The 57,771-nt window shown below is 38.3% G+C and overlaps 1 protein-coding gene across 1 annotated transcript; it reads left to right on the top strand.

Moving 5' to 3' along the window:
- Nucleotides 1-1,715: 1,715 nt before the first annotated feature.
- On the top strand, nucleotides 1,716-32,664 carry LOC139725976 (ATP-dependent RNA helicase DHX30-like). The gene is made up of 22 exons (XM_071637059.1): nucleotides 1,716-1,911; nucleotides 3,223-3,482; nucleotides 5,403-5,567; nucleotides 7,145-7,392; nucleotides 8,644-8,794; nucleotides 10,879-11,062; nucleotides 11,400-11,559; nucleotides 12,261-12,501; nucleotides 13,223-13,300; nucleotides 14,957-15,027; nucleotides 17,751-17,880; nucleotides 19,252-19,375; nucleotides 20,140-20,271; nucleotides 21,139-21,277; nucleotides 22,349-22,439; nucleotides 23,261-23,420; nucleotides 25,036-25,154; nucleotides 26,602-26,702; nucleotides 27,242-27,329; nucleotides 27,815-27,920; nucleotides 29,189-29,433; nucleotides 32,551-32,664. The coding sequence occupies exons 1-22, from the start codon at nucleotides 1,716-1,718 to the stop codon at nucleotides 32,662-32,664; spliced, it is 3,303 nt and encodes a 1,100-aa protein (XP_071493160.1).
- Nucleotides 32,665-57,771: the final 25,107 nt, after the last annotated feature.

The raw sequence follows: 57,771 nt of genomic DNA, 5'->3' as shown, positions 1-57,771 counted from the left end.
TGTCCGTCGGGGAATGTTCCGCGGAGACTGCGTCTGGCTTCACGGATCCCTACGGAGGACAGCGTTAATGGCAAAATATAAAAGAGTCCTCCGGCGCCGGACAGACGGATCTTTCTGTCTAGTTCCAATCATGAACAGAAACACTGTCACTGGCGCTCCCATCAAGCCTGACACTGAGTGACAGTCACTAGTTGTTAGGTAATTTACTGTACTACTACTAGAAAGTAGTAGAAGCTAGTACTAAAAGTCGACTAGAAAATAGGTCTATATTTTTTAAATTAAATACAATTCTCATATGTAAAACTAATTAAAACAATATATTTTTGGAAGTATGTATTTGTATTTGAACATACAGCCAAACAGGCTAGACCACACAGTGCAATGCAGCCAGCGCAGCTTGCAGTGCAGTGCCAGGGCGCTCGGGCCAGTTCGGCAGTTGAGCATCCAGGCTGCACTAAGCGCTGCGCTGTGCTGCTGCATGCGTCATGCAGTGTGCAGCGCCAAAATACCTACACCAATGATTATGATGTGGGACTATGATCCACGTCAAGTAGGTGCTCTATCAATTTGTATTTATTGTAAAACCCGCTCTTTCTTTGCTTTATCCTCCTCTTGTTTTTATGACTGAACCGGTAAAGAGGTACTCTGACTCGAAAAAAACAAGCATCAGGAATTTATGATGTGCATGTGCATATCTTACCTGGTGATTTCCGGGTTGCTGCTAATACAGAACAACCACACAAAATACGTAGCATGGGGCGCCGGGCCGCGTTTTTTTTAAAGACGGCACAGATTGGGGCATGGCGCGTGTTAAACCTATGGGAAAAACGTTGGGTTAGGGTTTTTGTTGGTTATGGTTAGGGTTAGGGTTAGGGTTAGGGTTAGGGTTAGGGTTAGGGTTAGGGTTTGATGGTTAGGGTTAGGATTAGGATTAGGGTTAGATTTAGGGATAGGGTCCCCGACAGATTTTTAGTTTCCCCAATCTGTGCCGTCTAAAAAAAACACGCCGCCGGGCCATATAAAAACAAAAGAAAAGGCGTAGTCTGCATTTTGGGTGCTCGGTATCAATAATAATATATCGGATTCATTGAAATGTAAAACCTGAAGAGCATAAAATATATTACTAGATGAAAAGTCCTTATATAAATGCAAATTAGAATATTCAAGTATTTCAATGTATGTGATGATTCACAAAACGATAATGTATGTTCATTATTAAGATAATATTAAATGAAAATACCTTATTCAAGGCTATTTAGGAAGCACATGTTGTTCAACAATTTCGCCGGGAAATGGGAACTGAACATTCGCGTTGGGGGAATTCATGAAGTGCAGTTTAAGTAATTTTGATATTTCATATCCATTTCACATTCAATTGCTACTACTAAAGCTCTAAACTGCATATTATATAGATCGTAAACACGAGTTCTGATGCGCTGAGAAAGCCTGCTTTGGCAGTAGACACCTTCTCAAAGGTTGGTGTCTACCGGCGTCTCCCGTAAAATTGCGCAATATTGCATGTGGTAGATTCCGCACAAACATGCATTGCATAATGAAATGGCAAAGTGCCGAATATGATAGAACAGCTACGACAGAACGAGACACCAATGTAATGTAGGCATAGGTGTGACAGAGTAACAACAATAGCAGCATAAATACAGTACAGTTATCACCAGTACGCAGGAAACAGAGAGTGAAGCCACTTCGATTCGATGATGGCTGCGATCAATCTGCGTCACGCTGGCTTCACATCTTTATCAACAAACTTTTTGCAACCTCGCCTTGGATTACTGACGAAATATCAGTGTGACATCAGACATGCCTCAAAGAAGGGCGGCGGTAAGAAGAAAAAATCACACCAAGATGGAGCGCCTAGCGCGCCTGCTGGTGCTACTGCCCCAGCTCAGGCAGGTTAGTAAATTATTAGATCTAAATTAACTAGACGTCTAGTCTATGTCTAGTCTAGTCTATCCTAGATGGTTTTCCTCTTTTACTCCTCTTCGATCTTCCTTGCTTTTCTCTTTTTCTTTTAAGAACAGTCTTACGAGCAATTTGCAGAGTTGCAGTCTCTCTCAAAAGGGCCACTCAACACAAACGTTCTTCTGTTTCGGGGGGGGGGGGGAGGTGGCTTCAAGGTTAAACAGTTACTCCCCCCCCCCCCCTATTTTGATAAAAAGAATCTAAGCATGGAATGTTTGGAAGTTCCTGGGTGTTGAGACTTTTTTTCGTGTTTTGTTTTTTCTTCTGAGCCACCACCCCCCCCCCCCCCCCCCCTGTTCCGCAGCCCATTTCTGGATTTTTTAGTGTGATCCAAAAAACACATGACAAAAGAATGCAATAAAAAGGAACCTGTGTATGGAGAGCAAGTGCTGTCGTCGTCAGGCAGCTCCGGAAGGACTCGATAGATGGAGCTGATACTCTGTTCCACTGTTGTGTTGTAATTTGTATGTATTGTAAGCTAACCCCGGGGCGCTCCCAAATACGCGTTCGGGCTGGTCGCAGTTAAGTGTAGGCCAAACATACCACAGGGAGATGACATTGGGGAAGAAGCTAAACTAGTAGAAAAGGATTCTGCAGCCTTCAGTATGGGGGTCTCAAATTAAATGAGAGTTTTCACAAATTTGATGGATGTCCTTCTTGTAGGCCTGCTTAGTGTCAATTTTTTTTTGAACTCACTAAACGTTGAATGAATACTATTCAATGTGGTTGCTCAAGATGCATTTGCTTGATCCTCATGTACTCTACCAACAATTCTTTGAAGGAAAGTTTGAGTTATTAACGGTAATTCATTTTCACTGAGTAAGCAATGAAGGGAATAAAAGCAAAGAAGAAGTTGCACTTGTGATGATGATGATGATCCATAGTAATTGCATAGCAAAGACTCCTGCAAGAGAGTTAGCAATTGAATGCTTGTTGAAAAATGTGAATCGTGAGTGAGGCTTTGAAGTGATCCAGTTTGTCAATTTCACAGAGAAAGACGGGAGGGAGTTCCATAGGTGAGGAACAATAGAGGAAAATGCCCGGACTCCATATCCTTTGATTGAACATTGTAATGGGTATCTATAAAGTAAGGCCAGATGAACGAAGGATAGCGCGGGGATGATGCCATTCGATTAGGGAAGACAGGTATCCTGGGACCTGATAATGAATGGCTTTAAAGGTGAGTACCGGGGTAGTGGGATCTTGAAATCAATTTTGTTCTTCATTGTTGTTTAACCAAAGCCAATGCTCATCTCACAGAGGATGGCAAGAAATTGCTGAAGGAGTTTCCAAATCCCAAGGGCATCCTGAACAAGTTGATCAGCCTGGGCACCAGCGATTCGCCGGGCAAGTTTCTGCACTACCTCACCAACAATGACCCGTTCATGAAAAGGAGCACTCTGAAGCTGTCCTGGCCTGCAGAGCTGGAGTTCAAAGGTTACGGCCGCAAGAAGAAGGAAGCAGAGATCATGGCCACAGCCAGGGCCTGCCATACTTTAAAGGTACAGACACTCAAAGAAATTGTCACAGCTCATACTGAAAATTTGACAGTCTACTACTGTAAAAACGAATGTTCACATGCATTTTAATAATTTCACGAATTTCGCAAGCGCCAACATTCGCTAAATTAAAATGCACGTGAAAGTTCTTGTCTACATTATATCCATTGAATGCTAGAGGCAATCCACAAAAATTTCATGCTGCAAAAAAGACAGTCAGCTCAAATTCGCAAAAATTTCATGCTGTGAATATATCATGTTTTACAGTATATTCCCTTTTTGAATGTCCACCCTGAATGGTGCATGAGACATAGTTTACAGGGATTGTATAGTTTTTGTTGAGGCCTATCTTCAGGTTTCTAACATTTTTTTTGGTGAGATAATGAGAAACCTTTTATATGAAATATGAAAGAGCATGTAATTCCAAAAGGAATTCAACATTTATTTGATGAAAATTGGTTGTGAAATGACTGAGATATCCAAAAGAGAGCGATCCTAATAAAAGGTAGGACCCACTTTTTATTATGGTCACTTTGTTTTACTTCTTTTTTGTGATATCACAGCAATTCTAACACCAATTTTCATCATATAAACTTTGAATTCCTCTTAGAATGGTATGACTAAGTATTTCACAAGTGGTTTCTTGGTATCTCGCAAAAAGTTGCAAGTCCAATTTTCATCTCCACCAATATTATACCATCCCTTTAATCAGGTTGTGCAATTGTCCATATGTCTTTCCCAGCCCAGATCTCATTATCACTATGAAAATGCATTTAGTGGATTATCCTTAAAATCTGGCCTGGTATGCTACATGAGGTGTAGCTTAGGTATAGGACAGATCCTCAAGGTTAATCGTCAAAGGTAACTGAACTTTGGCTAGAAATGATATATTTCATCTGAAACATATAGGAATGTCTAGTGGTAACATATTTTTCTCTGTTATTATGAAAGAAAGAAATAGATAACTCTTCACCTGTTGTGATTATCATGAAATGTCATTATACATGTGCTATTGCCCTCAAAATCTTATTTTCATCCAGTGCAGTCATAATATCGTCTAATGAGAATGAGAGAAATTAGTAACTTACAAATCACCTGACATGGTGGGACGAAATGTTCTGATGTCGAGATAAAAATTCACCAATATGTACCCTGGTAGATAAAAGTGCCATCTTGTCAAATATGACACACCTCTTGCAATGTTAGTCTGTTCTAATGTTATTTGGTGTAGTGGATAGATATTGATCAGAAAATAATTATTTTTTTCAGTGCAGAAAGGGTCAAAGGTGAATCATGGGTCTCTATGGTCGAGATGAGTAGACTTATTCTAAATGTAAATGAAAGGATATGTGCACATTTATTATTAATTACTGATGGAGTTATTATTTGAAAAATCACAAGCTTCCCAGTCAACTGCACAGTGTGGTTAAATGTTGCTTGTTTAACTTGTGTCTGGCAAAAGAGTGCTACTTTTTTAACCCATCGAGGATGGACTGATTTTGCTATATATACAACACACATTTCCCATAGACACCTGCCCAAGTATACTCGGGACTCATCCTCAGCAGGTTAGGTGATTAGCTAAACTTGAGCCCTTTGTAAACAGGCCCTATAGTTGAAAGTGTACAGATTTTCATCAAACAACTAGATTTAATCTAGATACATGTAGGACTTATGAGCAAAGTAGCACTAAATGGCACCAATTTGCTGTAACCTGTGTATTATACATGCATACAATACTATTGTTTGTGTATTCCAGAATGGGAGGGGGGGGGGGGATGGGGAGGTATACATGTTTGTAGAGCACATATCGTTGAAATCAGTGGTTTAGCCAATGCTTAAATATTTTGTGCAGTAAGGCATGTAGGAATTTTGTTTTAGGGGATATCCTTTGTTAACTTTTTTGTCTTCCTGTTGCCATAGGAACAAGGCCTGCTAGATGAAAACAACAACCCACACCTTCCTGAGAAAGTTCTCTATGACAAGGAGAGTATCCGGAAGTTCCTGAGAGATCAGACCCAGCCAGACCTGCTCGAGTTTGACGAGACCGTCAAGGACGATCTTTGCAAGCTTGTCCAGCATGTGAAGGTATGCAGCAAGCACAAACTAGGGGCTTGATTGATAGCAGGCTACTGTATACACTGTGTGTTTCTTGATGGTTTTACACAATCTTGTAGATTACAATGTGAATGTCAGGCATGACAAATTTTGTCGCTTTCTCACCACTGATCGCTGAGATTTGGGGGGGGGGGGGCGTAATAAGCCCCCCTTCGGTTTTAGCAGAGCCAAAAAAGCCCGGCCTGAATAGGGTTGAATATGCCAAAACCTCGGTCTTATTCAACATACTTTTTGTCCCCGCCGAACGAGTTCGAGCAGAGGACTATGCAGAGACTCCAACTCTCCCGTTTTCGACGGGAGATCTCCCGCCGAAAACCCATTTTTGCAAAATCTCCCGTTCTCCCGCTTATGATTTAATTTCTCCCGCCCTGGCTCTGTGTCTCCCGTTGGAAAGGCTTTCTTACTTATTGCTATCGTATGTTGAAAAAATAAGCCTTAAAAGCACCAGAGAGCATCTAGAACCCTGGGAATTTCGCGCTTCGCAACATCAACTTGGAATCTCCCGTTTGCTAGGGGTTTCAGGCGGGAGAATCTCCAGATCAGAAGGTGCTTTGGGTTGGAGTCTCTGACTATGAAACGGGCTCCGTACGTGTGTGTGTCTGTGTGTCCGTCCGTCCGTCCGTCCGTCTGTCCGTCTGTGCATCCGTGTGTGATCAAAATGTTCAATTTGCTACTTCTCTGTCATTTATGAGCCAATTTTGATTCTGTTTGCTTTATATGATAGCACTACATGGGAGCTTTGAAACTTCTACACAGAATTTCAGTTGTGACCTTTGACCTTGACCTTTGACCTATATTGTACATTTTGCTTCAAAATGCTACTCCTTCGCCATTTCTAACCCGATTTTGATTCTGTTTGCTTTATATGATAGCACTACATGGGAGCTTTGAAACTTCTACACAGAATTTCAGTTGTGACCTTTGACCTTGACCTTTGACCTATATTGTACATTTTGCTTCAAAATGCTACTCCTTCGCCATTTCTAACCCGATTTTGATTCCGTTTGCTTTATGTGATGGCACTAGGTGAGGGCTTCAAAACTTCTACACAGAATTTTGACCTTCGACTTCTTTGACCTTTGACCTTGATTTTTGACCTATATTGTACATTGGCTACAAAATGCTACTCTTTCGCCATTTCTAACCCGATTTCGATTCCGTTTGCTTTATGTGATGGCACTAGGTGAGGGCTTCAAAACTTCTACACAGAATTTTGACCTTTGACTTCTTTGACCTTCGACCTTGATCTTTTTACCTATATTGTACATTTTGCTACTAAATGCTACTTCCGGCGGGGACATATATTACGCACCACGTAATTTCTACTTTTCCTTGTTGATTTTATTATGAAAATAATTGTTTTGATAATGAGTCAAATTGATTACCGGTAGTGTTTTTGTTTAAATTGTCAATTCTATATCCGTATCTATCTTATCCGGAGGATAAGTTGTGTTCAGTTGTCATGTGCATAAATTTACCTTCAAGAAATGTCAATGTCAGATCCTGTAAGTTATCAAGTCGTGAGCTCTTCTCTACTCTGTCCCCAGGATAATGAAGCTGTTGCCGGGGAAACAGAGTTGTCAGAGAACCCGACGCTATTCTACTCCTCAATGATGCCAGAAGAGCCGTATCCCCACATCCGGGACGTGATCACGGACGAGCAGTACCAGCCGCTCTCCACCGCCAAAAGTGACGGGAAGAGCGGCGCCCTCCTCCAGAAGTTGGTGAACAGGGGCAGCAAAGTGCCGAGAGAACTCCAGAAAGTGATCAAGTCACTTCCCATCGCAGAAATGAGGTGTGGGAGCCATACTCTGAAACCAGAAATTTTCACGTGCATGTAAAACTTTCGTAAATTTTGCAATGATAAGCCAATATTTGTGAATATAAAATGCGCACAATATTATACAAATAATGCACAGGTCCGAGTGTGTCAGTCAGAATTGTGTGCATAATGGAATGCTTAACCCATGATGAGAAGCTGAGTGGGTTTAGGCTAAATTCCATAGTTACTGAATGCAAACTATTCTTACTGACGCACAAAAAGCTATGTGCATCATCTCATCTGTTTTATAGAATGAGGGACAAATTTCTTGCCAGAAATCAATTTTTTGATCATGTTACCCGATGGCAAATTTTCTTGATGCATTTCCTTTTGGCTTGCCGTAGACAAATACAATTCTTCCAGTACTTCAAAATCATGCATCCAGTAATTGCTGGATGCATGGCAAAAGTACAGGATGTGTGGTTTTCCAGCCAATGAATAGGCGTCTGTCACTGATGAGTGTGTGAATACTTGTTCAATATTTTGAAAGCTGGTGCCAATTTGTGAAAGTTTCGAGCCGAGATAAAAATCTGTTGGCTCCAATTTTCAAAAGTTTTATGCTGCGAATGTTTCTGGTTGTAGTTGTGTGATTTTCATTGAACTCACCTCACTCTACCAATAGTGTAACATCTTGATCACCCATGTTATATTTTGTAATAAATTGAATAAATATACTTTTGTTTGTATAAACATCTCATAATATTTGTCATTTGTGACAAGTTCTGATATACAGCAAAGTCAAAGTACTTTTTTTCCCCCTGCCAAACAGCAATATTAAGCAAACCTCTATAACTTCTTGTCACTGTACTTTGAAAGACATTTTCAAGGAAGAATTTTCTGTATTCTTTTGATGTTATTCTTTTTCATTGTTTTATTTTTCATTGTTTTATTTCCAAATAAATTCACAGTGTTGCCATGTGGTATCTGCCAGATCACATAATCCAATCCAACAACACTCCATTTCTGCAGAAATTTGCGTCAAGTAATCATGAAATTGCCCCAATCTAGGCCAACTTGCAATTTTCTTATGTCTGACTGTCATAAGATCTGTGCTAGTTTGTGAGCATTATTTCACTCTTGATCAAAGATCCATGGTAAAGTGGCATGGATTTGTGTGTTGATCAGGATACATGATTTTGCACATATGCATCTATATGTACAGAAATTGAGCAGAATGTAAAACATTAGTGTGAGATTGTTATCGATTTTGCACCTGTCCACCAGGGAGGAGATAGTGTCAACCATCGATGAAAACCAGGTGACCGTCCTGTGTGGGGAAACTGGATGTGGGAAGACCACCCAAGTGCCGCAGTACATCCTGGACGATTGGATCCAACGAGCGGTGGGCTCTCGCTGCAATATTGTCACGACTCAGGTATCCTCCATAGTTCGGTTTTCTTGCTTTTAATGACCTCAATGTAGAAGCATTTAAAAAAAAGACCTGTGGTACCCCTTGTGTGTCCATTACATGGGCATCAGTAAGGGCTCTTCTTGAAGGTGGTGGTATCTCCCATGCATTTTTGTGTGTGTGTGTGTGTGTGTGTGTGTGGATATATTCATCACTTATATCTACCATCTACGTACATAAGTCCTATTCTCACATGCCCACAAATTAACAATTTTTCAAAATTGATATTTTTGCAATGCAATGCACAAATAGATAATTTTTGTGTGTGGGCAAAAAAAAGAAAAAGAAAAGATGTTTGAACACTCCCGTTATGCATTGCAGTGTGAAAATTTGTCCAGTTTGAGTTAAAACATCAGCAACAACAACAACTACAACAAAACTCTTGTTACAGTTTGCTTGGGTGGCATTTGTGAATGTCACACGAAGAAACCATCAGTATTTCAAAATCCCGCAGTAAAACTCCCCTCATTAAATCTGCACACTTGTATACTCAGTGTCATGCTCAGGTCATTGTGTTGGCATGCACACTCTGGAGATTCCAAATGCTCCATTTTGCCGAGTGATTTTTGCCGTGTGTGAATGGTGTCAAATAAAATTGATTTCTGCATCTCCATGCCAAAACATATATCTCCTGTATGTGACTGTGGCTATAATGTTTTATTGTGTAATTATTTCAAGAGTTCTATAGCAAAATGAGTGAACTCCATTCGTGACAATCTACGATGTTTGCAAGTGAGCTTGCAATGAAAAGAGGCAAATGATAAGAAAATATGCAATACTTTTTTTATGCCTCCGCAACGAAGTGGCCGGAGGCATTATGTTTTCGGGTCGTCCGTCCGTCCGTCCGTCCGTCCGTCCGTCCGTCCCGTTTTGTTTTTGTCGATATCTCAAGAACCGTGTTGTGGTTTTACATCAAACTTGGTATGAGGGTATATCCTTGGGGGATAATACTTTGTGTGGATTTTAGGGTCACAGGGTCAAAGGTCACAGGTTATTTTGTGAAAAAAAAATGTGAAATTTCATGTTTTTCTCCATATCTCGCAAATGGTTCAAGGTATCTTCATTGAACTTAGTATATATGCTTGTACCGATGGGCAGTGATTATCTAGGGAAGTTGGGGGTCATGGGTCAAAGGTCAGGGGGGTCAAAGGTCAAGGTCAACTCCTAAAAATATCACTACTTTCCTTAAAATGCAATATGTCTGAAGGTTTTTTTTTAAAACTTGGTGTATGGCATGTATTACCCAATATATATTTTGGGGGAAGTTTCTTGCCAAAAGGTCAAAGGTCAAAAGGTAAAAGGTCAAGTGAAAGTGCTAAATTGCACTTTTTCCTCCATATCTCGAAAGTAACTCAAGGTATCATCATGAAACTTACATATTTATGCATGTTCAACCTAACAGTGATTCTCTTTGGAACTGTGAGGTCAAAGGTCAAAGGCCAGGTTTAGATAATGCTATTTTCCCATTTGATACTGAAATTATACTTTTTCTCAATACCTTGAAAATTACTCAATACATAAACTTATAAAAGGGTCAAAAGTCAAGTAAAAATCATAAGTTCCCCCAAATACCTGCACTCTGACATTTTAATCATTCATCCAATTGAACCTAGTTCTAGGAAAGTGAACATTCAGCACATTTGTGGCAAACCTGTCATTTTAATATTTTGCCAATTGTGTGAAACTGTCATCACACATTGTCAAGACATTGTACTATAGACCTATTAGGAGAACCATGCATTATGGCGGAGGCATATCAGTAGCCGTAGCGATATATCTAGTTTAATAATAACTTAAAGAATATTTGTAGTGATGGAACAAGTGAGGTATCATTGAAAACATTTCATTTTTGTTCTGTCTGATGACAGACTTGCTTCATTATGTTTTAACCCACTGAGGACAGGCTGATTCTGCTATAATATGTATTTTCCATAGACACTTGCCCGAGTATACTCATGACTAGTCTTCAACGGGTTAAAATGGCACTTGACTCAGTTTGCAATCAAACACTTCGTTTGTCCTTCCTCCAAATCCTCTCTCCCATCTCCAAGCCGAGGAGGGTGAGTGTCATATCTACCACCAAGAGGATTGCCCTGGAGAGAGGGGAAAGAATGAGGGAGACGACTGGCTACCAGATTCGGCTGGACCGCAAGACGCCAGAGAATCATGGGTGTATGCTGTTCTGTACAACGGGGATCCTCCTCCAGAAACTGAGACAAAATCCCGATCTCAGGGGTGAGAAAACTTATAGTTGTTTTTATATTTTCATCCATCAACTCCAGAAACCATATATATTTGTTTGGGTGCTGTGTTAAACAGTAAACTATTCACTATTCACTTTTTCCCTGTCATGAGGGAGAGTAAAATCATCTTGAAAGTGAGGCCTTCATAGTTCACATGATTATATCTGTTTGTTGGGTTTGCAGTGGATGACTTGAGATTGCAACCAAAAAAGTATGAATGTTTAGAGGAATCCATGTTTTGAGCAGTCAAACTGATAGGATCCGAGGCTGTGGATCATAAGAAACAGAGGTTTCACTTCCTGCTGGTCATGTGATCACCCCCTTTGCAGGAGTCAGTCACGTGATCATCGACGAGGCTCACGAGAGGGACATCAACATCGACTTCCTCCTCATCCTCCTGCGAGACGTCCTGAAGCGGAACGAGAGGATCAAGCTGGTGCTCATGAGTGCCTCCATCAACCCCACCCTCTTCTCTAAGTATTTTGACAAGTGAGTTCCATACTATTCCTTGATGTCTGTACTTTGATTTGATTTGATTTTGTTTGATTGATTAGATTTAATATTTCTGTATAGTAAAAATCAGCGCAGTCTTCTTGTGCTGTATGATGCAATACAATAGGGTGGGTGAGGGGTTATAGCCTTATAGGTTGATATCTAACATCGGGTCCAGTTCAGAGCAGCATCACTTACTTGAGTAAGTTCTTCAAGCCCACGTGGGAACTTCCGCAGGTGGCGGTCTTCCACCGTGTGATTCAGGGTTTGGTCAGGATGGCAGCAGTCACACGCCGGGCTAGCCAAGAACCCTCATTTGTGTAGACGGTGGCCTGTCCTTGCATAGAGGATTCGGATGTGATTTAGAGTGAGCCACTGTTTCCAAAGGAGGTTGAAGCCCTCTGGCATTGCTGCAGTCAAAATTACTGTAGCAACCATCTGTCTATAATGACCACCTGCCCAAAGTGACCCATATGTGAATGGTAGTCTGTTACAAAAGGCTTTATCATATAATTTTTTTTTTTACTGGATGGTATTAGACGCTTTCTTCATTGCCCAACTTAAAATCCTGTCACAGTGTTATTTCACACATTTCATATGTATATTGTCCACTCTAGAGCAAAAACTTATGGTTTATGCAAGCATACCAAAAGTATGTTTCACCTTTAAAGTGTTCGCTTTCTCATTCATTCAACCAGTGCCCCTGTGATCAACGTACCTGGCTTCATGCACCCAGTGAAGGAATTCTTCCTTCCCGAGACACTAGCAGAGCTGGGCATCAACCCCAGCACCCACAAGAGTCCAATTTTCCAGGCGGAGCGAGCCAATCAGGAGAAGACGAGGATAGCAAGGGGGAAGAAGTTGACTGGCAAGGCCCCGCCCACAAACGTCGATCTGGTGGTCGATGTCATCAAAGCCATCGACCAGAAAAAGCCTCCTGTGAGTGCATAGAAAATATTTCATGTAATGTAATCCTTTTATAAGTTAAGTCAGGAATATCTTATCTTGCCAAGCTTATCCATCCCACTCAGGTGTAGTAATGTGCCTCAGTTTAAGAGGAAGACCATAGTGAAACAATGTGAATTGTGGGATTAGGTAATCTCTATTCATTGACATTGATAGATTTCCCACATCTGTGCCAGTTGGAGATAAGCAAATGAAGGGATGTAGACACATATGAATATAATGCTCCCTGTGTTTCCTTGTTTCATATCAGTAATGTAGCAGTCAACCTTAAAAAACAAAACAAAAACAAAACCAACAACAAACAAACGAAACAAAACAAAAAATTAAACTAGTTTTTGACAGGAAGAGGCCTTTTAGGGAGAATCTTGGGATCAATAGGTAATCTATTTCAAATCTGAGACCCACTGCAGTGATCAGATTTGTCATTAAGTTTGATGAGAAAGTAATAAACTTTTTAAACATTTAAACGTTTGAATCCTACCTTCAAAATACATCCTAGGACAAGATGATGTAGCCTCAATGTCCACATCTCTTCAGGCAGATGAATGGGTGCTAGGCAATGCTTGTGATAATGTAGGGGGAGGAAGAGGGGGTGGGGAGGGGTGGTCATGGGAGAGAACAGTGTCTCAGAATGAAGAATAGATAAGTCTGTATTATCACAATGTTTTTGCTGACTGTGTGCACTTTTTGAAAGGGCGCCATCTTGTGTTTCCTCCCGAGCTGGCAGGACATCCGAAGCGTGAATGACAAATTGAAAGCTGACTGGGGAAAGGTGAGATACTGTAGGACAGGTTTTTTGATGCTTCCATTATCATCTGCATTTTTAGATCATCTACAGCTTTGTGTTTTTATTTTATTCATTTTTAAAAAAATATGTGACCGTACACCTCAAAACGAACATAAAGTCGCACACACTGATTTTGCGTGAGGACTAAAAATAAGTGAAATGGGTCAACCTACCCGAACTTGACTCTTTCATATTTTCTGAAAGAGCGGGTCTTCTTTTACATTATGCTAATATTTGGTATCATAAAACAGGCAGGAAAGTGTGTTTTTTAGCAGTTTATCTCGAACATTTGTGGTAGAATAGTGTGATTACAGTGTAGGTGTGTCTTTAGAATCCCTTTTTCATTTCTGAAAAACCTTGTCCACACTCTTCACTTTCAACTCTAATAACTTTTGAAAGGATAGTGCTATTGCTTTGAAAGTTGGCATTAATTATGGACAGAATGTGTTAATGAGGCATGCTTAATTTCAGTTTAATCTAATAATCCCTTCATTGTTGTTACTCTGGTGGTTTACTTCCTGTTTTTTGTCCCATTCATCGCACAGCCAGCACAGTTTGGTAAAGATTAAGCGCTTGAGTAGACACTGTACTTCAGAGCCTCTTTTCTCAGCTCACACTTTTCCTGAGTTTGTGCTTTCTTTCCAATATTTAGATAGGTTAGGAGAGTCCATTTGATTTGAGTTATACATCATTTTAAAGCTTAAAGTCTGCTCTTTCAGAATATGGTCTTAACTAAAAATTCATGTGTGGCGACTTTTTGTTTGTTTTGAGGTGCAGGGTCACATGTGGGGTTGCACATGCAGTTTGATAATTGCTTTACAATGTGTGTAGACCGATCTGACCCAGGAGCAAAATCCGCCATTACTATGGTGTCCCATTCGTTTGTGCATGTGAGAATGCGTGATATACATGTACATGGCACCTGGCTCGTGCCCGCCGCAATATATATCATGCATTCAGCTTATGCGTGCACAAGTGGGACCCCGCAATTTAATGGCAGGTGTTTTGTCACGTTGGATCGGTCTATACACTTACAGATAAGATAACAAGCAGTGATATGATAAGAACAAAGCAAAGATATTACATGAGAAAACAAAAATACAGTGGACTCCTGCTATAACGAAGTCCTCGAGACCGGCAGTTTTCTTTTGTTATATCGATTTTTTTTTTTTAATAACCGAACAAATAAACAATAAAAATACACAGTGTGGGGAACGTTGCGGCCTGAATTTTTATTTTGTTGTAACCAGAATTTCATTATAACCATGTTCATTATAACAGGAGTGCACTGTAGAATAAAGTGAACTGTGTATGTGCATCAGAGGTAGAACAGAATTTGGAAAGGAGATAGTAACAATGGAAAAGTGAAAAGACTGGAAGTGTTGGATTCATTGAAACATGTTAAGTATATGAATACAATGTGGTATTACATCTTGGAGGATGCAGAAAAATCATTTTACAATTATTTCTTATGATACTCATCCTTGTGAAATGAGTAAATACAAAAGCATTGCAAATTTATAGAACTTAAAGTAGGCTATCAAATTCTACTAAAATGAGATTGTTGAAATTATTATTTGTTCTGAAAAATTTGAGTGAAATTAGAGACCAACATGAAGTCAATTATTTCCCTGCACACAGAGTGACAAGTATGTAATCTACCCAGTGCACTCAAACATCACGATGGATAACCAGCAAGCCATGTTTGATATGTAAGTACAGTATTCAACAAAGCAGATTCTGCCTTGAGTATCATTCTCAATTTCCCTTTTCAGTTCTTTGTGTTGACTTAATCTAAACCAATCAATATATGTGTATATTAGTGTGTGTGAATGAATTTGATTAATGTTGTGTCAATGAAAGTGGATTTTTTTTTTCCTGGCTTTACCTTTTACAACATATTCCTTCTTATAGAAATATAGGATCTTTTAAGGACATAGTAAACCTATGATAAGGAAGTGATAAGGCAACAGACTTTGTTCAATGCTTATTCTTGTCATGCATTCATTGCAATATATATACATGTACATATATATATGTATATATATAATATATATATCGTCGCTGGGGTGACAAGACCTTGTGTCTGCATTTTTATGCCTCCGCAACGAAGTGGCCGGAGGCATTATGTTTTCGGGTCGTCCGTCCGTCCGTCCGTCCGTCCGTCCGTACGTCCGTACGTCCCGTTTTGTTTTTGTCAATATCTCAAGAACCGTGTGGTGGTTTTACATCAAACTTGGTATGAGGGTATATCCTTGGGGGATAATACTTTGTGTTGATTTTAGGGTCACAGGGTCAAAGGTCAAAGGTCACAGGTTATTTTGTGAAAAAAAAAATGAAATTTCATGTTTTTCTCCATATCTCGCAAATGGTTCAAGGTATCTTCATGGAACTTAGTATATATGCTTGTACTGATGGGCAGTGATTATCTAGGGAAGTTGGGGTCGTGGGTCAAAGGTCAGGGGGTCAAAGGTCAAGGTCAACTCCTCAAAATATCACTACTTTCCTTAGAATGCAATATGCCTGAAGGTTTTTTTTTTTTTTTAAACTTGATGTATGGCATGTATTACCCAATATATATTTTTGGGGAAGTTTCTTGCCAAAAGGTCAAAGGTCAAAGGTCAAAGGTCAAGTGAAAGTGCTAAATTGCACTTTTTCCTCCATATCTCGAAAGTAACTCCAGGTATCATCATGAAACTTACATATTTATGCATGTTCAACCTAACAGTGATTCTCTTTGGAACTGTGAGGTCAAAGGTCAAAGGCCAGGTTTAGATAATGCTATTTTCCCATTTGATACTGAAATTATACTTTTCCTCAATGCCTTGAAAATTACTCAATGCATAAACTTATAAAAGGGTCAAAAGTCAAGTAAAAATCATCAGTTCCCCAAATACCTGCACTCTGACATTTTAATCATTCATCCAATTGAACCTAGTTCTAGGAAAGTGAACATTCAGCACATTTGTGTCAAACCTGTCCTTTTAATATTTTGCCAGTTGTGTGAAACTGTCATCACACATTGTCAAGACATTGTACTATAGACCTATTAGGAGAACCATGCATTATGGCGGAGGCATATCAGTAGCCGTAGCGATATGTCTAGTTGGTGAAAATAACTTTTTTGGATTAATGGTCAAATAATGGGTTAAGTGATGTCCTGTCCAAAATCCCAACTGTCTTACTCCAAAAATGAAGCCACCATGGCATGTCAAAGGAAAGGCTTTCCCATTCGCTCTAATGCTTTGGCCGCCATGTTTTTTGGCTCTCCTGAACATTTGACATTTTGTAGATACGAGGTCTTGTCGCCCCAGCGACGATATGTGTGTGTGTGTGTGTGTGTTAATTTCTTTTGAATGACTTAACCCTAAAAAGGCCGGGGGGGGGGGGGTTTGAATCAACCCCCCCTCGACATTTTTCGCGACTACTCCGCCGCGCGAAATTTTTTGACCGCGCCGTTCGCTGACTTTTTACTTTCAAGTCTCGCGCATCTTTTGACACCATTTTCGTGAAAATCGCGCATACCATTACGACGCTGCATAACGTTTTATACATGCCTGTCAGACCGAAAATGGCTCAAAAACATGATTTTGTGTATAAAGTCTATGCAAATGGAGTTTTCTCTTCTTATTCATAAAGATATGATTATTTTCACTTTTTTAGGCTGAAACTAATTAATTTTAGCATAATTATGCTTGAAATAGGTTCCGTCATAAATTTTGCGAAAAAAAAATGATAAAACAAAAGGTCGAAAAACAAAGAAATACATAAGAAATTCTTAAAACAAGAAAATACATAAATTGATTTTGATACCAAATTTTTTTCTCAAGTACATTGTTAGGAATGCTACAAAGAATGTTTTCACCAAAAATTAGGATTCTAGGAGCTTTAATTTCTGATTTAGAGCAAAATTTATGATTTTATGCATATATTAGCATAATTAATTATTATGACGAAAATTTCCATTTCTTTATGTATAGCTTGGTAGATTACGCCACAGGTAATGCACGTGCCAAATTTCATGGCGATTGCGTGATCGACGGCCGAGATCTCCGGGGGGGGGGGGGGGGGGGGGTTGAGTCAACCCCTCCCCGGCCACAGAACACCCAAAAAAGCCCGGCCTGGTTAGGGTTAAGGGTACATTCTATTCAAACAAGCCTCTGGCTTTCACTAAATTGTACCTGTTACACTTTGTAAACAATTTATACTGCATTTCCAAACGATTTTATTACTGAGTAAATGTATGAATTGAATGAATTAAATTGAATTCTCAAATGATTGTATATCTCTAAATAGTTTTTTTTTGTACCTCTCCTTGCATTAACAATATTATTTGCTTAAGTTATTAAATCCATTAGCACCTTAGAACAGCAGGTGACTTTTTTGTCTTTCATCTTCTCCACCCTTTTATCATTGTTCATTTTAATCCGGCTAGCCCTCCAGAGGGGGTGAGAAAGGTTGTCCTGGCAACCAACATCGCAGAGACGTCTATCACCATCGGGGATGTCGTCTATGTGGTGGATCCCGGCAACCACAAAGAGGAGAGGTTCAATGCAGAGTATGGGGTGAGACATGACCAATCAATTTTCAGTGTCTTGACTGTCGGTGAAAAGTAGCATAACCCTGCAATTTCTTGTCGCTGAGACCTGAAGCCAAAGAAGAAATCATGAACACTTTAGAAACAAAAACAAAAATAATTAAACAAAAACAAAAATAAATAAAGTTGTCTTTTTATGCTGTTACTCTCTGTGGAAACAAGGGTATGTCCGATCTGTATTATTATAAACATCATGGGAAAAGGAAGGAACTAGCCTGGGATTTGAACCCGTGCCACCTGCTTACTGAACAGTAAATACTAAGCTGAAGCCTGTTCAAATACCAAGTACCCAATGCTTCACCCCTCTTTCCTATCTCTTTGGTCTTATTCATAATTTATTATTCTCCAGGTAGGCAAGTCATAAGAATGGAGGGAATTAGTTTTTTAAAAAGGAGGAAGGTCTGACATTTAATGTTATCTTGTTTCAGTGAAGAGCTGCTGCCATCTATATAAGGCGTAGAAGGAGATCCCATGGAAATACTATCAACATTTTTTGTGCCAGAGCATTTGGACAGTGTGTACAGTGCTTTGAGGTTTTCTATGCTGATTGAAACTCAAGGCAAACAAAGAGTTAATCTCCTGACTCCTTGTAACTATAGAATTCAGTGAATTTTTATTTCTAGTGAGGTTATACACTTCTAGCCAGAATTGAAGTGGGATTACATTTACATTCTGACATATTTGCTGATGACTTTGATAAAGGACAGTGTTACCAGAAACGTTTGGGGCATGAAACTTTCACAAATTGGAGGCAACTGCCTTTTCTGCAGCATTAAACTTGAGCAAATTGGTGACTAGCGTTCAATGCATAGTGTGGACTTAAACTTCGGCATGCGTTTTACATTTGCGAATCTTGGCTCTTTCCAAAATTCGTGAAAGTTTCATGCTCGTGAAAATTGTTGGTTTTACAGTATTTTTCTTTTCAATAGAATCACCCTTAACCCTACAGTGTGGAACATCCCCCAGATCAAGCCATTAAGGTCATGGTGTCTTCTTATGCTCTTGGGGGGGGGGGGGGGGATGCTTTTGGCAAGGGATAGCCACTTGACCCCATCCATCATCTTTATGTACTTTCATGCAAACATTGCTGGAGTTTGTAAGACTCAAACTATTGGAAGGTTCTTAGAAGGGTATGGTCTTGGATGACCCGCTTGTGGTTTTAACCCCATACAGAGTGCAAGTGGAATGTTTTATCAGTCTGTGGTTGTGGTAATTGAAGACCTCTTCCTCCTATCCCTCTTCTTTTCTCCTCCTCTCCTTCATCCCCCTCTCCTCCTCCACCTCGTCCTCCTCCTCTTTATCTCTCCCCCCCCCCCCCCCCCCCCCACTGCCCCCTCAGGTGTCCTGTCTGGACCTCCACTGGGCTTCCAGGGCCAACATCAAGCAGAGAAAGGGACGGGCGGGGCGCCGTCAACCAGGAGAATGTTTTCATCTCTTTGACAGAGATGTCTTTAACAGGATGAGTGAGTATGGAGTTAATAATGTTTTCTTCCAATGAATTTCTTATTATTCCCATCGTAGGGCAAATGTATTTATGCACACATGCTACTTACTACACACAAATGCAAATAGAGTTGTTCACCAGCACATGATGTGAATGGCAAATTTTATGGAGTGAATATCATACCAATTTCTTACATTTTTTTTTTTCACAAAATAACACTTGTATGAAGTTTGTAATTTATGGAAATTCAACTCTGGATAGGAATAAGTAGTACTTGGAAATCTGTTTATTCTGAATATTCAGATGTGAATCGTTTATAATTCCATACGATGTCAGAAAGAATGTTAATCTGAATTTAATTAGTACATCAGTGTAGTGGTACAACAAGATGAGATTATATCTGGAGGAAAAGCATATCTTAGATGATATCTCATATATGAGGGATCTTGTCTTATATAAGAGGCCTGAAATTAGTGCAAATTTTGATATTTGTAGTTACCATGTCAACAACTTCATTGCTATTAGTGGCTTGGTTTACTGCCCAATTGTTTTTGATGGAATAAAAATAATTGCAAGGTGCAATTGATGTAAAATATTTTTTGCGTCAGGTCATAGATTGAAATCTTTATGTTGGTCATAACACTAGCTGAAAAAACAACAACACAAAAACAACCAAGAGATCTTCTTTGCAAATGTAAATCATTTGAATGAAATTCTTATGCCCCACATTCATATGTTACCTCATCAGTTCACATCTGTTTGTTTTGTTTGATTGTGTTTTAGGTGAGTATCAAGTACCGGAGATGTTGCGCATTCCCTTGGAGCACATTGTGGTGCAAGCCAAGGTCCACAATGACTCGCTGTCCGCTGCAGAGTTTCTCTCCCATGCCCTTGAGACGCCCCCTCCCGAAGCAGGTAAGGAGGAAAAATCAATTTAGGGCTTACAGAGATGTCGATTCTTAATTTTTTTTTTTGCAGTATTGTGTATTTTGAGGAGGAAAAATCCATCTAGGACTCACATAGATGCCGTTTCTCAATTGTTTTGCAGTATTCTGTACTGTTTTTTTTTTTTCTTTAACCAAAAATACTGCAGGTTTCATGGAAAATACTGTTTATCTCAAGTCATATTACTACACCTGTCTATTGCCACAGAAAAAGAAAAAAAAAGAAAAAAAAAAGAAAAATCCATCCAGGACTCACAGAATACCAATTGCTTTCTTTTTGACAGTATTTTGTATTATTTTTTTTTACCATATATACTGCAGACTTCAAGGAAAAATTGCTGTTTTTCTCAAATCATATTACTAATATATCTATTGCAGGAAAGGAAAAAAAAAGTTTTTCCACAGAAAATACACCTTTTCAAGTGTAAGAATAGTGCAATTCTGTTTACAATGTTGACATTCCTGGGTTTAGAGGTGAAGGCCTCACAAGTTGCTTTTAATACACAAAGGCCAAATTTTATTTTGATACCAGATTTTGAGTTGTGAAGCTTAATGCACATTGTGTGCATTGTATGTGGTGTATTGTATATATCTTCATCCAAAATGGAATAAATAAACAAACTGTGTTTGCTCTCTCTTATCTCTCTCTTTCTGCATCGTATTGTGGAAGATCATTGGCTGTATTCATACCAGAATTGGATTTAAACTACAGATGGTCTTTCATAATTAGACTCCAAGTTGCGTTTTACAATTTTCAGTATTATATTATCATCTTCTCTCACACACTATCTCTCTCTCTCTATCTATCTCTGTGATATTGTCGTGGTGATGACTACAGTTTCGGCTGCTGTGGATCTACTCCAGGACCTTGATATTATGGATAACGATGAACACCTGACACCTCTTGGCCAGAAGGTGGCGTGCTTCGCCTGTGACCCTAGGATTGCCAAGGCTCTTATTTTCTCTGCCATTTTCAGGTTCGAGTTTGAGCTCTTCTCAAACAACCATCCAAATAACAAATGAAAATAAAGAAGGAGCACATTAGTACTGTCAAAGTGGAAATTTTGGCGGTGTTGAAATTTTGACATATTTTGTGCAACCAGGAACAAGCGTGAAAATAAAAGCATGCAAATATTTTTTTGCTTGCCATATGTTCCAGTAGTTGATATCATGATTCCGTGGAATTAAAACCTGGTCGAGCGCAACAAATTAGGCGCATGAGAATACCTTACACTAAGTTATTGTATACATAAACATACACACAATTCCACATATGCTGTACTTGGTATACATATCTGTATGTGCATTATGTCATTTCTTATTTATAATAATAATAATAAAAATAATAATGATGATGATGATGATGATGATGATGATGATGATGATGATGATGATGATAATGATAATGATAAAATAATATTTCAAATGCAACACAGTTATGTAATTGTGATGAATTTTTCAGGGCATGAAGGATGATAAACAGTGCATGAGCAGTGATATGTCATCATCTATAATTTGATATTGAAGGTAGTAATGTGAAAAGTCTGCATTGTCATTGAGTGTTAGATGTCTGATAATAATTTTGATAGTGGAGGTAGAAGGTGAAGTTGTACCATATAAATGAGATGTAAAAGATATGTGCATCCCAGAGTTGTCACACTACCACATATCTGAAGTTCTTTCCTAGTCTGTGCTGCACACAATATCTGGCCTTTAGATATGAATCATATGTTTACAAAATTTGGCCAAAAAAATAAAAAATAAAGGGAATGTAACTTGTTTCACTGTGATAATTCAGTTTAGGTTTGGTAGTATGTTGGCAACTTACATATATATATTTTTTCATTAACAGTGTCCATATATCATCCATTTTCATCAATGGATACAAAAATGGCAGTACACTACATATAAAGTCAATATGGATACATTAATCCTGAAATTTTATTTGAAGATAAATTTATTTTATGTTCTGTTGATGCTGACAGGCATTTAGGAATTAGAGGATTCTACATGGTAAAGTACTTGTATTTTCACATCTACTTTGGCAGGTGTGTGGATCCCATTCTGACAATAGCAGCTAGCTTGAGCACTCGAGATCTTTTTCGTGAAAACCTTGAGAACAGGAAGGAGATCATGGAGGTCAGACATCATCTTGTATCTTGCCTAGTCCGTCTGTCTGTAACTCTGTCTACCCCTAAGTTGTCTGTTGTTTTGTCCACCTTTGTCTGTCTGTCAGTAACTCTGTTCATCTCTCTTTTTGTCAGTTTAATGCTGTCTGTATCTCTGTTGTCTGTTTGTAACTCTGTCCATCTCTCTGTCTGTCTGTAATTCTCTCTATCTCTGTCAGTAATTCTGTCCATCTCTCTGCTTGTCTTTCTGTATTTCTGTCCATCTGTTTGTGGTCTGTCTGTAATTCTGTCCATCTATCTGCTTGTCTGTCTTTGTTTCTGTCCATCTGTCAGTCTGTCTGTCTGTAAGTCTGTCCATCTCTCTGTGATCTGTCTGTAACTCTTTCCATCTCTCTGTTTATCTGTCTGCATTTCTGTGTCTGTTGATGAGTGTACCAGCCAGTTTTATTATATATGTGTTTGGTTGTGTTTGCATGTTTTGGTTTTGCTGAGGTGTCTGTTTTTGTGTATATGAGCCATTTAAGTGTGGTTGTATGTGTTTATGTCACATATATGTGTGCTTCTGGTTGTTTGTCTGTATGATATATACTAGCTTCATTTTTTGTTTGTTTGTTTCTGTATGTTAGTTTATATAGGGGCATATTCTGTTTGTCCTGTTTATTTGGACACTTTGGAAGTAGGTATATAGTATTATTGCAAACAAGTAATGTGTCAGAATTTTTGCTGTGACGGATGATTTTCACACTGATGTTGCACATGCTTTTGAAAGACAAGCAAACATTTGAGAAAAAGGTTCCTGGAAAGCTGTCCCTGTTCTTCTTTCTCCTGCAGTTGATGCAGAAGTTTGCCCAGGGGAACGAGAGTGACCACCTGGTGCGGCTGGAAGCCTACCAAGGCTGGTTCAGGAGACAGGTGGAGGAGGGGAGGGAGAGTGCTGAGGAGTACGTCCAATCCAACCAGCTCTACCTACCAACTCTCCAGTTCATCCGTGGTATGTGCACAGTTTACCACTCTATCCAAGCAAGCAAGCATTGTGAAGTTCCCTGCTCATAACTCAATGTGTGGGACTAAAAACAGCTCTGCCTGCCCAGTGTTTGCCTGCTCTGTTCTTCTCAATGATAAAATTACAAGATGTTGTTGTTAATCACACATTTAGACTAACAGAATGTGTCTGCTGTGACTATGTGTCTGAAGCTAGGGCAGAAAAATAGGGATTATTGATAAGTGGTGGTCAGATGATGGCCTAAATGTACATTCATTTAGGGGGAAAGTGACCTAATACTTGTGACATCTGTCATTTCATAATAACAGCCTAGGTGTCCTTAAAAAGGTTTATGAGAACTTATTAGATTTTGTTTGAAATTCCACAAGGTCAAAGTTCATTGAAATTTGCTGAGCATATCATTTTCTACCCATGACTAAATCTAGTCCTTTGTTAATGTGATTGGACGTAATTGTGACCCGCTACAACAAAATAGTCCTAAAGTCGGGTGAGGCTGATTATTTGAAAATTGCATGACACAATTCCCTAATCTTTCTGCTTTAAATTGATGTATAACACATCTTCTAAAAGTAATCGGCTGTGGAGATATCGATGTTTAAAAGAGAGCATGTCGAGACGTCTGGGAAATCACTGTTTCGAGAAAAGCGCCCTAAAAGATCTCCTTGCGACGCAATCACGATCAAGGGACACGCAAGTCAGTATTCACCTCCGGACAATAGAAGGTAAGCCCTAGCAACCCCCGAAATGCTCATTCAAACACAGCGTCGGCGGTCTCCTCACCGACCAATCAGTGACCAGGATGCCAGGAGAAGCGGCTGGGCATAGCGCACCCTGCCAGCACGCACCAGTCGACTAGGCAGTGTGCGAGCTTCACGCTTCGGTTAGCGGCAAGCAGCAAACTGACCAATGAGATCACTCTGGTCGTTGTTAGGGGCGGAGCCTATCCGTGGCGCTCAATCCAAATGTTCGAACCCGTTTCTGCTTTGTTGAAACGCCAAAAAACGTGGCCCAGAAAAACGCTATTTTTTGGTCTTTCCTTTCTTCATTTTGCTTCAAAATTTCGACAGACGATAGAAGACATGTCAGACTCTAATAATATGTCAAATTCAGAAAATCGTAAGTTTTGACCAATTTTGATGCTCTGACTTCAAACTCGATTTTCACGGCTTTGACCGTGCGCGACTTTAGGACCATTTTGTTGTAGCGGGTCACAATTAAAGGCTTGTTTCAAATGGTATTGGTGATAGGGCAGAGTTAAAGGGAACTGAACTTTGACCCAAAATATCAATATCTAAACTTGTGTCAGTTGTTCTGTTGGACTGAAACATAACGTATGTTTATTATATTATTTACATGAGATTTTTTTCTCCCTTTTTTAATGCTGGCAGGAATACTCAAATATCAAATTTGGAAGAATAAGTGAAATTCTCCACTCTGCTTTTCATCTTTTCTCCCAAAAAAAAAGGGGGGGGGAGTAAAAAAGGGCTCTTACCCAGTCGACTCCATTTGTCTTTGACACAGATATGGTTTGGTTCCCCCCCCCCTTTTCCTCCTCCTTCCCAAATATTGAATATTGTTGGTACCTTGCCATACTCCACTCTAGGTCTGCGCTGTCAGTTTGCCTCAAACCTGGAGGATGCGGACATGGTGATGACGATGGATGACTGCTTCAAATTAGAGGCTGGATGCAACGAGTACAGCCGTGATGCTGAAATCGTCAAGGTAACCTCCTTGTCTTTACCCTCCACAATTCAGTATTTTAATGATCACGTTGCAGACCACGTGATTCCAAGAATCGTCGATCTGCCAGCCACTGCATCACCGACGCCACTTCCAGTTCACTTGTCTCATAGCAAAAGAAAAAAAAAAAACTTTTACTGCATATGCCCATACTTTTGAAATATTTGCTACCAAGTGTGGAGAATGCACTATTGCAGGTCTTCTTGAAAGGTTCCAGTCCATTTTCGAGACATTATGTAGGATGCAAAACTGTTTACTTTTCTGACAAATTTTTTGATTTATCATTGGCACACAGTTGTGTTTTGGAGAAAGGATATAAACTGTGCAACCTCACAGAGCAGGAACTATGAACTTTAAATATTGATGACGTGCCTTCTGGATATCAACTAGATGGATGACATATATAAGTGCTATGTATCATTCAGATCCTGTTGCATTCATTCATAGAAAAGAGCAGGGTGCATCATAACCTGGTGAAGTGGTCCGCCCCAAGTACTCATAACTTGACCCTATGGAAGACCAGCTAGTGCAGCTGAATATGGGCAATCCAGCCATCTTTTAACAGATGGAGAAATTGAAAACAAACAAACAGACAAACAAACAATTATTGTTATCATCAGTGCATCTATCACTATGCCCACTGCTTTACCCATTGTGTGCAGGGCATAATTTTAAAACATTTCCCCCATTTTGCCCCAATGGACAAACGGGCAAAGGTACCTATGCTTGTAGCAGGGATAAAATTCATTCATATAACTTGCCCCCCACAGTATATGTTTTAGTTGCCCTTGGTGATCTGCAGATGCATTGATGGTCTACACACACCCTAGTGTGTACATGTATACCCATCAACCATGCCCTTCCACTGTGAGTGTATTAGAGGGAAATCCCTATTATAATGAAGTCTCTGATTTTACCTCAAAATAACTGTTACCTCTTTGTAAAAGTGCTATTAAAAAGAAACCAGCCCAGGACAGTCATTGAAAATGGAGACTGCTGCATTTGCCTTGTTAAAAGCAGTACCTTCATGTAAAATGTTGAGAATGACTTAAGAATGATTGGTGATCAGTTCTTGTGCTGAATTATGGAAATTTTGAGAAGTATGGCACATCAGAACTGATCACCAGTCATTCCTAAGTCGTTTGTAACTGTATAAACAGCTTTATGAAACAGGGCCCAGGTTATTACAAGGTTTTCCTATGATAATGAGACTGTAGGTCCTCTTGTGTCAAATCAGGAAGCAAGTCCAATGTGTGGTTTACAGGACAATGCACGTTTGTGTGCACACTCACACACACAATTACAAAAACAAAAACATATTTCTCCTCTTTGATACTTGATTTATGTTATATGTTTTCGTGTTGTCAGAAATGTGTTGTTACATTATTGCATTTAGAAATTTTTTTTGTTGTCTTCTAAACTTTACCAGGCTGTCATTTGCAGCGCCTTCTACCCCAACCTCCTCAGAGCGTCATACGGCAAGCATGAGAGTGGGAAGCTCAAGCCTGACAAACTCGTCTTCAAAGACCTGTGAGTGTGATGGACAGGGAGATGGGGGAGATTGACCGCTAGAAAAGTGTTACTTTAGATGTGCAAAAATGTGGCTTTAGATAAGACCAAGATCTCTCATTCTTATGGTCCCTGGTGTGAGTCAACTGGCTTCAGTGATTGTGTTGTCTAGCAGGGCATTTTATGCTTATTGCAAAGTCGGGGCAATTATGTTAGAAATAGTAACAGTTATGTTAAGTCATGAACGAAAGAATGAAGAAAAATTTTAATAAGTACTGATTCTGACAGTTTGTGTCTGTGAACCATGACAGCTGTTGCTTTGGCAATAGTGGGTGCAATAATATCATCAGTCATGATACACATTATGAAGACTGATTGAAACTGATTGACGAATTGCCCTACATATAAATAATCACTGAATTGATCAATTCAGTGGGTATATACATTGTACATGTACGTTGATGTAGGGCAATTTGTCAATCAGTTGCAATTACAGGAATGAAGTTAATCAAATATTAGTCTAGGCTCCTCTTCTTCTTCTTCTTCTTCTGCTCCATCAGGGATCACAGCCGGGTGCTGCTCTACAGGAAGTCAGTCAACTGTGGAAGCCAAGCCCTCAGCAGTAGGTGGCTGACATACTTCTCAAAGGTGATAAATCACTTCTTTAAAAAAACCCACCAACAACAAACAAACAAACAGATAGACAGACAGACAGACAAGCAAACAAACAAACAAGGATGGCTTGAAGACAGACAGTCTATCTGCTCTGAAACGTTGACACCCTGATCAGCTACTTAGTTCCTGGAACTTTGGTCAAGCTTACTCCAGTCTTGTTAAAGCTACCAAGACAGAATACAAACAGTCCTGAATTGAGAGATATTGAAATTCAACATATTTTGTTGAGCACTATTTTTTGAGCCCTAACGTTCTTTCAACCTTCTATTTCTTTATTTCTTCATTTTATTTTACTTATCTTATGTTATTTTATTGTTATTTTTTTTTTGAGTGACTGTGGAAATCCTTTACTTTACTTTGGAGGCCAATTTTTGTTTTTATTTTTTCTCTTTCTAATCATCAATTCTCATCACGAGTTGTCAAATATAATCAATGCTTTTTGTGCTTCACCGCATCAGATGCGAATAGATGTGACCTTTGTGCGGGACTGCTCCGTGGTACATCCCTTGGCCGTCATCGCATTTGTGGGTAACGTGAGATACATGGAGAAACTGAGCAACAAAGGTGAGCAGAGAGAGTGTACTGTGGGAACAGACTGAGCCTTCCTAACCCATCAGTTCTTAAATCACTGACCAAAAATATGATTTCAAATTCTAGTAGTTTAAGTACAAACTGGAAGGCAAAAGGCAAATATTGTGCAAAAGCAATCTACAGTTAGTTCAGATGTCACTGCATAAGAGAATTCCGAATTATACTAATCAAACAGTTTGTTGCTGATCAAATGGTTATCTGATGATACCATTGCATCATACACTGTAAAAGTGGATATTTTCGCGCGACTTATTTTTCGCACTTGGCCAGGTAAGGAGAGTTTCGCGTGTTTTTAATTCCGCGGAATGAAGACATCATGCACAGGAACATATGGCAAGCAATAATAATTCGCATGCTTTTAGTTTCGCGCTAGTTTCTGATTGCGCGAAATGCGCGAAAATTTCAACACTGTGAAAATTTCCACTTTTACAGTACTTCCCCTAATACAAGAAGCTTGAGAATAGTGTTTTATTAAAAGAAGTTAATGTGCATAATTCTTTATCCTTCTGTTTTGATACCTTAAAGGACAAGTTCACCTTCATAGACATGTGGGTTGAGTGAATGCAGCAATGTTAGTAGAACACTTCAGTGAGAGTTTGAGGAAAATCGGACAATCTGTTCAAAAGTTATGAATTTTTAAAGTTTCTGCTCAGTCATGACTGGATGAGAAGACTACTATAGCTTGTGATGTCACATGAGTACAACGGTATAAGGAAAGTATAAAGAAAATTCACCTTATTTTCACTTTTCTCGCATAACAAAAGAACACTCGACTTCTCTCTTTCAGAAGGCAAGGGGAATGATATTATCCTTAACATACATCAGTAACAAGTCCAAGAAATGTGCACTTTATTCAAAAAGTAAAATTTTGTGAAATTCTCTTTATTTTCATTATATCGTTGTACGCATGTGACATCACACACTGTAGTAGTCTTCTCTTCCAACAGTAATTGCGCAGATACTTAAAAAATTCATAACTTTTGAACGGATTGTCGGATTTTCCTCAAACTTTCACTGATGTGTTCTACCTATATTATTGCATTCACTCAATTCACATGTACGTGAAGGTGAACTTGTCCTTTAATGATTACTGGAACTTAACTATATATCTTTTACTGTGTATGTTAGGGTAGCCTTCACTCTAAGGCGTTAATCCAAAAAATAGATTAATGTGACAGAGCCTCAATTATCTCGATTCAGTGAGGCATGTTATGATCATTCTGCTGCTGTTTTGTCCACAGACAAGAAGGTACTTCACTCGCGAGGCGATTCCATTAACTTCCACGACAACAACCTCGTCAAGCTGGTGATCGATGACAACCACCCAGCTTCCGCGGCACGAGAAGGAGGGAGGGAGTACAGTCCGTGGGAGGGTCTACCGATATCGTTCTACGTGAAGGCAGAGATGGCAGACTGCGCCATTGAATACCTCAATGCCATCCACTCGATGATTGACGAATGCCTCCGGGAGGATGCCTTGTTCATGGTAAGTGACAATGGAGACGGTTGTCATGGTGATGACAGTTACAAAGATGTTGATGGCAAAGATAGTAAATTTGACAAAGTTGTTGGAACAATGCAGAAGAAGATCAAGAAGAAAAGGAAGAAGAAAGTTATAAATGTAATGATGATGACAGTGATGAGGATGACAGTAATGATGATGATGACATTATTCATGATGATTATGGTGATGGTGATGATGATGGTGTGGGTTTTGAATGAGGCAAGTGTGTTAATGGTCATGATATCAATGATAATTGTTATGATGTTTTTGTGGAAGTGGAGTAACTTGACACTTGATACTTGATGAGGTAATCCCTCTTGCAGCTCCAAGAAGCTATACTTGGGGACCTTAACTGAACTGGTGGTTGTAATTGCAATATGAAGATACGTAGTATGTATGATGAATACAAAGATAGTGATTAGGAAGCTATTATCCTATGACTGTGAATATAATGATGAGTTCAAAGGTTACCATGACGAGCAATGTGCTGCGTGAATCCAATCCCATTGATGCACAGCAGAGTGGCATCATTCTAAGATGACATTATTCTGAGATTATTTCATTCTCTGCACATTGAAGGTCACCTGAATAATGTCAAGACCAAACTCTTAGAATCTGCTCTAAATTTTTCACGGTAAATATGAAATCCAAATGTTGCCAAGAATACAAAGCTCTGCAGCTAGATCATCACTAATGCTTGATTCAATGAGCATAATAAGTCCATTTATAAGAAAGCTGCATTGGCTGCTATTAAAGCAACAGATTGACTCCAAGATTTGATTATGGTACTTTTGTTTTCAAGAACTAGGCCCTACTTATTTACAACAGTTAGTGACAAAAAATCATCTGGCAAGAAACCTTCCCTCTCAGACCAAACTTCTTTTGTACACCCCCGCAATATCAACAAATTTTTATGATACAAGATCTTTCCAACTGGCAGCCATAGAGCTATGGATAAAGTTACCCACACGTCCCAAGCAGGCTGATACAGTAAATCACTTTCATATTTATTGGCATCTTTTGAAAACACATCTCCTTATTATGTCAATGGACTAAGCTTTATGCTGTATGTCACAGTTTTGTCCCTTATTCTCTCTCTCTTTCTTTATGTCCTTTTCCCTCTATTTCTTTATTTTCTTTCAATTTGCATAGAGACATTCATCCATTTTTTAAAAATATGCACTACACAAATATGGTTTATTATCATTGTTAGTGTCATTATTATTATTATTATCATTATTACTACTATTGTTATTGTTATTGTCCCCGCCGAACGAGTTCGAGCAGGGGACTATGAAACGGGCTCCGTACGTGTGTGTGTCCGTGTGTCCGTCTGTCTATCTGTCTGTCTGTGCGTCCGTGTGTGATCAAAATGTTCAATTTGCTACTTCTCTGTCATTTATGAGCCAATTTTGATTCTGTTTGCTTTATATGATAGCACTACATGGGAGCTTTGAAACTTCTACACAGAATTTCAGTTCTGACCTTTGACCTTGACCTTTGACCTATATTGTACATTTTTTCTTCAAAATGCTATTCCTTCGCCATTTCCAACCCGATTTCGATTCCGTTTTGCTTTATGTGATGGCACTAGGTGAGGGCTTCAAAACTTCTACACAGAATTTTGACCTTTGACTTCTTTGACCTTTGACCTTGATTTTTGACCTGTATTGTACATTGGCTACAAAATGCTACTCCTTCGCCATTTCTAACCCGATTTCAATTCCGTTTGCTTTATGTGATGGCACTAGGTGAGGGCTTCAGAACTTCTACACAGAATTTTGACCTTTGACTTCTTTGACCTTTGACCTTGATTTTTGACCTATATTGTACATTTTGCTACAAAATGCTACTCGTTCGCCATTTCTAACCCAATTTCGATTCCGTTTGCTTTATGTGATGGCACTAGGTGAGGGCTTCAAAATTTCTACACAGAATTTTGACCTTTGACTTCTTTGACCTTTGACCTTGATTTTTGACCTGTATTGTACATTTTGCTACAAAATGCTGATCCTTCGCCATTTCTAACCCAATTTCGATTCCGTTTGCTTTAAGTGATGGCACTAGGTGAGGGCTTCAAAACTTCTACACAGAATTTTGACCTTTGACTTCTTTGACCTTTGACCTTGATTTTTGACCTATATTGTACATTGGCTACAAAATGCTACTCCTTCGCCATTTCTAATCCGATTTCGATTCCGTTTGCTTTATGTGATGGCACTAGGTGAGGGCTTCAAAACTTGTACACAGAATTTTGACCTTTGACTTCTTTGACCTTTGACCTTGATTTTTGACCTATATTGTACATTGGCTACAAAATGCTACTCCTTCGCCATTTCTAACCCGATTTCGATTCAGTTTGCTTTATGTGATGGCACTAGGTGAGGGCTTCAAAACTTCTACACAGAATTTTGACCTTTGACTTCTTTGACCTTTGACATTGATTTTTGACCTATATTGTACATTGGCTACAAAATGCTACTCCTTCGCCATTTCTAACCCGATTTCAATTCCATTTGCTTTATGTGATGGCACTAGGTGAGGGCTTCAAAACTTCTACACAGAATTTTGACCTTTGACTTCTTTGACCTTTGACCTTGATTTTTGACCTATATTGTACATTTTGCTACTAAATACTTCTTCCGGCGGGGACATATATTACGCACCGCGTAATTTCTACTTTTCCTTGTTATTATTACCATTATTATTGTTATTGTTATTATTATTACTGTCATTATGACTACTATTATTATTGTTATTATCATTTTTTATGTTTTTATCATTATTTTTATTATTATTATTATTATTATTATTATCGTTATTATTATTGTTATTATTATTGTTATTATTATTATCATCATCATCATCATCGTCATCATTATTGGTCAAATTTGAATAAATCCTGATGAAATAACTCGTGACAAGTAAATCCTGATCAGGAGATTTTTTTGGTGTTATCTGTTGTTTGTTTGTTTGTTTGTTTTGGTAGTCAATTAAGCTTGAATAAAATATGGTATTGCTGCATGCCCACTGGAAGACTGCATATTTGTATGAATGTGGGTGTGATTCTGACAAAGCTTTGCGCTTGTTTCCTCACAGACCGAGAACACAAGGGACAAGCACAGCTCCCTCCTGGCGATGTTCAGTCGACTCTTGCACACCTCGCTTCCCACTTTTCAACTGACAGGGAAGAATGGAAAGGTCCAGGGGTGAAGTGATAACAGGACAGGAATTAGCAACCACTGAGCGAAACAACATTCTTATGGAATAAATGACCACATAGTGAGGTAACATTGTATGTGTATGGAAATAACTGACAACCGAGTGAGGCAGCTGAGTGAGGCAGCCTTGTATGGAAATCAAAATGTGAATGGCACCTGTTCTCAGTGGGTGCATGAATTGGGGTGCTAACCTCACCCAACCCCTGGTTCCAAGGTGCTGTTCTGAATTGCATACCTTTGAGTGTACCTGCTCCAATCCTGCATGAGTTTTGAGTTGTTTCTGTCACTATTTTATTGGTTGGAGACAATTTCACATTCCAGAAGAGTCCTGCTTGTGCTCCCCAGTGCCAAGGGAGTACTGGAAATAAAGCATTGTGGCAAAAAATGAAAGTTTTGACAGTGTTGGCTCTGTTAGCATCTCTGCAGCTTCCCATGAGTAAGAGTCAAGTGCCCCACTGCTAGACCACAGGGTCACCTAGAGATAAAGTGGGTCATGTCTGTTTAACAAAAAAGAAGAAGAAATAAGCTGAGACCTCTCATCTGTGGGATGGTGAAAAAGTGATAATGAGATCATTGATAGGGACCTATGTAAAAGATTTGTTGCCATAGTTATCACAAGTTTATAACTAACGTAGCAACAAGCAAAACTCCTCATATCTCTTCCTTTTGTAGTTATCAAAGTAAGTTAAGTACACAGGCAGTATGGGTTGATATCTAGATTCTGGTGTCATTTTGACTCGCAATGAGGGCAAAGGGCCATGGTACAAAGAGAGCATGCAACCATCACAGAGCTGGCCCAAATGCAAAAGGTGGGGCCCAGAAGTTATCAACTGGGACAGGGAGAGAGGATATCAATGAGTGCTTGACCAGGACCAAACTGGTCTGCATGGACAAGACCAGTTTGCAATGTGGGTGAGAGGCAGTTCAAGAAAATCATACAAAATTCAGTAGTCATACTTCCTCGCTAAAGTTTCTGGAGGGATGAAAAGTATTGAGATGTGTATACTTCAGGTTCGGAGTAAGAGAATTGAAAAAAAAAATGCTTTGTTTCAATGACACTGCCTTGCTTGTAATGCAATATGATGACTGTCTGTATTTCATTTTTTTGTTTGTTTCTAATGGAGTAATCTGTAGAGGCTTCATGAACAATATTGTAACACTGTTCCCAAGCCTTGCTCATGAAATTTATTATTTATGTATTGCATACATGTGTCATATATTTAAGTTACAGCTTTCTTTCAAAATGGAATGATGTTTTTTGTAGGGATCTCAGAACCACCTTTGTTGTTTATAGATTTTGCATACTATGTTGCCTTGATTACAAAAGTTTATTTTGAGAGATTATTTGAATTAAAATTTTTGTCCTGTTAACTATGCAAAATACTCTGATTTCTTGCCTTCGTATCTTAGCATAATGAAAGCAAAAATGGCAACTCTCTTGAGATTCCGTATGCGAAAAAGTATTGACTCTGTTGTGGATACAATAGATGAATGCTGTTATGAGAACTTTTAGTAGCTTGTTATGTCATAGATTAGATGTCATTTTATTAATTTTGGTTGTCAAAACATTATCATTGTCTGAACTTGACTTTCATCGCCATGGAATTTGAATTGTCTTATGTTTTGAAATGAAAGAGTGCAAAGTTTATGAGTGCATTTTCTTGTGTGCTTGCAAGACTGAACTCCCGCTAAGACAAAGAGTGGAGGCTGGGGTGGGGGTGGGGGGAGGGGGATGGGGTCAGGGACTTCTGGTATTCCTCAATGATTATCTGCAACTGTGGTCAGATTTTTAACCAGTTATCATGTTTGATGTAGAACAAAATCTAAGTACATGTGATGGCAAAAGGAAGCCAGTTTAATTAGAATCAAGTGGATGTTTGTTTGTTCTTTTGTGTGTTTGGTTATTGATGAAAGCACAAAGCATATCAGTTGTGTGTACCATGGGCTGCAGAGCGGCATGTGGTCCAATGGTCCCCCCCCCCCCCCTACCTTAGACGTGAAGAATTTATGAATGGAACCTTTGGGAAGTAATGGGTGTTGTGATTTTTCTTTTCCTCATTTATTTTTCCTCCAACATTTTTTTTTTCGACATTTATTTATTTATTTTTTGTCAAGACCAGAGATGCCTCCATCCCCTATGGTTCCACGGCCCTGTGTGCTGATGTGCCTTAAAAGAGGTTCTCGCATGCAGGAAAACAGACAGAGAGAGAGAGAGAGAGAGAGAGTATGTGTGTGTGTTTGTGTATATATATTAGCCATAAGACACTTAGAAATTATGAAACCAAACTTCATAGAAATTTGCTGTAGGCAGCATTTCTTGCCAAAGTTTCAAAATGCAAATTCCATGTATATTTGTGTTGTGCATAATTTAATACTCTTGTTGTGTACTTCTCAAATAAGATGGTGCAATATTGTATTTTGTACAAGCAGAGCAGAGGGTTATATGCATCTGTAGATGAATAACAGATGAAATAGATTCAGGAAATTCAATATTTGACCTTCGACCTCAGTTCTGCATTTGCTGCATTGTGCTGAAATACTCGTGTTCCTCAGTGTGCATGGCTAGAAAATGCCATTTTTACTACATTATTTAATTTGTGTAATCTGAGCAGTGAATGTGGTGACAAAGGTAATACTTTAATTGTATACATTTCTAATGATTTAGAGCACCAGCTAGTGGATTATGTTATGTTTTTTTTTTCAGTGTGATTTATATTGATCAGAGTTTAATAACGCCTGTGAGGCTTACTGGGGGCAGACAAATACAAGTGTAAGTTTATTTTTGTTGATGAAGGAAATGAATACACGTAGATATCTTTTTTGATTGGAGAGGGATTTTTTTTTTCCCAGTCGTTGCAGGGCCAGGAGAGGTGTAAGTATCATGTGTGTGGTTTTTATAGATTTAAAGGGAATCAGAATCATTCAATAGTGAAACAAGGGCTATTGTTAACAAGGGTTCTCTGGGACACAATGTGATACTGATGTCTTTCACCATTGTTTATCACAAACTAGCTTTATAACCAAACCCTCTTTTTGGATAAGAGTAAATTAGTTGTTGAATACAGAGATGTCAATTGTTACTTATTTTGTGCAGTATTTGGTACTTCTTTTGTCTTTTTCTTTTTTTTCTCCCCCAAAATAGTGCTGTTTTGGGGGAAAAGTACTGTTTTTTCCAATTTTTTAACTTTTGCATGTGTCAATTGCAGAAAAGGTAAAAATATTGTTTACCACAGAAAATATGCCTTTTCAGCTCTTGGAATATTGCAATGCTCTTTACAAAATTAGGAATCCCGTGTATGAGCTAATAATATATATTTTGCATCTCTGTGTAATAGTGGAGTTAACATTTAGTTATAATATTGAGTTCTTATTGGCTCGTATGATTTTTTTTTTTGCTATATTATATCACTTTTTTTTTCTCGTTATTTTATGTATATGACAAATTATGAAACATTATATGATTCAATATTATCTTTGAAATAGTTATGCAGAAGAATGTCAATGATGTGGCATGTTTTCACTCACATATATTGTTGTCATATAACTCTTTATGACATGTCGTTATCACTTGCTATGATATCTCACAAGATACTAAATGCTGCATGTCTGGATCTTTTACTGATCTGAAATCTGCTTTGGCTGGCTTAAGTGGAGCTAAAATTTTCAGTGTAATGAAGTTTTTAAGGTATCATAAAGATAGGAAGAGCAAATATTGTCTGCAAACCGTGCATGAGGAGACATTATACTTTGTGGTAGCTTGCATGGTAAAGGAAAGCATGAAATGCATGTAAACAAACTTTGATTAATAATAATAATTATATTTTTCCTTATGTAATTCATTTGGAGGACAAACATAGGAACAGTGCAACTATCATTCATGAGATTTTGCCATGGAATTTTCTGTTGTCAATGTAGTGAGTTGATGTCTATGAGCAATACATAAGATTGAAGCAAAATTCCCTCTAGCCTTTATAAAGTCCTTTCGCTTTTCAGTTGTGAGTAAAGAACACCTGGTTGTTACGCGAGATGCAAGAGTCACGTGGTAGCAACACCACAAGGGCTTTGAATAAAGGCTAGTGCATGTAGTCCTTTAACATCCAGCTTCCTGGGACGTTATTAAGAGCGTTACATCTGCGATGATGCGAACGCTAAGATGACGCAGCCTCTCGTGTTGGACAATGGAAACAGCTGTGATGCGCATGTGCAGAACACTACAACATGTATTTGTTTTGCCTAATTGGCGTCGTCTTTGTAGCAATCATGTTCGTAGATCGAAAGCCAACCGATATTATGTACCTGTGTGATAAAAGCATGTGTACAATGTATCTCTTCCTCAAAAATCTCTCATACCCTATTATTAAAGAACCTTCTCCATATGTAACTACCTTGATGAATTTGACAAGGGCAGCATGACCGGGTGAAAATTTGGGAAAGAATTTGAATGATATTGTTATACATGTACTTTCAAAGACAGTGGCTAAATCGAAAATGCCTTGCAGGTGATACAATAAAGACATCTGACAATTTTAAACACAGCCATAAAATTGATAGAATAGCACATAGTATTACCATGTTTGCATGTGTAGTATATTATTGTATTTCACTGGCTTTACTTTATACTGGCATGCTGAGAATGAAAAAACAAACAAACTGGTATCTACTTGGATACCATTCTATGTCCTGTTCTAATAGAGAAAATCGTGTTGTATGTAGCATAATAAAGACTTAAAAACAAGAACAGAGAAAATGGTGTCACTGTATTTGTTCTAGAGGTCCATATCGGTTTTAAAGTTACGTTCCCGTTAATCTTAATAATTATTATCGTAAATCCCCCTGATGTGGTGAACTTCTGGAAAGGAACACCCGACAGTATAACCAGGTTGCAAGATGACCTTAATGAAGGGGACTGGTCTGTGGTGTGTGATACTTGGGATCCAGTTAAAGCTTATGGTTTACAGATTGGAACGAAATTTGTACCATTTCTAAAAACTTCTACATAATTACTCTCCTATCTCGTATTTCGTTTCCGTTTTTCTTATACCACACAGGAACTGCAGGAAAGAAAAATCACTGGAACCAAAGCTTGTTTACAAATCAGAATTTTCTTCATCAGATTTGCCTTTTTCTTCCCTTTTTTTTTTGTGGACAGAATGTATCGCTCTGCGTGCAAGGCATCCATACATAAGAATATCAGCCAAACTTCCTCAATGGGGTAGAACATCACGTCATGATCCGATATCACAGAGCACATACAGCCGTTGATTTCCGTTGTATCACAGTAATCATGTCATGGATTGTTGTTCTTTCCTATTACCTAACAAAACACAGGAAACGGTTCGTATTGACTTTGTCAGCAGACATGCTGTATGTAAGAGAACCAAAGAACCATAATTTGACACCACATGAATGACTCCCCTTTTCATCCCAAAGTTTCGAAATACATTTTACTAATCCCTTGAAATATCATTAACCGGCAATGGTCTTTACTTCAGCATGTGAAGGAGTGGTTACAATTATTTACTCCATGTCCATGAACGTTCAATAATAAAACTCTGTAGTAGAATATCATGCAGATAAACCTTCCTTTGGTTATTCATGATCAACGAATCGACTCTGTCCGAGGTAATTAATGGGATATATATGTTTCTTCAGAGAAGGAAGTTATTCAATTACAGTGGCAATGTTTTATTGGTTAATCTCTTTTTGTTTTCGTCACATTCTCATTAATTATTGAGCTATGCATTGCACATATTATGAAAGGCACACAATAAGAAAATCTGAAGGGGTGAGATGGCGGCCGTTTCTGCTTCCCGCTGATGCGTACGGCCCTACACACACACAGACACACAGACAGACACACACACACCTGCACTCACATGAACACATAAATCACTATTGGGGTCTTTCGACGCATGTCAAATATATTTAACACTGTGATAATTTATGTCTCTTCAATATTTCCTTCCCCCCTCACTGGTATGGGAGAATATCAAGGAGACAAAACTTGCAACGATGCTGACTTTATTTGAAAAACGATGATTTGTAAAGAAAAGATTAGGGTTGTAAATAAATTAAGATAGTTTTGGGATTTTTTATTTTTATTATTATTTTTTTTTTTTTACGTGCAGAGATTTTAAACTGGAATGCATTTCTCAATATTACAACGGAACCATTTTGATAGTGCCTCTCCAGTGTCCATTTTGTAGTATATCTCCCTTAAGCGTTGTTAAGTGCAACCCTGAGTTTACTAGTATATATACAGTATATACAGTATATACAGTATATACAAGTTTGAACTTTCATTATTGATCTTTGAATAAGTGTTGGGAAATAACATGAACACCGTATCAGAACGACATAAATATGCATTTGTATTCTCTTATGAAACAATATTTTACTTTTTGGTGTGACTTTCATTCACTGGAGTTCGTATAATGCCGAAGGGTTGTGCTGGGATTAATATAATGCAGAGTATTTTTCTGACTTCAAAAGAACATTATGCGTCCTTTTAATGGAATAAATGCAGATAAGATGAGTACACTACTCTCTAAAAACAGAAACATAAATACAATAGAAGAAAAGAATTGGGTTGTTTCACTCAAAATGCTTCGAGGAAAATTTAATACTAATGATATGAGAAAACAACTACTCTACAGCCTAGTTTACATAAAGACAAGAAATAAACTTTTAAATAATGTCACGCCAAATTACTTGATAAAGGTTTAGTCGCTCATTTTTCAGTTTATTTCAGTGTAATACACTTCGGTTCAGTTGTATTTCTGCGTTTCATTGTCTGTACCGTAATTATTTTAAAAAAAGTTACAAAGAGTGGGCGTATGAATTATATGCATCAATATACATGATATGTATCACAATCGTAGGGACGTAAGTAAAGATGTAATGCAATGTAATATGGAAGGGACACTTGCAGAAGAAACGCTTCTAATAACTTTTTAGAAAGAAAGTTATTTGAAAAGCAGTTCTGACCGTCTTCACAGACAGGGCTTGACTAGAAAGATGGCCCCAGGTAAACTTACGACATAGAATAAAATATGAAGTACAATAAATCCTATTTGTCACTGAGTGAAAAGTAAGCAACAGTGATTGTAAATGCAAGTTGGTGAGAGATCATGTCTTATGTCAGATTTACCAGGAGTTTTGTAAATCAAATCACAATACAAGGTAGATTATTCAACAATAACAGTTAAATCACCGCCTGTTGTATTACATTCTTTCCCTGATCACTTCTGCTGTTAAAGCATTCTTTTTCGGGGTCAAATATCTTCAATCCAATGACGTAATGATTGTTGATAGGTAAAACTGAGGTTGAGACAACATCATATGAACAACACCTGATAATATGACGTAATAGAAAATTCACAACGAATTAATCGTTCAAGGGGAATTTCGGACCAGATTGATGTTTTTGTGATATCAAGTAGTAAAATTTCATAAGCACAATAATGAATATTTGATCAGAAAAGCAAAAAACTTAAGGAACTAATGCAATTTCGAAGTTTTGATAATTTTCATTTATCGCTTCTTGAACAGTCAATATGAATTATAAATGAGTGAGTTGATGCTAAAGCCTCAAAACTTGCCCTTTTGGTATTTCTTGGAATTTCTCGGTATATATTTCAAAAGCAATTATATACCCCAGCCTCAAATCATAATACATCCAAATGATCATTACTTTGAAGGTTTCAGGATGAAATAACATTGTTTTTTTATGCCTCCGCCACGAAGTGGTGCCGGAGGCATTATGTTTTCGGGTTGTCCGTCCGTCCGTCCGTCCGTCCTTCCGTCCGTCCGTCCTTCCGTCCGTCCGTCCTTCCGTCCGTCCGTAATGAATTTTGTGGACAGGGTAACTATCAAAACCTTTTGAGGTATCCTAATGAAACTTGGCATGTATGTGTATTAGGGGGTAAAGTTGTGCCTATCAACTTTTGGGTGCACATGCTCAAGGTCAAAGGTCAAAAGGTCAAGGTCAAATGCTTAAGATTGCACTATTTCCCCCATATCTATGCATTGCCTGAAGATATTTTCTTGAAACTTAGTGTATACATGTATTACCCAATTAAGATTCTTTAGTGAAAGTTTGGGGTCATAAGGTCAAAAGGTCAAAGGTCAAAAGGTCGAGTAAAATGTTAAAATTTCACTTTTTTCTCTGTATCTTGGAAATTGTTCAAAGTATCTTTATGGAACAAAGTATACATGCATGTACTGACTGGCAGTAGTTAGCTAGGGAATTGGGGGTTCATGGGGTCAAAGGTCAGGGGTCAAAGGTCAAGGGCAATACTTCGAAATTTTACTATTTCCCTTATATTTATGCAATGCCAGCAGGATTATTTTTTTTTTACTTAATGTATGCATGTATATTACCCACTAGAGATTCTCTGGGATTTTTTTTTTTTTTGCCAAGAAGGTCAAAGGTCAAAAGGTCAAAGATCAAGTGAAAGTGCTGAACTTACTACTTTCTCCATATCTCGGAAGCGGCTCAAGTAATTTTTAAACTTAGTACATATTTATGTATGTTCTGCCTGACAGTGATTCTCTTATGAATCAAAGACCAGATGAAAATGATAACAATTTACTGTTCAATACAGAAATTGCACTTTTTCTCCATACCTTGAAAATTACTCAAGTGCGTAAACTTATGAAAGGGTCAAAGTCGAAGTTAAAGTACATGCTCTCCTATTCATCCAATTAAACATAGGTCAAGGAAGGTAAACATTCGATACATTTGTGACAAACATGTAATTTTAATATTTTGCCAATTTTGTGAAAATGTAATCACACATTGTCCACATGTACTATAGACCTATTAGGAGAATCATGCATTATGGCGGAGGCATACCAGTCGCCATAGCGACATTTCTAGTTAATACTTGTGTCACAGAAAACTTCTATTTTTTGTAATTCTTCTTCTTCATAATCTATGGAAAAATTTGTGAGGTATTGACAGCATCAGCTCATTCACTTCCATAGTCCTATATCAACTGTTCGAGAACTCATTTGCAAAAATTAATAAAACTTCACATAACTATTCAAAACTTTCCTAATTTGTATCCGATTTTAATCAAATTTGTACTGCTGTGGTTATCCAAATTTACTCTTCAATTCTGGACTAATTTCTAACTGGTCCAGAATTCCCCTTTAAGCAGTTGTTAAGATACAAAGTGTACAAATTATGATTCTTCAATCCGAGGAAATCTCGTTGCCAAACTTCCAGAACTTTCCCAGAGGTTGGCCCCGGATTTTGATAATCAAAGCGTTGCATACCTGCAGAAAACAATATCGAAAAAGGATTTCTGTAATCGTTGTCAAAGAAATTTAAACAGGCAAGCATGTTCTTGCCGTTTTTGAAGAGAATTTTCTCTTGAAACCCAACGTTCTACTGTTACGGGAGCCCTCAAAGACTACAATTAAGATACTGCTACCACCACTACTACTAATACAATAATGATAATAAACCATGATTATACAGTGTATAGCACATGAAACATAGTACATTGTCCCTATATGCACTCAAGAAAAGGAAAGACTATAAAAGAATATGCAATACAACAGTACCGAATTTCATGTTTTCTTAACTGGTAAATGGTAACAAGTAAATTATTGAAAATGCAGTAACATGCCACTTAGTTACTCTATAAGAGCAGAAATACTGTAAATGATACTCCATGTGAATGATTATACTCACTTCAATCAGTAGACAACCTTTCTCTTCATGAGGACAGTGAAACAGGTGATGATGGAGAGGATGAAAATGACGATGAGAAGGACGTACGTGGTCGACGATTTCTGAAGGAACCCTTGACGAGGGCTAGCTATGGGACCCCCTGTAAACAAAGCGCCAATGGACAACAATATAGGGTTAGATCCTTCCTGGTCTATTTTCCCTTCCTTCCCTCAGTAGAGTATGTTTTAAAGTATGGTCTTTTTTCTTTTACTTTTTTTTCAGAACGAGGTACCACTATGTCTAGTTGTAATTCGTTACGAAGAGAGCAAGTAAAACACATCCTTTGCTGACCGATAGCTTATTTGTCGATTTATGTCTATTCCGTTCCTTTCTGTTACTTATCTTCAGATTACTTGGATCCATCCACAAAGAAAAACGACAACAAAACTTATCAATCAAGGTTCTGCCGACGACATCATCTACTGCTAGATTTATTACTTACATGATTATCAAAGGACATTGAGATGTACCTCCTCTAAACTAAGCATAATTTGAGCATGTCTTTGTAATCGTATTTGTAATTTCTTTAACCTACCAGGAGGAATTTTTGTTCGGCAACGTTTCATCCATGACAACGTATCTCCAACTCCGTTGGTGGCAGAACACGTGACATTGATGCAGCCATCGGGGAGTGGAGACAGGATCGCTGAGGCACAGCTGGAGGAGGACAAGGTGTCGTTATCAGCTGTAATGGTGTATGTGTGGAGATGTGGGTAAGGCTGGTCAGAGAGGTCAACATGACAGGTGATGATTAGAGTTACCAGGTTTCCTTCACCTCTGATTTCAGTCGTCTCGATCCTAAGGATGTTGCCAACAGGTTGTTCGGGGCCGGGTTCTACAATGAGAACGAATAATGAAAAAATATGAGGCTGCAATATGAATAGCCTGAAGGTTCCTTTCATTAAACCAACAAAGATACGTAAAGTGATATGAAACGTGAGCATCTCACTGGAGTAGACTTCGCCCAATCTGCAGCAACTGATCAGTCTCCGTAACCCAAGCAAATCTAAAGACCATGAAATGGCATGCGGTCGTTACAAGAAGGCGACTTCATGAATCGTCCGAGACGTCTCTAACCAAGATGTAAACTTCTTTGCCTGGGAGTTACGGAGACATCTCTGTCACGTCTTCGAAACGTATTCCTCAGCGCAGAGACGTCTCTGCGCTGAGAATACGTCCCCGGTAGGTGGGTCTCAGCAAATCAGCGACTTGGGCGCGACTAAGGAGACATGGCGGAGATGTCTCCGAGACGAGCTTGAAGACTGGAAAAAGTCTCTCAAAAAATTAAACCTGTTTTATTCCCTCGCGACTCCCCGGAGACCAGGCTATCTTCCCTGTAAATGATCAACAAATCTTCGGAATAACGGACCTTCGGAATAACGCCACAAATGTTCGGATTAACGAACCCTTTTTCATTTTCGGATCAACGCACATCTAGGTATAGGGAATTTGTGCGTTTCGGATTAAGGAACCTTCGGAATAACGAACCTTCGAAATAGCGAACCTTCGGAATAACGAACAGCACCCAAAATGATATATAACTTGTTTTGATTGGACCATCCGAACCCACTCAAAAAGTGAGTGAAATAAGAAAGAGTAAGAAGGGAGAAAAGATTATTTAAAGATTATGGATTTTAAGGATCAGGATTGCGGCGTGCTGCGCAGAACTAACACTGACAAAAATAATGGTCACAAACAACTAATATCTCGTTTCGGTTCTGTTTTAGCCGCCAAATTTTGACGATAGGAAGGGAAAAGTTTACTCCCTCACGTAAGACAAACTTTAAATATTTGCGTTGGTCAACCCATGACAAACTTTGGTCCATTAGACACAGAGAATCCTAACCTGAGGCATTTTGTGGGTTTTGAGCTGGGAGATAATATTGTATTGTTACACTGCCGACAGCTTAACTTCACTTTAATCGCATGAGTAACATTTAAATTCTGAAGTTTGCAGAACATCTGTTGATCAAACGTGGTTAATACCTTAAAACCTTTGCAGAATCAGTGAAAGCTATACACTGCAGTGGTAATGCTTTCATTTTGGGGAGACACCCCTAAACGAAGAAAGAAAACATCGTAAGCCTTTCCTATTGTTTTCTTTGTTTGTTTAATGTGCTTTGCTAGTTATATTAGGGTCATCACACGAGCTAGACAGCACCCACAAGTGATACGGCCCACGAGCGAGATATTGAGAAAAGGTCTATGAGTCATACACCAAGAATCGTACAGTCCACGAGGTAGACACTAAGCTATAACGAGCTAGACACTAGGCAAAAAATTGCCTGGTGTCTATATCTCGTGGATTGTATATGGCTCGTGGGCCTACATATTATACTGATGTCGCGCACGTGGGTCTTGTTCACTCTGTGTCTAGCTAGGCTGTTTGACTCGTGAGCTGTATAACTCGTAGGCTGAATATGACTCGTGGGCAGTAAGACTCGTGGATGTTTACCTCGTGACTTGCAACCGTAATATTTACCTGGCTGTGGGGGACAGTAGGTCTTGGTTGCTTCAGTCTCTCCGTATTCATTTATACCAGTGCACACGACATCGATGCATGTGTTGGGTTGGGGGTCAATCGTCACCGTAGGAGAAGCTGAATCGGAAATGACGCTATCGTCGACTGCAATGAGGTACGTGTTGATTGGTGGAAAGGGTTGGTCTTCTGGATCCACACGGCAAGTAATGATGAGGCTTGGTTCGTCATCATCCTCTTGAGTCTCAAACTCTACGCTGATGATTCCTTCTGCTGGCTGATCTGTTGGAGATGATTATTTGTTATCAATGTTCAAACAGGTAGCCGATACGTTACCAATTGGAAAATAAAGATAGAGGTAAATAAATTGAAATGTCTTCGCCTTAGATGGACAAAAGGGGGTCAGATATGGTTCTAAAAAGATGCTCAAAATTTGTACAAGATTGACCTTGACTTTCAGACTTTCAGAAAGTAGGCCTATGTGTTAAATGAAAAAAAGAGCAGCCGTTTACCAAGGTTGTCAGTGGCCTTTCTGGTGGCTTTGCTTATTGCTTTGATAGTATTACCGCATGGTGGATAGAATGGCACAGTGTATGAACAATGAGCATGATGCTATCGCGATATGCTTTCAGTTTTAATTCTCATGCTGAGTAGCATCGATGAGAGCGTAAATGAAAACGAATACACTTAAGAGTTTGTTCGAGTAAGAGGACTGATAAGAACATATGGTGCGTAATGAAATTTTGCTCAGCAAATGCTGCATCGCTGACATAGCTCACTACATTGTACTTCAGTTCAGACTGTATACAGACTAGTTACCTTGAGGACAATGTGTGCGCGTGGCTGAGGTCGTTCCAATCCCGTTCGTCGCGGAGCACGTGAGTTCGATGCAGGCGTTGGGGCGTGGTGAGAGGATGGCTGAGGCGCTGCTTGATGACGATAGAGTTGTATTCTCAATCACGATGGTGTAGGTGTGGAGGTACGGGGACGGCTGATCAGTGAAGTTCACGTGACAGGAGATGACCAGATTAACCAGGTTATCCTCGCCTTTAATCTCGACAGCATCGATGGATAAGATGTTCTCTCCTGGAGGTGTACCGGGACTTGGAGTGATACATGGAGTGATGGACCGGGCGGGGGACTGGGTTACACCGCCTGTTGAATCATTTTATGTGTAATTGCACATTCTCCATTTAATACGTAACGGATAAACTCCTAAGCCTATTTTGAGTGTAATCGCAGATCACATAAAAACACGGGCCAATCCTGAAGAAGTAAAACATAATGTTGATACTGGAATCTGTGATGGAAAATACAGCTATAGAAGTTTAAGTATGTAAGATATGTTTAATGCAATCATTTCATGAAAATGCGGTTTAAAGCACACAGTGTTGAGGGCTCAAGTTACCATTCAGTAATTGCGATTATGTGAGATATAGTGAACTTAGTGCGTGACATTTGAAGCCTGCCAATTTCCACATAATTGATATCGCTTGTAATCATTTTTTATAATCATGTTTTATTTTTATCTTTTTAAATAATGCTTTGGTTACATAGTTTCAGTCGCAGTATAAGATATTTGATGCACTTTGTCATAAAAATTTGAAATCATTATGGTTTATGATCTAAGTTTAATGTTCAATTGAATATTGTAATTTTTTGCAATCTTCTTTATTTCTTTGAGCCATCAAAGAAATACAGGTTCATGATTTTGGTTGCCCATTAAAGAAACGGCTAACTTCAAACCACATAATTGCTCCAATGAGATATTTGATACATCATCAAGCTGACACACTTCGAAGTCTTTGTAATTCTACCGTGGATTGAATGTAGGCCTACATTTTTACCGCACACAATTCATTTAATTTGTTTCGAAAACAAAAGGGGGGGGGGTTCATTCATATAAATTTCGTATAGTGTATTTGAATCCACCAATACATACATGAAATTAGGTAATGTATGACTATAAGGTATATAATGCTACTGCCATTGGAATATGTGTATTTATATCAAATTTGATATATTCACCTGCAACCTCCAGAGTGACAGAACGCACAACACCGTACACATGACACTGAAGTATGTCACCGTTGTTGGCTGTCGTTGGGGTGAATGTCAGCTCACTTGTCATGTCGTAGAAAGTCAGGCGATCAACTCCATAACCCAGTCCTACATTCAAGTCTGCGTTCCTGAATATTGCGGCCGCAGCCTCTTGATCTCCTATAAAACAAAGAGAAATTAATAAAAGCTCAGAAAACACACACATAATTACCTTAGCACATCAGTACACTAGTACAATGTCTACATTTAAAGGGATGATGAGGTATTGATTGAGACGAGGATTCAGCTTTTTACTTTTTGCGAGATACTTAGAAGCCACTTTATGAAATGTTAAAGAGCATACAATTCTAATCAAAATTCATAGTTTATCTTAAAATTGTAAAAAGGATTCAAATTCTATGTGATGAAGATCTGTTTTGAAATAGCTGAGATGTCCACAAACATAGTAAAACAAGCGATCCTATATATAACAAAAGGTGGGTCCCACCTTTTATTAGGATCGCTTTGTTTTAGATATCTTAACCGTTTCAAAACCATTTTCATCAAATTAACTTTGAATTCCTTTTAGAATTGTATACTTTTTCTTATTACATAAGAGTTTATCAGAGTCAATTATACTTAGAATATAAGAAGATATCCCTATTTTTTCTCAATAAACCATAACTGTAGACGGCATTATTCTAGAAACAATTTGATTATAGCTATTATTTACATTGTGTATATTTAGCAATACTGAATAATATTTTTACATTGGTTGTTTCTATCCCTAACTCACATTTTAGAACTATTTTGAAGCATCGTAGCTGGGTTTTTGCATCATCTGCATAATACGAGAGATAATGCCTATAAACAGTGTCATGGTTGGGATGAAAATAGGTGATGAGACTAGTGTGTACAAAAAATTTCACCAAGCAACGGCCAACGAAGAAAACATCACCTTTCATTAAAAACAACCACCAAAGACTTTGTGATACTTACGTTCTCCAGCACATCGCACGCCTACGTCATTGTTGTGCCCACAACTTGAGCCATGGGAGCATCCCCACGGGAATCGATCGCACTCTAAAATGGAATTTTTGTCTGCCGTGGGACAATAAAGTCCTTCGTCTAACCAAATGGGGCCCGTTCCTTGTCCGAAGTGGGCATTGAGATGGACCGAGTCAGCCCCCGAGTACCCAAGCTGTCTGCACACAGCGTGAGCTGCGTACATATTCCAGTTATTATCGCACGACGTGCCCCAGACCCCATCACAGAATATCTCGACCCGCCCTTCATGTTCGTCAGCCCCATCAGCAAGTCTCACTGAAACATGCCGAAAAAAGGAGAAAAAAGTGGAGTGGTGTTGGTTATTTTTTGAATGATAAAAACGGCACAGAATTTCAAATTGTTTAGCGCAGTTGAAAGTGAGTTATCATTAATAATGCGCAACTGGGATGGATAAAATATATGACTCAATCTATGCATTCTTGGATCAAAACTTGAAATCTACAAAGTTGTGAAGTTAGAATACATATTCTGAATTACATAGGATGTGGAACAAAAGAAAAAAAATTGACTTTTACATGACTCATAATTGACAAGTCTAACAAAGTGTTACAAATGACATTAAAACGAAACTGTAAATCGATATTGATAGACACTGGTTTACACACATAAGTGTAGATGGTAAGAAGGCAAAGTACAAGGTTACTTTCTCTAAATTAATTATATCATTATGGATGATTCTTTCACTGAAACACGTTGCAGTGAGACTAGGATGATTTAAAACAAAACAATGCATAGCACTTCTCAAGTGAGTACTGCTTTGCACTAAATGGCCCCCTTGGTTGGGAGAAATCAGATTTCTATTACCTGTAACATGTCACTAGAACTAAAAAAAAATTTTAGGAGTGGCTTGCGCTTGTTGAACGATAAGAACAAACACGTTTTCTTTTTTTTTCTTCGTTTACCAAAACATGGTCATAGTTTTGTAGTCTTCTAAACTTACCTCGTACTTTATGGAAAAGGTGTACTATCAATAGACATGCAAATACACGATCAGAATATCCATTGACTGAGACAGGGACAAAGATCAGTCATGTACCCATTCGCTTGTGTGCTAGTTCTGGTTATCCGAAACGAATCCATATCTTTCGCTGATACTCACCGATTCTACCATCGCAGGGTCGCGAGCAGTGACTTCCTTGGAATCTATACGTGTAGTACTAAGTTTGCCGGTGGGCAACTGTGGCCATCTGCAAAGTAATTGTCTGTACTTCGCTGTTCTTTTATCCTTTTCCGTTCAAATATTTTGGCAATGAGAGCATATATTTGCCCACTAAGTTTCAGCTTTATCTTCTAGACAATGCCATACGTCAGAATTATACTCTCACATTCATTTTGCACCTTTTCTTTACATCATATGAGGGATAATTGTACACAGGAACAGATTGAGGGAATATTTTCACTTCCGTCGTTGATATTTAAAAACAGACAAAATGACAAATTTAAATGAAAACGAAAGTCACAGGTAAACAATTTTGCAATTCGCTAGACTCTCACAGGTATATGCTATTGAGGAAATATGTCGAAAACGTAGTGATCTATTTCATTCTTCACTTTATTGCCATTTAAATGGATAGAAAGTTCATCATTATGACTGAAATGATTCTAGGTGTATGTTCAATTCGTCCTGAGAATTCAGAGTGATATGATGGAAAGGCATCGGCAATATTGCCTTCAATCAGAAAATAGACAAAAATATCTGGCTATGCTTGTCAATTCCACATAATGAGCTGGGCTGGAAATTTGGATTGAGACATGACTTACACGTAAGCCTATGGGGTCTTAGGGCAGGAAAAACCTCCACGTTTTGAACATATTAATTCTGTTTTACAATTCCCATCTGTCATAAACAGACCTGAGAAGTGATAATTACAAAAAAAGATGTTATCCTCTTTCTGTCATACCTTTTTAAAACCCGAAAGTCTATAATGGAAAGGTTTTCCGGCGTCGCTAGGTAGCTTTAGAGAGTATGCTGATACGGCAACAATATCTTCTTTTGGCTGCGTGTAGGATACGTGACGTTATTTGTCCTCGATTGACATGATTCGTATGACAGATGTTATGTGTCTTTATTAGCTCAAACACGTCGGTATTTAATCTTACACCACTATGTATAATACAATGGTAATTTTCAATTGCTTAATTTTACAAACAGAACGAAATATCATAGAAAACGGATAAAAAGCTGTCTAATATCATTGAAGACGAAAAATTCAGACGTACTGCGTAAAACTTGACCACATAAAACAGACAAAATATGAGATATTTTATTGTTTGTAGCCATTCGCAAAAGTGTTTTGATGTCAACGACTCTTCATAGGTAATTTTTTATCAAATCGGCCACGGTTATTGTACTTACTGAGCAACTGATATCTACCTTGCTTACCCACACTAACGAAATCACACCCGATATTCGTGTGTAATTTACGGACAACATCTGGTAACGTTAAAAGCATGACGAAAACTTTGGAGTTCTAAACGGTGATCAAATCTAGTTAATTTCTTACATTAACATCCTGTCTCGACGGCTACAGTCTTCTTGGCTTATCAATGTCTCCTTTATCTGAAATGATGATTGGGAGTCGATCATGACAAAAACAAAAATTTCTTCGTTCCATCCTAGGTACCGTAGGTAGACCGATGTTCCTGAAAGTTGTTCAGTCTTCTAACTCCCGACGAGACCTTGGCCACATGTCATGTAAAATCTGAAGATTTCACAGTGATTATCGATGATATCAAACTCAAAACTCTGTGATATTTGTCTTATCATGTCCCGCACTCTCTGTGGCACTTTGGGGGTGAATTGCGTGTTGGTTGCATGAATAGGAGACACATTATACCCCCTTCTACAGGCATGAGGTAAAAGTTCATTTCCGTTTACTTTTGTTCCTCTGTCACAAATGATCGAATTAACGCACTGAGAGTTATTTTGAACATGTTCAATATATATAGTCCACCAATAACAATACCTCTTATTGGAGGCTCTTAACACTGTACCTGGCAACATCCTTCCAGTTGTATGAAGCTCTTATTCTGAAGCTTAGATCGGAAAAAATGAGGACATATCTCGCGTCGGCATAAAACATTCCTTTACTGTGTCAGACACGCGTCTCTCGCGAGTGATTATCCATTGCAATGATGGACACATAGAGACTACATAAAGTGGGAGGAAGAAAACCAGTCCTTAGTGTACCGGAAAGTATTGCATTTTAAGTACTTTGAGGTTTTCATGTCAGGTGAACATTATGATTTCTGTAAGGTTGGTTGTAAACGGAAAGTGTTCCACAAAATGTAATCGACTTTATTCATATTTTCAAATATACATCGTCTTCTCTATAGTTCGTAGCGAGTCCGATGAGAGAACGGCAAATTTCTGCCTTCGAAGCCTTATCTTAGATCGAGGGAGAGAGCTCTAGATTTTTGTATTTTCTGGTTTAACAACGTAAGCCTTTGTTCAGATATTTAAGCATCATCTTCTCAAGGATATCCCGGACAGATTTCATGTATTTTCCGAACAGCATTGCTCTATCACGATACCGTTAAGTGGAGTTGAAAAAGTGTGGCGATGTATCTGGGTGAGAGTTCACTTCCGTCACACTAATCTATGTATCGTAAAGACCCAATGTTTGGAATCGGAAAAGGAGCGGATATTCCATAATTATGAATCATCACGTTCGGTTAGGGTATCCCAGATATTTTTTTGTGGAGTGGATTGAGGGATGAACTTTGCCGGGAAGTTTGTCGTGTATTGGATGCATTTATTTTGATTTTCTCTGGTTTTTCTCTTCACAATGCCTTACATCCTTTTACTTTTAAGTCTTTAAATGTAAAAAAAAAAAGAACATTAACTTCAAAACTTACATCAAAAAATCATATCACCTTAACACATACATAAACACAATTAAACATTAGAAAATTGTAAGTATGGTGGTAAACGAAGTTAAATTCTAACTATTTTGGGAATGTAAATTATTTAGCTTTACATATCCTTAATGCTTTACATTTCTTTTCTTATGCCTCCACCACGAAGTGTCACCGGAGGCATTATGTTTTCCGGTTGTCCGTCTGTCCTTTCGTCAGTCCGTCCATCCGTAATTAAATTTGTGGACAGGGTAACTTAAAAACCATTTGAAGCATCTTAATGAAACTTGGAATGTGCACATGTATGCATGCGTGGACGAAATTGTGCTTATCAACTCTTTGGTTTAAATGGTGCATAATGCTCAAGGTGAAAGGTCAACGTCAAGGTCAAATTCTTAAAGTTTAACTGTTTCCCCACATCTATGCAATACCTAAAGTTCCTTTCTTGAAAGTTTGTAAATACATGTATTCCCAGACAGAGATTCTCTAGGGAAAGTTTTGGACCATTGGTCAAAGGGTCAAAGGTCAAACGTGTAACGTGGAATTGTTAAAATTTCACTTTTTCTCCATGCCTGGGAAATGGCTCAAGGTATACTTCATGAAACTTTGGATATATGCATATACTGCCGGAAATAATTATCTTGTGAAATTTAGGGTCATATGTCAAATGTCACGGTCAAAGGTCAGATTAAAATGCTAAAATTTTATCATTTAATGCTGCAATTACTTTCTTTCTTCATACCTTGGAGAGTACTCAATGCATAAACTTATCATGAAACTAAATATATGCATGCATTTTACACAATGCTTCTTTAGGGAAAGGTTTTAGCCTTGGGGTCAAAGTCAAGTGAAAATGTTGGAACTTTGAATTTTTCCATATTTTGAAAATATAGCTCACTGTACTGTCATGAAGAAGAAAAATTACCAGTTATCATTTCAAGATTGTGAAACATGGGGTCAAAGGGTAAGGATCAAAGGTCAAGTGAAAATGCTCTAATTCCCAGATATTTGCTTTCTTAAATGATTTAGTCATCTATCCAAATGAAAACTGGTTCAAGAAAAGTAAACACTCAACGCAATTGAGTCATTTTTTAGTACTCTAGACTTATTGGGAAAAGCATGTAATACAGCGGATCCATACCAGTCGCCATAGCGACATTTCTAGTTTTATTGTTTTTCTTTTTGCTTCTCCCTTCAATAACGCATTGATGTATACGAGTTTGTATGTGTGTGCATATGTTTGTTTACAATGTAGACGGGAGGTGTACTCTCATTTTCATGAAAAGTCGACAGACAGTGACAGAAGGAAAGGAAATGCACAGGCGCTGAAATGTGAAAAACTAAAAGAATACGTTAAACAATAAATGTAACACTTGAAAAAAAATATTATGGGCAGGGAGACAAAACAAAAGTAAGAATGTGACATTTTCCACTTCATGTTTGGAGAAAAATCGTATTTTGGCTGATACCTGGAAGAAAGAAAGTTAGAATCTGACAAATAGATTCTTCAAATTGTCTTATTCTGTGGTATTTCATTCAGCTTGAATGTCTTTGAGAAGGAACCCCAACTTGTCATCTGACGTCACAGGTTTGAAGGACGATGCAACATTTTAGGCAAGGTGCCAGGAAGAGGGAGGCGCAAAAACTGGCAGAAATTGATACCAAAATCCACTCACTTTTTTAAGGATATCATGCAAATGCCAAAAAATATTTCAGCAATTTTATGCATGTAAGATTACGCTCCCTAAAATCAATGTATCTTGACACTTTCAGGCATTCAGAATCTATATCCAAATTTCTTCAGACCCTCTAATTCATGATAATAGCCGATCATACTATCGACAGAACTGGTTGTTTGTACGCCTTCAGTAATCTCTACGCCATTTAAGTACCAGATCACGTGTTCTGAGCCAAAGATTTTATCGGCTGTACAGGAGGCTGTAACTTCCTGGTCTGGTGTCAGCGGGCTTGGTACATCGAGAGTCACGCTGGTTCCACCTACATTAACCAATAAAGATACGACGTAAACAGAATAAAGAGGCTTGGTGGACGTAAAGCAATATTCATCTCATCTTGAATTTATCCCGCGAGTCCATTCTCAGGAACAAGATGTAATTATCATGGTTGTGAAAAAAGCAAGAAACAAAAGCAAGAAACATAATATGCGACAAGCACTGTCTCGTTCTCTTGTGTATTTCTCAGATACAATGTTTTATCATCATCTTTTTTTCTTGTGGTTTTCTGTCTTTCTAAATCCACCGAGGCATTTTTAAAGAATCCCCTCAAAGAAAGATCATAAGAATAAATGACGAAAAAAAAATCCACTGTTACCTCATCTACGATACATATATATGTATATGCTGACAATTCCCAGCTGAGTTATACCTTAAGTTTTTGAATGAATATATGTGTATGATATATTTTATACATATATATATGTATCTAATGTATGCATATATTATGTACCATCTTACCAATACAGTGGATGGTGATAGAAACTATCCCAAGTAGGACTAATACCCGTCTTCCAGTCATCATTCCCGGGCGCCGTTAGATCCTGGAAATGGAAGATAAAAGACAGAAAAGGGATAGAAATACAAATATTCAGCAACTTTGATAACCGCTTGAAGGGATACATCGAAATGACTCAGCATAAACGATAATAAGCTAGTAAACAGAAGTCTGTGAAAAAAACAACAACTAAAAAACTAACGGAGTTAACAGAGATTTTTCACTTTCGTTGCAGTTGCTCAAGTGATCACCGATACACACTATCTATACAGGAGGTGCCAAAAATCAAACTGCGTTTACAATAACTTTCAACCTGAGAAAAATGCTAAATTGATTTATAAATTGATATCGAAATGTTTACGCTGTAATAAGACATTAAAGCTTTGGTAAGCTTGATGGCCTGATGTCCGCTCTCTCCGTCGACCTTTTATTAGAATGTGTGTGCAGACTAGTCAACCATCGCACACTATTCCTTCATAAGATTGTTGCGCGTTTGCTGGTGCTGTTACATAGTTCAAAATATTTGCCCAACGCGCACATTACACATGAGGTAATATATCAAATATAAGTATGTCAAAGATGATCGACCTTTTCGGAATAAATGCAGATTTTATGGCCTTATGATACATCCAAATGTGAGGAACTATTTCATCTGTAGTCGCGCCATGATACCATGATAATCACCAAATGATAGTATTGTAAAGCATGCCAGTTTGATACATGAACTTGTCTCTTCTGCTTGTAACAAAGACTAAACTGATGTCATGAATACATCCTGGTTTCAAATTTCAACACGACGTGTAGGATTTCTTTCTACACTGTCAACATGATTGCAGTTGACCATTAAAGGGGATGGCTAGTAACTGATCATTGGGAATCAGTGGGAATGCCGTGGGATGATTGTTCCAATCCTTGCGTGATTCATATAAGAGTACATTATATATCTATTGTGGTGTGAAAATTATTTGCCTCAGAATGGTCAGAATGCCTGTACAGTGTCGGGGCGATCGTTAACGGGCCGTTAACGATCGCCCCGGCACTGTACAGGCATGCTAACCTGGAAACATTGAACTGCACATTATTTGAATATGATACCATTCTGAAGCAAATAATTTTCACACAACAATAGATGTAATGCACTCTTAAATGAATCACACAAGGATTGGAACGATCACTCCCAGCATTCCCACTGATTCCCACTGATCAGTTACTAGACATAGTCACGCTGTGTGAAAGTATCTACATACGTGTGGGCAGGCCTTGATCTTCTGATTGGAACCGACTATTAAATTTGGACTCTAATAGTAGTGTCACCATCTGAAACGCATCAAAAGTATCACTACACCTGACTAATCTTCTCTGATATTTTGTAACACTGCCACGTAAAGTTAGTTCAGAAACACGTTATCGACATTATAATCTATTTCGGCTATATACCTCCGAATTCACTTAGTATTGATACCTAGCTGCATAAACTCACTCTTGTCACAATATAGCATAAACTTTATGAACTACTACACTCTGCATAATTTCGTGTAATGATAAGTTCATCTTGTTTTACAAGGAGACAGGTAAATCTATATATCATCTGTGGGATACAAATGCAATATTAAGAGGTAGACATTTCCTGCTATTTCTTTAGTTCAAACACTCGTCTAGAATATGCAAAATAGAACACTTAGTCTTAAACCTTGTATATCAATTCCTATCAGCCCACTACCCAGAAGTCCTACGTGTTTTATGAACGGAACTACAATATTGTAAGCAAGACCCAAAGAAAACGGAATTGTTACTCAGCTGAAAAATATGGGAACCAGATTAGGAAGCGAAAATTTAGGACCAGTTGCAATAATTTCATCGATAATGATTCTGAAGCGGAGGGTTGGTGTCGTTACCAATATAATAAAAATTGACATGATCATTTACAAACCCATGGGAGTGACGAGGATATTGCCGTCTTATACGCTGCATGAAATCTGCATGTGTGATATGGAGAGGTAACATAGTCAAAAGAACCTTGAAACATTTAGCATCTAATATTTCCCACGTAATTTAAATCGTGTCTCTGATTTTTCTCTAATTCAAATGTTGAAGATTTTTTGAAAGTAATTTACCATTAACGTGTAAGAAGGTCTTTTTTTTGCACATTTTCTGTTTATACCTGACTGAGACTTCTATTTTTAAGAAAATATAAAAAAAGGCAATACATATTTTGCTTCTGTTTTTCTTTTACCTCACAGGGACAGCAGCTAGCAAAACATCACTGTAATCGAATGTTTTTACAAATTGAAATTCAATTTTAACAACTGGATAAACTGAAAACTGAATAAACATAACTGAATATGCTCTGCATACACCGCATCCATATGAAATAAATCAGCCAAACTTCCCCAATGGGTTAGAACATCAAGTCATGATTCGATATCTCAGAGCACATACAGCCATTGATTTCCGTAATATCATAATAATCATGTCATGGATTGTTGTTCTTTCCTATTACCTAACAAAACACAGGAAACGGTTCGTATTGACTTTGTCAGCAGACATGTTGTAAGAGAACAAAGAACATAATTTGACACCACACGAATGACTCTTCTTCCCCCAAAGTTTCGAAATACATATGCCTAATCCCTTGAAATATCATTGACCAAGCCTTTGTTTTTACTTAAGCATGTGAAGGAGTGCGTACGATTTTCTTCATGCGCTCTGTAAGATATAATATCTTAATATGGAAGGCAAAACGTTTTTAAAAGTGCATAGTTATGATTTATATTATCGAAGATACATAGCTGCACTTACATGGATACTACATCACCTTTGGGGTTTTCCAGAAGTATTACGAATAAACTAGTATTTTGTGCATCCGAAAGTTATCTCCTTTTTTTTGTATGCGTGTCTCCTAAATGCGAAAAAGAAAATTAGCAACTTGCATTAATTCCATTGTATGTGTAGTTAGATACTCGACTATTCACATCAAGATACAATGTACTTCAGACGTGTATATAAGTTTATGATACACACACATACACACATATACACAATCACGTGAAGATAACATCCCCTTTTGGGGTTTCTCAAAGTATGACAAAATAACGTAATAGTTTGTGTCTCCCAATGACTCTCTTCTGTATGTGTTCGTGTCTCCAAAATGCGCAAAATGTTCACTAATTTCTTTTCTAGTATCTTACTAAATATGCAGCATACATATATCTCTATGGCACACACACTCACACATACATACACACACATACGCCGGTACAAACATGAACACACGTAGTTTATTTGTTATCACCTTTGGGTTTCTAGAAGCACGAAAGGTAAACGAATATTTTGTGTCTCCCAAAGTTCCTTTTTTTTTTGCGTATGCGTGTCTCTTTAACAAACAAAAAATTGGAAACGCT

This window comes from Diadema antillarum, unplaced genomic scaffold, assembly GCF_040938485.1.
Source record: "Diadema antillarum isolate AM-2024a unplaced genomic scaffold, OU_Dant_1.0 seq00000069_RagTag, whole genome shotgun sequence".
NCBI classification, from domain to species: domain Eukaryota; kingdom Metazoa; phylum Echinodermata; class Echinoidea; order Diadematoida; family Diadematidae; genus Diadema; species Diadema antillarum.
The sequence above is the reverse complement of the archived record's forward strand: the minus strand, read 5'-3'. Positions and strand labels throughout refer to the sequence as shown.

Excerpts from the sequence above, each read along its gene's own strand:
- LOC139725976 (XM_071637059.1), top strand. The coding sequence starts at position 1,716 with ATGGCTGCGATCAATCTGCGTCACGCTGGCTTCACATCTTTATCAACA. Across the intron at positions 11,063-11,399 it reads ACAAAATCCCGATCTCAGGG|GAGTCAGTCACGTGATCATC; the intron begins GTGAGAAAACTT and ends CCCCCTTTGCAG. Across the intron at positions 25,155-26,601 it reads GTGATGCTGAAATCGTCAAG|GCTGTCATTTGCAGCGCCTT; the intron begins GTAACCTCCTTG and ends AAACTTTACCAG.